Genomic DNA, 62668 nt, shown 5'->3' with positions numbered 1-62668 from the left:
TCATGTAACAATATTATTTACACTGTTATACAAATTTATATGAAATTTTTCTGTGTGTAATGTATTAAAGTAAAAAATAAAATAGTTCCTATTTCCTCATTTTTATCTATATGCATAAAATTTCATTTTACTAAGTGACGTGAACTAGAATAGGCGCTATTAACTCTATTTTTATCTATGTAACTACAATTTCCTAACCATATACTCTCTCCGTCCCATTAGTAGTGTCCCACTTTTTTTTTTGAGTTGTCCCATTAGGGCCCGTTTGATTTTCAGTATTGGATTAATCAGGATATAAATTATCCTGATAATTTAGTGTGAATTAGTCATGATTTCTAATCTCAGATGGGTGTTTGATATCATTGGTAATTAATCCCAAAAAGTGTTTGGTATCCATTGAAATAGGTTGGATTAACATATCAAATACCTAAATTAGTAGCCTATGGAGGGGGTGGAATAATTAGTGTGGGTTAATCCCATGGGGGAGGTGGGATAATTAGTGTGGGTTAATCCCACAAAATAAACTAGGGTCTTGGGATAAACCTGGAGTTGACCATATTAGTAACACATAATATCAAACACTACATAAATCCATATTAATTTAATTTATCCTGCTTTTAAACCCATATCAAACATGCCCTTAGTAGTGTCTCATTCCCTTTTATGGCAATATTTTCTCTCTCTATACCTAATATTTAAATAATTTCTACTTTCTACACACTCCTCAATCTCCGTGCTCAAAAGAAATGAGACGCTACTAATGGGACGGAGGGAGTATAATTTTGTTGCTAGACTAGGATGTGCTCCCTCTTTCAAAAATAGTCTAAAAGTCTAAAAATCCAAATAAATTAATGGAATGTTATTACGTACTGATAGAAAACAATAAACTAAGGGAAGAAGCAGACATAATGTAAACGAGCAGATGCATTTCTTAATCTCAAAAACCCAAGGGACAATACAGAGCAACCCAAGGGACAATAAACTAAGGGAAGAAGCAGACATAATATAAACTAGCATAGTATAATATAAGGAGCGCATGTTATGCGAGTAATCAATATTATTTTATTTAATTAATAAAAATAAAGATATGAATGAAACATCTTTAAAATAATAGTACTCAATAAATTAATACACTTAATTTATATAGTAACTAATAAATTTCCCATGTCCCAATAATTATTAAAATATGCACCCACTGTTGAATTTATCTTCAGCTTGATTATCATTAGGATTTCCAGTAAGGCAGTAATTAATATCTACCACAAGATACATGCATTTATTTAATTTGAATATCATTTCTCATTTGCTTTTACGAATTATAACTTCATCTAAATTTGTAATTTTTAAAATTAATAAAAAATTAAAAAGTTATTAATTTTTATCAATAAATTAATAAATTATTATTTTTACAATAAATTCTTAGCTCCAAATGTTACTAATTTATAATGGATTTATTGTATTTTTTAAGAAATCTAGTGGTCATACTGAATTTTCAAACATGTACATTTCAATATATCATTTATAAAATAAAAAACTTAGTAAATATGTGATAGATTGATAGATACTCTATTTATTTATAAAATTGTGAGTTAATATTGTTATTCTCATTTAGAGTTGATTAATTAGATTCTGCAGGATGTTAATTTATTTTTTCTAGGATTCTAAAAAGAGTTCTATATATCACATAGATTTTGGATAAGGCGATGTCATGCACTTCCTCCTAAAAATTATGGATCAAAAGAAATATCACCGATTTTAAAAAAAAATGTGGTAATTGTGTTTAAATAGAGATTGAGTCTCACATCCTTTTGTAAATAGTGAGAAGAAAAGCTTGTGGGGTCATTTTAAAATAAAGAAATACCACAATTTTCATAAATGTCTCAATATAGTAACATAGCCACAATTTTCAGGGACGGAGAGAGTAATTAATTAATATATTTTCGTTGTATTTTAATATCTAATAAATTAATATATTATTCTAAATACATAATATATAATTTACATGATTACCCTTAAACTAAGTTATGTAATTGGGATATAATAGGCAATCTATATTTTATCCCAAAATACTTTTTATATTAGTATATAGATTACATCGGCCATAATTAGTGCTGCCGCCGGTTCAGGAACCGCCGGTTCCGGGCCCGAACCGGCGGTTCAGGGTCCGGAATCCGGCGAACCTGAACCGACCCGGATGATATTATAAGGGCCGGTTTTCTGACCCTGAACCGGCGGTTCCGGTCCGGGCCGAGAACCGGCGGTTCAAGGGCCGAAAACCGGCGGTTCCGGGCTTTTTCGTTTTTTTTTTTTTTTTTTGTATTCTTTTTTATGAAATTAAATGATTTGTGATGAAATTTCAAAATTCTAATTCAACTTAAATCTTAAAATATATAATATAAATGACTTGTGTAGAAAATTTAATGATTGTGATGAAATTAAATGATTTATGTCATATTTTTTTTTTCTTTTTATGCAATTAAATGATTTATGTCATGTTTTAAAATTAAATGACTTGTGTTGAAAATTTATATTTTATGAAATTAAATGATTGTGAATTTGTGATGAAATTTCTAAGTTTTAATTCAACTTTAAATAAAAATTATAAACATGTGTTGAAATCGAAAATATAAACATGTAATAGTTTTTATGTCATATTTTAAAATTAAATGACTTGTGTTGAAAATTTATATTTTATAAACATGACAATTAATATATTTTTTACATAATATTTTGTTATGTCATCTTAATTCTTTAGTAATGTCATCTTAATTCTTTAGTAATGCTTGTGCTTTTTTTATTATTATTATTAAATGACTTGTGTTGAAAATTGAAATACAATAAAAGTACAATAATTCTAACATATTGAGTCATTGACAATCAAAATAATGCATAAAACTTGAATTTATTCTATGTATACAAAAAATATTATAAGGATACAAATTACAATCTTAAAAATTGAATAAGTAAACAAACTAATACTAACTAAATAACTAATTCATTACAAGTTTACAATAAATTTCGAAAGAGGGTTGTCTAACAGGGGGGAAAAAAAATTAAAAAAATTAAGGGCTTGAGCTCAATTTTAATATAAATATTAAAATTGAGTGGCCTACGTATCTTCATTGAATAATGAAGAATCAAAGCCCACGTAGTTCTTTTACCTTAACTTACCTAATCGTAGTCCTCGCCGGGCTCGGATCGTTCGGACTCGGTGAATTCATCGTTTGGGCTCTCGTCGGCTTGATCCCATTCATTCTCTTGTTGTCGCAACTCGGCTTTGGACCAATCATCAAGCAACATGGTGGCCTCCATGTTTCGAGGATCCATGGTGCTTCTTCTTTCGTCCAAGACAAGCCCACCAACGCTAAACGCTTGCTCGACGGAGACCGTGGAGGCCGGGACCGCGAATAATTCCTTGGCCATGGTGGCGAGTATGGGATATTCCTTCTCGTGGGAGGACCACCATCTCAAGACGTCAAATTGTATACCACCTACAGGCTTGAAAGCAAATGTACTAGACAAATATATATCTAGCTCGTTAGTAGTATAGCTCCTTTGTGTATTCATAAATGAATAAGCGGCTTGAGCCCATTCATTGTTTCCAAAACTACTTCCTAAGGTGGAGGAGCCATATTGACCTTGTGAACTAGGAGTGCCACTTGAAGAGTATGAGGGGTTTGCAAGAATATATTTTTGTTCGTAGTCATTAAACAAAATTCTAAGTGTGCTATCTATTCTACGTTTAATATCATCTAAGTTGGGAAGGTACCATTCTATCATTTCATTGTTTCCTAATCTTGAAGCATAGATTTCTGTAAAGGCACCATAATAAATTTCTAATAGACGATAAACACCACCAATTTTCATAGAAGGATCTAAAATCTTAGCAATTAAAAAAACATCGGGAATTTCAAGAAAATATTTAAGCCACTTAATGATCATTTGATATGATACATCCTTCAAATCGTTTCTTTTATAACAATCATTTAAAGCAATACCAATAAACATGCAATGTTCTAAAACTTTAATACTAGTACAATAATAAACACCGGATAAATCCGTGGTAGCATTTTGAAAAACCTTTAAAAGTTGAAATAAACTACCACATTGTTTCCAATAAGCGGGCAATAAAAGCAAGTTAGCCTCGGGAGTTACTCTAAAAAAATCACATAGATGCTCAATATGTTCCATGGTAGATGCAAGCATGCCAAATGTTGAATTCCAACGTGTAGAAACATCTTTAACAAAATTTGTATATCGAATTTTTTTGTGGCGACAATATTTTTGCCATTTTTTGCCAATAGCGGCTTTTCTATGCAACATATTAACGGCTTGTCTAATGGGATCAACAGAATTATTAATAAGAGTATAAGCATCTTGTACACATCTATTTAAAATATGACAAATACAACGAGCATGAAAATACCTACCTTCAAAAGAGGGTGCGCACGCGGCTTGTAACTCGGGAATGGAGGCGGTGTTGGCGGATGCATTATCAAATCCAACCGAAAATATCTTGTTTAAAATGCGATACTCATTTAACACAGAAACAATCAATTGAGCAATATTAGTAGCATTATGTGTTTCATTGAAATCTCTAAATGCAATTAAACGTTTTTGAATTAACCAACATTCGTCAACCCAATGACAAGTAATACCCATATAAGAATATCTTTGGAAAGAATCACTCCATATGTCGGAACATATAGAAAAATTTTGCTTTAAATTCTTAAAATGTTTTCGTAAATCACGTTTTCTTTCTTCGGCTTGTCGCCTAATATTTTTGCACATAGAAGTTCGACCAATTTTTTTGGCGGCCGGATTATAAGCATTTTTCATAGTATGTTCAAAAGTAAATTTATCGGCATGCATAAAAGGCAAATGCTCCATTGAAACATAACGAGCCATGTAATCTCGAGCATTTTGTTGGTCATATTTCCATAAAACATTACCTTGTTCATTACCTTGTCGTTCGGTAGCTTCGGGATGTAGTTGAGTTTGAGTTGTATGGATTCCAAACTCGACAGTGTGTTGGTTCGTCATGTGCCTTATGAGGGTGCCATAACCCCCTCCCGCTTTCCATTGATAAGTAGCGTTGCAATAGTTGCAATAGGCAATGAACCTCTCGGGAGCATTTGGAGCATCATTTGGATGTGGTGGAGCGGGTTCCCTCCTAAAATGTTTTATGAAAATGTTAGAAGAAAGTGTTTTACTCTTACCCTTACCCTTGGCTCTAGTGGAAGGGATTTCCTCCTCAACGTTGTGACGTGCTTGGTCGGCTTCCTCCTCCGCCTCTAGTTGTCGAACTCTACGTGCATATTCTTCATCCTCCGCTTCTTGAAGTTGAAGTAGTAGTAGTAATAAATAATCTATATTTTGTCTCAAAACACTTTTTATATTAGTATATAGATTACATTGGTCATAATACAAAATTAGATTATTTTATAATTTAATAATTCCTAAATTTTCACAGGATTAAAGGTCAATCAGGCCACTCGACTACTTTACGAGATGAATTCAACATTTTTTTTTGATAAATTAACATTATTAAATAAAAAAAATTAAAGATTACGCCACAGGGGACTCGAACCCAAGACCTTTGGCCTCAAGCATTAATCCCTTACCACTTAGCCAACACACACACACAATTCAACATTTATTAAAAGTTGAATTGGTTCTAATACATAATCTTATTTTTTCTACACTGTATTGTGTGTTCTTCTATGTTCATATTTGTAGGAAAGTCGTCATTTTATTAAAGGATAATTACACGTAAATACAACAATTTTAATTGTCGTTAAGATTTGACTCTGTTAAATCCTAAAATGTTCAAAATTGTCCCCTCTTTTAAAACAAATTGCACAAAAGCCCACTTTCAAATTTATGTGTACAAAAAATTTCATTTTCGAATTTGTATGCAAAATTTTAATAGATTTTCTTAGAGAACATGTTTCTTATAATTATAAATCCCACGCTCTCCCATGCTCTCGTCAAAAATGGTATCAGAGCGAGTTTTTAATTAAGAATTTATAAAATATTTAATATAGTATTAAGTAATTAACCCTATGTGGGAGGAGACTCCAAAGAAATTATGGATCCGGACAATTGTTCGAGATGCAATGCATACAGGATTATTCTCCAAGAGATGAAGGGTAAGAGAGATAGCCTACGAGACAATCTCAGATGGTGCCAATGATGCCTTGAAGGACATGTTCGTCGAAAAGAAGACGGAGAAAATATTTATGAAATTATCATGAGTATTGAATATTATCAAGCCAATATTTTAAAAATTGCTTAGTTCCAAGAGGCAATAAGGAGAATCCAAGCAAGTAGCCATCTCGGATAGTTGTCAAAATCCATAAATTCTTTAGAGTCTCCTCCCACATATGATTAATTACTTAATATATTAAATATTTTATAAATCCTTAATAAAAACATGTTTTAATACCATTCTTGACGATAGCCTGGGAGAAAGTGTGATTTATAATTATAAGAAGATATGTTCACCAAGATAATTTATTAAAATTTAACACACAAATTCGAAAATGAATTTTTTTGTACACATAAATTTGAAAGTGAGCTTTTGTGCAATTTGTTTTGAAAGCGGGGACTATTAATAAAATTACCCTTTATTAAATTTTTGAATTAAGGGCGCTAGAGGGGTAGGAAAAAAAAGGATCACATGATGATTTGTCATTAAATGCTTAATTGAGTCCTTGAAGTATTGGCCCACTAATAATTAAATTTTGAATTCTGTAGGATTGTAAATGCCGAATTCAGCCCACAGACTAGTCGATTGGCCACATTTTACTCTATTAAAAATATTAGTGTTTAATTTAAACTAATCTAAAATTAATTTAAAATTGAACTAATAATAATTTTTTATCATTATAATCATCAACGAGAGAAATTTATATACCTAAATATAATTCAGCTTTTCAACGGTGTGAAATTAATTAAAATCATATTTGATGAACAGATCCAATTATAATTGATGAATAAAATTTGAATCAACATTTTATATATTTTATTCATTGTTCAAACAATATAATTACAAAATCATATGAACAAAATAACACAAATCTATAACGGCAAGGAGCCGTTATGGTGCAAGTGGCGATGGCTAAGCCCACAGGTCATAATCCAGGACCATAACGGCAAGGTGCAAGTGGCAATGGCTAAGCCCACAGGTCCGTCGACTAACACCTCGATTGTTGAAGTCATGGGCCTCATGGCAGTGGTTCAAGTTATTATATTGTCAGTTGAGGAGGAGATCGGCCCAATCGAGATTTACACGGATTCCCTCTTTACTGCAAGGATCATGGCGTCTTCTGAGGACGATAGACTCTTCCTCCCGGATGACATTCGGGAGATTCTTACTATTGCGAGAGAGAACCTTCTCATCGGTGTATTTCATGCGTATCGGTTAGCGAACCGAGCCGCGCATGAGCTAACTCAGGCTGCTATGCATTTGGAGCAGCCGGTTATATGGTCTGAGGAGTTTCCGTCATGGCTTTGTGAAATTGTAGCTGTTGACTTTCACTAATAAAATGGTTCTCTTTACGCCTCAACAAAAAAAAAAACACGAAATCTATAAAATCTAGTTAAATTCATGTTACGAATGGTAAAAATTGGTTCAACGGCGCATGCAAATCCTCTTTCGATTGGGGAATGTTTTCTCTATATTTTATGTACCCTCCTGTTACAAATAATATAAATTCAAGGAAATGAAGACATCACTCAACGATGGAGGTAAATCTAGGATGGTGTGAGAGCATTTTATTCTCCCTTCTGGCATGAATGGTGGTGCTTATGGTCGAATTGGCGTCTTGATATGACAAATCTTGAAACGAATTATACGAATTCGTACCATTTCATTTCAGATTTTCTTAGATCTAGATTTGCATATCATAATTCTTGTAGATATGAAATTCCTTGAATTGTTGGAACTCATCGGAGATAGAAGGGCTCGTTGAATAGAACAATGAGAGTAGGAAAGAAGACAGATAGCAGTGGTGGAGGTGTGGCGACAAACTAGAGTTTTAGAGAGAGAAGGAATGGCGAAAGTAATGGAAAGAGAGAGCTAATATTTTTTGTATGCACAACAGATAAAAGGCAGGGTACGTAATATCGTCCAAAACACTTAATTTTGACTCTAATTTATTAAAATTATGTTTGAGGGATATTATTGATACTAGGCTACTCTAAAGTCAGCCTATTTATATAATATATAAAAATAACTACGATTTTTCTAAAATATTAACGGTGAATATGCAGTTCGTTAGCAAATTTTTGTTTTGAAAATTAATTTTTATGAAATATTAAAACTTTTATTTTGTTAACGTTGTACTCTATTTTTTATAGTACAATTTTGATTGATGTATAAAATTAAATATTTTAAAATTTATAACATTTAGGTGTCATATTTAATTTATAAAACTAATTTAGTCAAATATATTTATATATTTATTTGTTATTTTAACAATAATTATTATCGTGCATCACACGGAGGGAAAATTTAGTAATCATTAATATTTATCTCTCTAAAATCACACTTTTAAAATTTCATAATTGTAAATTTTATCTTTCTAGAAATTTCTATGTTTTTAAAATTTTCTCTATAATTGTTTTTTTCTATTTTTAAAATTTTATCTCTATATTTTTTTCTCTCCAAAATTTTCTTAATACATAATATTTGATTAAATAATAAAATATACATAGATAATTTGATCAAATAATAAAATAATGTGAGATTAGGAATAACTATTACCGTGTGGTTGGCGTGGATGAAATTACTATTCCCATTGAAAAAGGAATTGATGACTTAACATGAAATGACGATTCAACATGAAATATATATATTTTTTTATTTGAAAACATTACAATTTGCAAAAATCTCTTATATGAAGTTAAAAGATACTCAACTATATATTGAGAAAGTCTTCGTGCTTCCCTCAAAAAAAAAAAAAAAAAGAAAGTCTTCGTGCGGATGTCCTTACTGTACAGATGGGCGGGCCTAAGAGAACATGGCCCATATGCGAATTCTTAAATTTGGATTATCTATTCATAGTTGATAATAAAATTATAAACTAAAAAAATTAATTTGGTAATACTCCCTTCGTCTCACGAATCTTGAGTGAATATTCTTTTTCGGTCATCCCACAAATCTTGAGTTATTTCTATATATAGTAAAAATTAGGGAAAAAATAAGGGGTTATAATTAAACTTATCTTAATTGATTGTATACTTTTCTATTTTTTTACCTACACACTTACCTAATCAATTTTCTACTTTATTACCTACACACTTAAAACACTAATCTTCAACCCCTTAATTTTCGTGTGCCGAAAAGAATTGATTCAAGATTCGTGGGACGGAGGGAATACATTTTTTGTCAAATTAACTAATAAATACCCCCTCCGTCCATTAAAGAACTTCCTAGTATGGAGTGACACGAATTTTAAGAATAATGTTGTTGAGTGTATTGAGAGTGGATAAAAGGTTGTTGAATGTATTGTGAGTGGTGAAAATGTGTTATGATTAATATTGAGAGTTGTGCAAAAGTGAAAAGTAAGTAATTATAAGTGGTGGGGTATTGTCCAAAAATAAGTAGGAAGTTTTTTTGTGGACGTCCCAAAACGAAAAGGTAAGAAGTTCTTTCGTGGACGAAAGGAGTATATAAATAACTATGTCATGCACTCAAATATATATATAAAAATAAAAATATAAACAAAACAATCAAATAATATAAGAATTTAGAGAGAAAAGATTACACCGGCAATCTTTATATTAATATGATGAATTTAGCATGTTCACGATTAACAAATAAAATCAAAATACAAAATTAAAATTCCATCAATTAAAACTATTAACAATAATTAATGAAAACAAAAAATAAGGTCGAAAATTTTAAAGAAATTGCTTTACTCTAGAATTTAAAGATCGCTGGAAAAAAAACTTAGAAAATAGAAGATGAAAGAGAGAAATTTTAGAAAATGTTATCGCACACTATTTCGCGAGAACTGCGAGAGATGTCGATTCACATCATGTTTGGAATGGACCGTCGGCCTTTGTGGTGGGTCATCTCCATTTACCATGTTCTTGTGATTAATAATACTACCTCTCGTTTTCTTCAAAAAAAAAACTAGAGGCGTGTGATTGCGATTTGGTAAAACTATAAAGCTAATTTAAGAGGGAAAAAAAAGCATGCTGCTTAGAGGAATCGATCACGGGGTCAACAAAAAATAAATGATGACCTTCACCACTACATCATGGAGTATTAAACAATTCATCAATTGTAAAGGTTTTAATTATTTTATACAAAATCTATATAAATCTATATATTTTTGGAACTCTTATTTTTTGGGGGTCCTATACAGTCGACCATGCCATGCAAGGCTTAGAATCGGTTTTGGGGTGTCGATCTCTCACATATTCTAAAATGACACTTATAAGTATAAATGGACGGCCGACTATGAGTATTTGTGTTATACAATTGGCTGCAATCGATTAGCATCCACAATTAGTTGGTTGTTAGATGTCAAGCTCCTGATATTGTCTAAAAAAGGTCCAAAGTGTTAAAAAATGGGCATATGTCATTTATTGCGAGAGATTGTAGTCAGATTTTCCCTATCTTCTAAATTTTATATATATATATTTTGTGTGGATTTTGAAAATAGCCACTTTTATATAGTAAAAATAAATTTTATTCACTAATATAAAAATTTTAAAAAATACCCACATTTACCATTTTACCCTTGCATATAAATTTTTTACAAATACCCACGAATTCACAACCAATGAATTCGCAACCAAAATATATTTTGGTTGTGAATTCAAGCTTTAAAGTTTGAATTCACAACTATAGATAGTGTTTTCACAACTATAGATAGTGTTGGTTGTGAATTCACGCGAATTCACAGCTAACACTATTTCTAGTTATGAATTCACAACCAACAAAACTTGAATTCACAACCAACACTATTTTATAGTTGTCAATTCACAACCAAAAAATACCCACATTCACAACCAACGAAAAAATGAGAGAAGGGGAGAAAAAACGAGAAATTAGGGCTTCTGTTGGGGTTATGATTTGGTCTGAGTTTTGTAGTAATGGAGGTAGTGGAATGGTGGTGACAGCGGTGGTAGTTACCGGAAGAGGTGGCTGAGGCAGGGAAGATGGTGGTGGAGGCGAGGATCGATAGTGCGTCGGAGGTGGCTACATTGCCGTCACCTGCGAGCCGCCACCGCTGACATTTGCTCGTCGAGGCGGAACCAGACAGAGGCGGTGCATGCGGCGCGACGACGAGTACATTTCCAGATCTGCCGGAATGAGCAGCAGCGATGGCAGAGGAAGATCGACGGCGGTGTTTCTCGCTGTCTGGCGCAAGAGAGAGGGTGAATTTGTGAAAGAAAAGAGAGAGAGAGAGATTGAAAAATACAAATTCAAAATTTCGCCGGAGTAATGTGCTGCGCCGATCTTCTGCGCGTCGAAGATTGCTCCGAGAAGTCGAGGGCGGCGGCGGAGATCTGATTGCCGGAAGAGAGAAAGAAAGGGAGAGGGAGGGAGGGAGAGAGGGAGAGAGAGAGAGAGAGAGAGAGAGAGAGAGAGAGAGAGAGAGAGAGAGAGAGAGAGAGAGAGAGACGTTTTTGAGAGAGAGACGTTTTTGAGAGAGAGAGAAGTGATAGGGATTAAGAGTGGGTATTTTTTTAATTTTAATCTTAAGGGAAATTTAATCCTTTAAGATAAAAAGTGGGTATTTTTTTATGTCTTTATTTGAGTGGGTAAAATTTATTTTTGCTATATGAAAGTGGGTAATGTTATATATTAACTCATATATATATATATATATATATATATATATATATACTAATTAACAATGAATAAGACATATAATACTAATGAACAAGACGTATATCTAATGAACAAGATGTATATACTGATGAAAAATAAAATTTAAAAAATTGGTAATGAATAATACATATATAGTGATGAACAATGCACTATATACTGATGAACAATGCAGTATATACTGATGAATAACAAAATTTAAAATAATATGCTCCCTCCAGGATTCGAACCATGTGAAAGAAAATCTCCCTCTAGATACAATATCAGCCATATGAATGATAAAATAAACGTATTATATCGTGCCCTAGATCTCACTAAAATTAGGGGGTCTCATTGGAGCGGCTCCAGTGGCGGAGCCAGGATTTTTTTTTTTTGGGGGGGGGTGAACTGTTACGGGGGTTCGAGGGCGGCAGTCCTCGAAAAAAAAATTTGGGGGGCATTCAATACATTTTAGACATTTTTTATTAAAATACAAATATAATAATAATAATAATAATAATAATAATAATAATAATAACGACATTTTCATAGATAATATAGTTCTAATACATTCCAAATAACATAACTAAAAAAGTTTCAATACATTACAAATAACCTAAGAATAAATACTTGGTGAGCTACTTATTTCTGTTTGAGAAAGCGATGACAACTGATTGCGACGAGTACTCATCGATTGAAAACGTTGCAATATCTTCTCGTTATCAATCGTTGAGAAAATATCCTTTTCAATGTACACGATCAAAATGTCATTCATCCACTCGTCCTGCATACGATTTCGCAAATCACTTTTGACAATTTTCATTGCAGAAAATGCTCTCTCAACAGAAGCAGTGGCAACAGGTAAAACCAATGTCAACTCAATCATTCGATAAACCAATTGAAAAATTAAATGATTGCCACTTTGAACCATTTCTTGAGCAAAACTTCCCAAATCAGTGATCGTAGAAAAGCGAGGATGATGGCGTACAAATGCTATGAAATTACGGAGTTGTTGTTGAAGACATAAACAATCACCTGTTAAAAGTGCATATTAATAAGACATTACGAAATAATTGTAAAAAATATAAATAATCACCTGTCGAGAAGTCTTCAGGATACCAAGTAGTGAAACGTATGAGTTGATTAATGTCGAATTGAGAGAGAATTTCTCGGATCAAGACATGCCATGCACCTAAGTAGATCGGTGCTAGCTTCAGAAAAACGATTATTCATCTCTTGTATGATTAAATCAACAACCTAACATTGCAAGAATAAATAACAACTTATTATTAAGATATGAAAAATTCATATAAATAAAATGAATTAAATATTGAAAATTAAAACAAATACCTCAGTAAAAATCTCCACACGATAATAATGATCATTGGTGATGCTCTGCCTTTTATAACCAGGTTGAGTTATAGTGTCCTCCATATCAATCAAAGAAATGACATTCACCTCACAAAAACTATTTACTTCATCACAAACTATCTCCCAACCAGTGTTTCTGAAGTCATGTAATTGAGCTTTCACTGTATCAATCAGAGACATGGCTTGCACAATATTTTGATCCTTTCTTTGTAAGGCAAATGACAACTCATTTGTCATTCCTAACAAATATTTCATCAAGTGCATCACAAAGACAAACTCATAAGTATTCATCTTTCCAAGCAAACCTCTTGCAGTACTTCTAACCTCAGAGCTAGTGGTATCATCATGTATATTCTCCAACACTTTCTCAACTGAAGGCCACATAGCACATAAACGAAGCAAAGTAAAATAATGTGAACCCCATCGAGTATCTCCAGGTCTTGCCAAACTAGTCTCCTGATTTAGGCCTCTTCCAGTCATCCTTACTTCATCATTGAGTTCTTTGACCAATCTCTCATGTTCTAACATTCTAAGTTGATCTTTTCTTTTGCAAGATGCTCCAGTCGTATTCACTATCATGGAAACATAGCTAAAAAAGTCCTTCACAGCCATGATACTCTTAGCAACAGCAACAGCAACAACAATTAACTGAAGTTGATGTGAAAAGCAATGAATGTACATAGCATAAGGATTTTCTTCCAATATTAAGGCTTTCAACCCATTGAACTCACCTCTCATGTTTGAAGCTCCATCATATCCTTGACCCCTCAATTTTGATAGTGATAAACCATGTTTCACAAATAAAGCACTAAGAGCATCTTTCAAAGAATGTGAACAAGTGTCGACAACATCTTTATCATTCACATATCTTAAAACAACTCCCATTTGCTCTTTCAATGAAACATCTCGAGCCTCATCAACCAACATGGTAAACACTTTATCCCCAATATCATTGATTATAGCAAGTGTAACCTCTGAAGCACAAGCACGTGCTAAATCTTTTTGAATTTGTGGGGAATTCATTTGATTATTACCAGGAGCATTTGAACCCAAAACTTTGGAAACAACATCATTATGATCACTATACCATTGAAGCAACTCAAGAAAATTACCTCGATTTAAAGAAGTAGTTGACTCATCATGTCCACGAAAAGGCAATCCCTGCTTCAATAGAAAACGAGTCACATCCAATGAAGCCGTCAAACGAGTGCGATAAGCAACATCCAACTCACGAGCATTTGATCTAAACATATTTGCCACACTATGTCTTTGATCTTTAAATGCTTCAACTTGTATTCTTGCATTGTTGTGACAACTATTCTCATCTCCAACATGCTCCACAAATTTAATTAAAGCCTTCTTCCAATTGGTAAACCCCGTCTTGGTGAATACATCTGTTTTATACCGACTTGATTTATCTTCAGGCTTGAATAGATAACACCAAAAGCAAAAGCAAGCATCTTTTGCTACACTGTACTCTAACCACACAAACTTTTGATACCACACATCTTGAAAACTCCTTAATTGATTGCCGAATTGAGTCTTCGGATAGTTATGCCCAACTAGTTGACAAGGACCCATAGACAAATACTCTCTGCGTATTTGATCTCGAATAGAAATATCAAATTCCTCAATTGGTCGCCTTAATCCGGGATCACGAACGTATTCTTCAAAATTTGTTTCAACTTCTACATTGGCATCAACTTCTACATTTGCTCCACGAATAGATGCAATTGAAGCAGATGAAGATTCACTCCTACGTTTTCCATTTCCTATAAAAATAAAAGTATAACTTAATAAAATCATTAAATATTGAATAGTCTGAATATGCAATTTATAACTTAATTGATTTTTTAAAATATGCAATTAATATTCTGAATTGAATTATGCCCAATTCTGCGACCCATTCTTTCAAAAAACATATACAAATTCCATTAATTCCATTAATTCTGCCCACAAATTTGCCCACTAAATTAATGGAATTAATTCTGCCACTAAATTAATTCTGCCCATTAATTCTGCCCACTATACAAATTCCATTAATCAAGGAAAAGCGGCCATTGATGAATTGATAATTGGTTACTATATATAGCATCAAACAATATTCCCTAATTTTATAAAATTATTCGTTAGCGTGATTTGTCGATTCACTTTAAATTATTTACCTTAAATCGTTTATATAATTGGAATCTATAGATTTCGATTGGAAGATGGTTTAGGAATTACAATTATACCTATGTGTATCCGCCCCTAATACAACGGGAACAAGGCCAAAATTTTAGGGTTGGGGTCGAGCTCGTGTATGAAAATTTCTAATCGTATCAAATTTTGGGTTCCGATAAATATAATTCATTCCATCTCATTAAGCATGACTCCCTACTTTTATGCACGGCTATTAAAATGAAAAGTGATTAAAGGATAAAAATGATAAAAAATGATGAAGCCCATAATTTTTCACAAAAAAAATGATTTCTTTTTTTGAAAATGAGCCATATTAATAGGATAAGAAAAAGAAAAGCGAATAATTATTAACGGGAAATCGACGAAGTACATTTTGTACTGTTAATAAATTCAATTAATTCTATTTTGCTATTTCCTGAATTTCAAGATAAGAGAATGCAAATACTATTATTTATTCTAAATATTTTATGAAATCTATGTTCGAAAATACAACACGAACTACATCCCTACCAGCATGACCAAATAATATATGTAGACTATGTTTATTCACAATTCCACCGATCAGTTATACTAAATGACATTTGATATATTTTTCAAAAAACTGACCGTATATAAATGTGGATCCAAAATTAAATGAGTCTTTGATTTTTCCACGTTTCACAAAAGCATGAGGACTACTTAAGATCTTAGTCGCTACACATGGATACGTTGTGGTGCATTTGCTAATAATATAAATCAACTTTGGGAAAAATATATATGCCTACCAAAGGAGAAGGTTATTTAAACAATATACGACGATGAAGCGGTAATTAAATTAGTAAGATCAATTAATAAGTTGGAGATTAGAATCACTTAGAATATTTAATGTGTGTAACTTTGAATGTGCATGTGTAACTTCAAAAAAAAAACAATATATACATATATAGATACCAATGGGTTCCGATAATCATCATTGTTAGAGCATGGTTTATATTTTTTGGTTGTTGTCATTATGCGATTGTTTTTAATGAACCGATTGCTCTTTCAGATACTAGTATCAGTAGATGTTATTGTTGATCTAAGCAGACAATTTTCTTACATTTTTTAAGGAGATATATAAAAAGGATATCTCTGTGACTGTGAGACTCCATAACTATTAGGACTCTGATCTCCTTATAATTAAAGATATGATATGATATGATATGATTCTGGGTAGACGATATGATGAATTGTGCATATCTTCTAAGGATATTTACCCTTCATGCGAGGAAAATATTTTTCTTGGGCTGCAAGAGCAGATCTTAAGCTTGAAGACTATTTAAGAAAACTCAATTTTTTTTCATAAAGGAAGTTCATGCTGATTTGAGAAGATCTCAAGCTTGAAGACTATTTAAGAATACCATGCTAGGTGCCCCCGGACTTCCTGCGAGTGGTGTTGTTCCTAGTACTAATTTATGTATTTGTTCTAACAAAAGAGTGTTTGTGAGGTAAACACTATTGAGTGCATTTTATAAAAGAATTGTAAACTTTTGTTTATTTGATTCTTGTTTATCAATGGGGTAGGTGGTGAACTTGGTTCATGTCTAAGGTGTGTGTGCGCTCATCCACGTCTAGCATTTCACTGTGGGTGGAGGTTTGAGAAGTTACTATGTCCTTAATCTGTAACTTATCTTCAAGTAGTGAAATGTTTCCCTCAGGCGACACCCCCGGATATAAGTGGTTCACGAAACTGGGCCACCAAGTGTGTTGATTTATTACTTTGATGTTTTTGTTTATGTGAATATTTCTCCCCGACATAGAACACATTATGATACACATCTCACCACATGTTCCACGAATTATTCAATCTTTTAATCATTATTCATTTATTAGAAACCAAACTAATATATTTATCTTATTGATGGATGGCTAAGATAGATTTTCAACATAATATTCTCTATGTCCCTTGAAAATATGCGGCAGTTTTAGTGCCACAAATTTTAAGAAATGTTAGGTGAGTGTGTTGTAGTGGAGAAGATGTACATTTCATTGTGAGTGGAGTGATGTTCAAAAATTGAAAGTAATATTTTTATTTTTAAAGGACAGAGGGAGTAATATTTTTTATACATGCAATATACTAGCTATTTTTATATTAAGAGATGGTTACACTTGTCCACAGGTCGGAAACAGTCGGTTTCATGCCTAGATTGGCAGTTCACAGTTCACCAAAAAGGTGAACCGTAACCGGCCCTTCTGAGGAGGGGGGGAGGGGGGCAGTTTCGGGTCGATCCTTGAATAGTCGGTTTAGGGTCCGATTTAAAACCGCCGGCTCAAGGGTCGAACTGTTGATTTTTTTTAATAATTTTTATTTTTAGTTTGAGTGTTATGTATATTTATCTCTTGAAATAGTACTTTATTTAATTGTAGAAAATTATAAATGAAATAAAATTATAACACTAAACTACTATAATAAAATTTACATTTTTATTTAATTCAAAGTAAACATGTTATAGTTTATATATACACAATTGGAGATGAGAGATATCTATAGATAAAAATAGGAAAAAAATTTGAATTTAAATTTTTAAAAAAATTATTAAAAAAAATGTCGATTAATCGTCCAATCGTCGATTTTGGACGGTTAACCGTCGCAACCACACCCCTACAAAATCGGCGGTTCGGTCAGCCGATTAACCGTCGATTCATGGTTTACAAATTTTGCCATGTAATAGCCCTTACTTACGATCGTACTCCCGACGGCTCTAGTTTCAGGCCGGCCCGTGGTCAATGGTTTTCGGGCCCGAATCGTTGACCATCGGTTGGGTTTCGGGCCAAAACTTTCGAATCTGGTTAGTTTGGACATCTCTAAATGGTTGTATATTTAAATTAATTTTTTTATTTAAATATTTTTAATTATACTTTTGTTAAGGATATAAATATTCTAAATGAATATAATTTCTATATTTTAATGTGTATGAGTATTTTTTTTTTTTTATTTAAAAATAGGTAAAAGGTACCATCAACCCATGTTGGTTTAATTTCTCAATGATATGATGATAAGAAGTTCGAGTTCTCTAGGATTCTCCAACATACTAGTCATTATACTGTGATGGTGACATCCTTGAGTCTTGGCCCAAAGTGTGAAGGAAAGTCCAAATTTACCTTTTTAGTAGGTTTAATAATAATAATTTATAAGATCAAAGTGAACCATGTATGATTGGGATGCATGGAGTGTAATTTTTTCGTCATCTCTTTTGTAATAATAATAATAATAATAATAATAATAATTTATGAGATCAAAGTGAACCATGTATGATCGGGATGCATGGAGTGTAATTTTTTCGTCCTCTTTTTTGTAATAATAATAATAATAATAATAATAATAATAATAATAATAATAATAATAATAATAATAATAATAATCTATGAGATCAAAGTGAACCATGTATGATCGGAACGAATGGAATTTAATCTTTTCGTCCTCTCTTTTGCTTTTGTTTAATGTTGAACGATACCAATATATAAATTAATACTCCCTCCGTCCCAAACGAAATGTCTCATTTCTTTTGGGCACAGATATTAAGAAATGTGTATAAAGTAGATAAAGTGGGTTGGTGGAAATTATTTAAATATTAAGTATAAAGAGAGAGTGTATTGCCAAAAAAAGAAACAGGACATTTCGTTTGGGACAGCCCAAAAAGAAAAACATGACATTTCGTTTGGGACGAAGGGAGTAATTTATATGTATATTGATATGCGAATTGTTATGAGGAGTTTTAGAAAATAAATTGTACATATACATTTATAAATCAAAAGTAACTTTTTGTATGGCTAATTTACATTAAAGCATGAGCTTCACCTGGATATATTATACATACAATTATACACCCATCCATCTTTGATCTTCCATGCGACAAGCCGGCAATTTTATTAGTTTAATTCCATTTAGTAACCATGAATATGACATGTATATAGACATGTTTTATTTTGTGTTTTGTCGTCTAAGCCTTAACTAGTTTAACACGTATAGTATTGTACTTTAGCAGTCACTAGATTTGATTCTTGTAGTCGACAAGTTTATCCTATCGAGATTATGCGTTGAAATCTTTTACTAGTTTTGATGTAACACCCCGTCCATTTATATTAAGTTTAGAATTCATTTTTTTAGAATATGATGATTTACGCCGGAAAAATGAAAAAAAAAATGATTTATTGTAATTCCAACAATTTTTATTTCAAAAACTTTTTAGAAAATTTAGTCTTTTAATTTTTGTGCATTGCATAAATTGAATTATATGAATAGGTGATTATTCTATATGATTAATATTTATTTGTATACGATTTAATTAAAGTTTATGTTAGACTTTAATTATTTAAATGTGTTGAGCTTTGACAAATATTTATTTGGGCATTAGTTTTTGTTTATTGAAATGATTTTCCATAAATACCAAAGCCCAAAAGCCCAAACCAACCTCCTCCTTCGCACCACAGCCAAGTACAGCACGCAGCTGCTGCTTGTGTTTCACCATGTCTCTACAATTGCTACACTATTCACCCCATGCGCCCACTCCTACAAAGTCATACAAAATCCCTTAATCATAGGGATTTTGGTTAATATTTTCAAACATCTCTCACGTCTCACCTTCCTCTTTTCAACCTACACCATCCTTTGTCAATCTAATCAACTCCAAAAGTCAAGCTTTAGCCATGCTTGGCGGCCACCAACTCCCCTAATTTCAGCCTCAAATATCTCTGCATGCATAATTGAAGGAAACCCATCCCTTGCACTTTCACTAGCAACTCAAATATCCTTTAAATTACTCTCTCGTTCCAGCCTATCCATGAAGTTTCAAGTATACAACAAGAGACCACCATTCAAAGAACTCTTCCCCTACACAGACATCACAAGGTGTTTACCTCAATTTTCTTTGCCTCTGTTTCAAGCACACACAGCTATCTCGTTTGTACAGAACACCAACCAAGATTTCAATATTTTCATAACAAATCACAAGCATGACAAATTATTTACATAAATGCATACAATCTGTACACATGTTTATTCATAGTCTGTGCATATAATTATAAATGAAAGCATGATTCATTGAAAGGAAAAGAAAAGAAAAGATTTTTATGAAAGAAGAAATAGAATTTGAAGCTTTGATTTCTTCCCTGCCTTTGAACTTGCTGTGTCGAGCCGGTTGATGCCGGTGCGTCTGAGTCGGGTCTGTTGGGTGTTGTCACTGCTGAGTCGAGTCAGGGAGATAAAGGGTGACGACGGTGCGACTGGTTGTTGTTGTCGGCGGCGACCTCGTCGTCTGTCGCCGGTGTATGCAGAGAGATGAGAGGGTTGAGAGAACAGGGGGCTGAAGGGCGACGGCCGGCGGCCTTGCTGCCGTCGACCTGAGGAGAGAGATTGGGGGCTGGGGATCGGCGGCGGCGGTCTTCCAGCCGTGCAGTCGCCGGAAGTCAGAGGGTAGACTGAAGGTGAGGATTAGAGGCGGTCGGCGATGGCTGGTTGCTGTCGTCCGTCCGACACAGAGTGAGAGGAAGAGAGGCAGGGCCGGGCACGCGGCGGTGGTTAGCTCCGCTAGCTACTGTGGCCGCCGGACTTCGGAGAGAGGCAGCGGCGTTCTCAGTTTGTGGGAGTGTGTGCGTGCTCGTTCGGTGAGCGAGGGACGAGAGAGAGGACGAGGTAGGAGGGAGTCCGAGTCACGTCGGCGACAGCTTTTCTTGTTGCAGTCGCCGAGAAGGGAGAAGAGAGAAGGGAACTGGAGCCTGTCGCCGCTTGCTCCGGCGAGCTCCAACGGCCGTGAAGCCCGAGCAGTTGCGAGGGAGAGAGGCGAGCAGTCGTGAGGGAGAAAGAGATGAGCAGTCGTCGGGGAGAGGAAAGATGCCGAAGAAGGGAGAGCCGCGCCGCTCGCCGGCGGCGACGGCGCCGTTGAACGGCAGCGGCGACGGACATATCGTCCGAGAGAGAGAGAGAGAAGAGAGAGGAGTGTGCAGCTGCGTTTGTGTTTGTATGTGTGTGTGCGGCTGATGGGAGAAGAAAGGAAGGAAGAAAAGTGTGGTGTTGGGCCTAGGTTTGGGCTTGAGTGTTGGGCCGAGTCTATTGGGCCGAGTTTTGTTTAAATTTTATTTCAGTTGGGCCAGTGTTTAATTAAAGGGTTGGGACTCATTTTATTTAAACTTGGGCTGCCATTTTTTTTAGTGGGCTGCGAAATTAAAAAAAAAAAAGGGAGGTCCTTGATTTAATTATTTTAAATGGGCTGCCCAATTATTGATTTAATTGGATTGTGGAGAGTTGTTTTAAAAAAAAAAAAAAGCTACACTATTATAATTAATTAGACTTATTAGGTTTGATTAATTATTTTAATTTTCATAATAATATTAAATTATTATTATTATGTGCATATTTTAAGTAATTTCTTATTATATGCCAAGCATGACATGAATTTGCATTATATTTTTGCAATAAGAGTATTTAAGATTTAATTGGTTTTATTTATAATTCCAATTATTAAAGAAAGATGAGTAAGAATATTGTTGGTGTTCTTAACTCAAGAGAAATGTTTTCAATTATTTATTCATTAAATTTTGAAAACCGACTAAGTGAATCATAGAATGTTAAGCACTACACCATGGCTTAAGATTAGATTCAAGGAGACCTATTAAGAATAGAATTTCTTGTAGGCTTTGTGACCAGGGGGACTAGCGCTGCTTTCCCAAGACAGGTTTTTATGTGTATGATCTTCAGGCTTTGCCTATCCAGGTGGGCATTACTTTTACTATACGTATATAGAGATCCCCTGCGTGTCGTAGGCCTCTTATACGAATGAATGCATGAGATGATCTAACTGTTAATTTCAAGTTTCATATATATATCAAATGAGTTTAAATGTTACGTTCAAGCAAGTTATTTCATGACAAAATCTTTGAGTTAAAGTTATTTCAAGTATTGTCTTGCCATAAAATGTTTAAATTTTAGTATGATATCTATCTGCTTTGGCTTTGCCAATGATGCAATCGAATTCGGGTCTTGAGCAGTTGATAGCTATCCTGTCAGGGCTAGTGTACACCAGTGACCGTGAGTCATCTAGCGGGTTGGCCGGTCAAGTGACCGTGAGAGGTGGCCACCTCTCCGGCACACAGTTCCAGATATGATAGATTACAAGAGAACTTAGACTGCAGTCGAACTTTAAGAATCACAACTGAATTTAGTAAGCTTGGGCCTTTTTAGCGAAAAACCCCTTGCTGTACTGCTTATGATGGCATGACAATTTAAATCTTTACGAAGCATGTTATATTTCATAGTAGGCATATGTGCCCACTGAGTATTTTTATACTCAGCCCTGCATGTATTTCTAAATGTGCAGGTTGAGCAGCTGATGGAATGGAATGATGTTGAGCGGGTGTTCTTTTGACATTTCAAGAAATGTAACCTTGAGTATACATCTTCATATGTATATCTCACACGTTTTTCCGCTGCAAAACACTTTGATTAGAATAACTCTATGTTATGAAGTTGTGACACGTGTTATTGGATAACCCACCTTAATCAGTTCTCCTTCATGTGTATGTTTTATAAGTATCCAAATGATCATATATGATCCTAGCATCTTATCTATGAGTGACATTCTCATATACCTTAATGTTAAGTAATTGTCCATTTCCATTTCTTATTGTTCACCCCAAGTCATAACCCCGGCTAAATTGTCATTAAGGGTTGCGGGCTGTGACAGAATGGTATCAGAGCGGTTCGTTCGCTCTGGCCCTAGAAACCTTATTCTAAAAGAGTCGAGTCTAGTTTGATTCTTTAGACTTACATGGGTTTATATGGCACCGCTCAACACTCCATTGCATCGTGCTCAATCAAGGAAAGAAGGTAACTGTAGTTCAACGTGTTAAAGATGTTATTGTTCTAAGATGTTTTATGAATATGTTTATGTAAAGAGCATGCTATGATGAAATGTTGAATGTTTTGTCTTTCATGGCATATTTTCGCAATCTATGATGTTATGATCAGACGAATAATAGAAAAATTTACATATGTTTTCCCAGAGAACATAGATTGCTATAAGTTGCATGATCACAATTTAAAAAAAAAAAAAAGAACATAGACTACTAGGTTAGTAGGATATCTCTACAATCTAGATTTTCTTAAGGTGATAATGTAGAAGAATGAAAGAGAACTTAGAGCATTTCAGCTCCCTCAAGAAAACAATGATTCTTTTGAACTACAAAGAGGAATGAAAAGATATGTACAAGGTAAAGGAAAAGCACAGAATGACGATACGCGACGAATTCAAGGTAAACGTTGCATCAAAGGTTGAACCATAGTCTCTATGTTCGAATGTTCAAATGCGACGGAACATCGAATCGACTTTTGCTACACGATAGATTTTAAGAATAGTGTGTTTTGCCTGTGTACGCATGTCTGTGTGTATATGTCTTAAGAAAGGTTTGGGGTCAATAGGATAGGGAACCTTAAGATAAGTTTAGTTGTCATGATGAGCTTATGTTATGCTATGTATAGTATGTTCATGGCTCTCCAAGTTCGGGACGATGTTTCCCGTGCGACTGGGAGGTGATGATGTTGGACCTGGCCAGTCCACATGATCCAAATCTCAGTAGACGTCTTTTGGGTTGAAAACCCATGTGTTTCAACTTTCGGCTGAAAAGCCAGATGGGCTCTTACTCGAGGTCATTTTGTTCGACGTTGTAGTTAATCATTTCATACCCTCTGGTCATTCTTTTGATTCTCTTGGACAATTTCTACAACACCTTACTTAGATGTTGTGTTGAGTTTGAGTCTTGCAACTCGTGAGTTGTCATAATAGATCCCGTTGATCGATAAGACTAAGAAGTGTTAGTCTACTGACGTAGTAGACTACCCAAATTAGGGATTCGTATAATTGTATCTCATTGTAATTAGTTGAGATTAGTCTTTGTCCTATAAATGATATCGACCACTCATCATGATAGAAATTCAGAGTTCAAGCTAAGACCGTAATATAATGTTCGAGTACGAGGACTTAAGTTAATTGGTCTATGATAGTTTTAAGATAGATTCATAGGGAATTGTTATGCATGTGATAGGTAACAAGAAATGGGTTGATGACCATTTTGGTCTTTGGAAAATAGGATACCCCGTAGATGAGCCCTAGGAATGAGGTAGGAGTAATGAACCACCGCAAAAGAACGAGGGAACTTATTCTCAAGTAAATCTCGTGTATATAAATTGGAATTGGGAATCCAATTGATATGAGGAGAGACCCGAATCTATTCTAGATCGAATAGATAAAGTACTAAGAAATAAGTCGATACCCTTAATAAAGGTACTTTGGAAGCATCATGATCAAGAGGAGGCGACATGGGAACTCGGGTCTAGCATGAAGGAAAAGTACCCAGAATTATTTCGTGTTGTACAAATTTCGGAATGAAATTTCTTTTAAGGAGGATAGTATGTCATACCCCGACTTTTAATCCCTGATTAAGGGCTTAATTATTAATAATTAGGGTTCGACATCCATTAATAATAAAAACTGGTTTGATTTATCCGAAGTGATTTAATCGTTATATATATGATTTTCGTTACGTGTGTCATTATGACCAAGTTAGTATGATTTTTATTTGAGGATTTTAGCACTTGAAATTTTAATTAAGTTTCTAAAGCAAGTGCAGTTTATTTTTTTTACCGAGAAATCAAAGAATGCCGGTTAATGAAAATATTTCCAAGCATATATTTTGTTTTAAAATTATTTTTTCTATGAGAGGAATATTATAATTGAGTAAGTGCACTAATATTAGTGCTATAGTTATTTTATGTGGTCACATGAATAATTATATTATGGTATTTTATTAATGAGTAACATTTCCATAGTTATTGTGACTTATTTTTAATCACCCTTCTCACACTATTACTTTAATTTCCCTACCATGTGACTAAATACCACAATTTGCCAAGTGTAGAGATTAGAGAGAGTGTAGAGATTAGAGAGAGAGAGATCAAGGCATTAATTGCCAATATTTCCTTAAGATTACAAAATCCTCTTTAAAGATCACAAGATCATTTACAATCTTGCAAAATCCTCTCTCACTACTCACTCATCATTTTCGACCAACACCTCTCTCCCTCTTTCTCTCACTTTCCTCCATTTTCATCCATGGTAGAGACCTTCGGAGCTTCCAAAAAAATTATACCAAACACCTCAATTCACTCTTAAATCTTACATAAAAACATCCTAGCTACTTGAATTCAAGAGGATCATTGAAGAAAGGTTTCCAAGCTAGAGTGAGAAAGTGTGAGTTTTGGTGAGAAATTTGGGTAAGTGATCATGTATTCCATAAATCTTGCTTGAATGATATTGTATGTGAGTATTCTCGAAAGATTGAAGAAAGAAAATCACCCCTCCCTTGTTCTTAAAATTTTCAAAAAAATATATATATATATATATATATATAAAAAAAAATGGGTCTTTACCCTTCAAATTTTTTTTTTCCTTGATTTGGGGTGAAAAATGAGGTCTATGTGGTGTTTGTTGATGATTGATGTGTGTTGTGAAAGTATATGCTTGAGATGTGAAAGTCGATTGAGTTTAGTTTACCCAAAAATTTGGAATTTGTGAGTTGATGTGTTAAATGATGAATTGATTACGAGAATGAGTCTATGTGATGTCTATGATGATGATTGATGGAGTAAATTGATTATTTGATGTCAATTGATGAATTTGAGGTGAGTTAGTTTAATAAAATTAGGGATATGTGTATCTATGCCCTAAATTGTAATTGATGGATTATATGTGAGTTTAAATAGTTAAAATTGATGGATCTATGATTAGATTAAAGATTCATGTGTGTTATAAAATTTCAAAGAGTTTAGTTTAATAAAAATTAGGACTTTTTGCCTATGTGTTATTTAAGTGATTTTGGTTTAGAATATATGTAATTGAGCATAATATTAGTGTCTAATTATGTTTGACTAGGTCTTTTGTTGGCTAAATAAAATTTTGACTTAGTTTAGTTTGTATGAGTTTTTGAGTTTTCATATTTTGAGAAGTCGATGATTGATAAAATGAGGTCTAATTGCTTTATGACCATTATGTGAAAGTTTGTCATGTTTTATTAAGAGTTTTATGATGATACATGAAGTTTCATTAGAGTTTAGTTTACATGATAAAAGGGAATCTATATGTGTATAATGATTTATATGATGAATGAGATCATGTTTGAGTATTTGAGTAATTTTGAGCACGAAAATGAGAAGAGAATTTTAATGATGCGTTCGTTGAAATGTTTTACTTGAGATTTGAGGTTATGATGTAAGAAGAGAGTCAAGATTGAGTATGATGAGTATTATAATGTGCTTGAATGTTTTCAAGTGCTATATGTGTTTAAAATGAGCTTTGATTGGTTTTCTTTGAAGGGATGTTGAGTTGAGCATTTAAGAGTTTGAGATGAGATTTTGGTGAATTTCGTAGGCCTACTGACCTACTGTGATCGACAGTTTTTAGATGTCTAATAGCTTTGAAAATTTTATACCAAGTCTCTACATAAGTCTTGAGAACATCGGAAAAATTTCAAGTCATTTGGACTTCGTTTACTATTTTTAAAAAAATACAAAACCGAAACTGCACATTACTACCGAGAGTTTCAGAGAACAGAGTAAAGAGTCCTTCATTTCAGTAGCTTCCTGTGTGATATAGCTTTCCAAAATTTTATGGTATTAACCTTATTGTGTTAGCTAAATATCCACAAAATTTGAGCCCAGTTTGACAACATTTACTATTTTTCAAAAATCCAAGTTTTCGATTGCTCAAAACTGCCGAATATAGTAGACTGTAGTAAAACAGTCATGTCTCCTACAATACTTGGAGTTTTTGACTCTACTTTTTTTTTAATATATGAAAATAGACTCAAAGACCTTTCTTTTGGTATGAGTCTCGAGTCCAGGAGGTGTCGGAGTAAGAACAGGTTAGATTTTGAAGTTGAGTCAGTGTAAAAACAGAGCATGTTTTGATAATGTTTGATTATGTTTTCTTATGTGCCTTATGTGATTGTGTTGTCTATGTGTTGAATGAGATTAGACGAGCCTTGTATGAGAGATAAATCGAGACTTAGTACCATGATTTTCTTGAAACCTATCCTTGAACTTAAGGATTTGAGATGACTGGAGAGTTTATATAGAGTTGAGTAAAGAGATAGAATATGAGATAGAGCATGAGTTTTCTTTCATGTTTCTGATAACCATAAGCTTTTTGATGTTGAGTCTAGAATAGTATCTCTAGACTTCTAAGAATGTCAATAGCCCTCAGCTCACCGTCACACTGCCGCAACTAGGGTACGATAATAATTTCAAAAATATATATATATATTCAAAGTTATGAAAATTTTCAAGAAAATGTGCGCCTTATGTTTATGATGTTATGTGAATGCAAATTATTCTTCATGTTGTTATTTTGGGTCTCTGACTCATATAACTAAGCTCAATGTCGTGTTTGGGACTACCCGAGCCCTTAACAAATCAATGTATGTATGTATGTATGTATGAATGAATGAATGAATGTGAAAGTTTTATGTTATCGTTTTAGGTTCATGCCTATAAGATTAGAATGATGGGTCCTCTTTCAAACTGTTTGAGTACCACCTAAGAATGCCTTGAGAATGTTAGCCGTGATAGCTTTGCTAGAACGACATTAGAATGGACATTCAGGGTATCAGTAACTTATGATGAAGTACATGTTAGTAAGTGTTTTAAGTTAGAAGTTTGACCAGAGCCTTACATGAATAAGAAGTTGACATGATTGGGGGCGAAGCTCCCATTTGACTGAGTGATTCGTTTTGTTGGGTCTGGCCAGCCCACATGACTATGATCTCGGTGATTGTCAATTTAGATTTTTTTTTTAATGTTTAAGTAGAACGTCATCCCAATGTATGGACTCGCACTATGTAGTTGTCACAATAAAAATTCCTTTTATCATGATAAGTATAGTGATAATTTAGAATTTCTTAGTTGTCATTAGTTTTCAAGTACTAGAATGTGATATTCTCACAATTAGAAAGATACACTAAGCACCAACCTGTCTCTTAACTGTCAGTCGATAGAAACAAAGCAACTTCTGGAATCCCAAGTGGAGAACCAGAGCAGATAACTAGTATGATAGAGTTTTCAACAAAATGTCGGGACGTGCTCCAAATATGGTGGACACGTATGAGAAACGCGTGAAGGAGTTCGCAAACGAATGACTAGTATCACAAGCTAGAATACCAGATATGCAATTCCGAGGACGGAATTTTTATAAGGTGGGAGGGATGTAACACCCCGTCCATTTATATTAAGTTTAGAATTCATTTTTTTAGAATATGATGATTTACGCCGGAAAAATGAAAAAAAAAATGATTTATTGTAATTCCAACAATTTTTATTTCAAAAACTTTTTAGAAAATTTAGTCTTTTGATTTTTGTGCATTGCATAAATTGAATTATATGAATAGGTGATTATTCTATATGATTAATATTTATTTGTATACGATTTAATTAAAGTTTATGTTAGACTTTAATTATTTAAATGTGTTGAGCTTTGACAAATATTTATTTGGGCATTAGTTTTTGTTTATTGAAATGATTTTCCATAAATACCAAAGCCCAAAAGCCCAAACCAACCTCCTCCTTCGCACCACAGCCAAGTACAGCACGCAGCTGCTGCTTGTGTTTCACCATGTCTCTACAATTGCTACACTATTCACCCCATGCGCCCACTCCTACAAAGTCATACAAAATCCCTTAATCATAGGGATTTTGGTTAATATTTTCAAACATCTCTCACGTCTCACCTTCCTCTTTTCAACCTACACCATCCTTTGTCAATCTAATCAACTCCAAAAGTCAAGCTTTAGCCATGCTTGGCGGCCACCAACTCCCCTAATTTCAGCCTCAAATATCTCTGCATGCATAATTGAAGGAAACTCATCCCTTGCACTTTCACTAGCAACTCAAATATCCTTTAAATTACTCTCTCGTTCCAGCCTATCCATGAAGTTTCAAGTATACAACAAGAGACCACCATTCAAAGAACTCTTCCCCTACACAGACATCACAAGGTGTTTACCTCAATTTTCTTTGCCTCTGTTTCAAGCACACACAGCTATCTCGTTTGTACAGAACACCAACCAAGATTTCAATATTTTCATAACAAATCACAAGCATGACAAATTATTTACATAAATGCATACAATCTGTACACATGTTTATTCATAGTCTGTGCATATAATTATAAATGAAAGCATGATTCATTGAAAGGAAAAGAAAAGAAAAGATTTTTATGAAAGAAGAAATAGAATTTGAAGCTTTGATTTCTTCCCTGCCTTTGAACTTGCTGTGTCGAGCCGGTTGATGCCGGTGCGTCTGAGTCGGGTCTGTTGGGTGTTGTCACTGCTGAGTCGAGTCAGGGAGATAAAGGGTGACGACGGTGCGACTGGTTGTTGTTGTCGGCGGCGACCTCGTCGTCTGTCGCCGGTGTATGCAGAGAGATGAGAGGGTTGAGAGAACAGGGGGCTGAAGGGCGACGGCCGGCGGCCTTGCTGCCGTCGACCTGAGGAGAGAGATTGGGGGCTGGGGATCGGCGGCGGCGGTCTTCCAGCCGTGCAGTCGCCGGAAGTCAGAGGGTAGACTGAAGGTGAGGATTAGAGGCGGTCGGCGATGGCTGGTTGCTGTCGTCCGTCCGACACAGAGTGAGAGGAAGAGAGGCAGGGCCGGGCACGCGGCGGTGGTTAGCTCCGCTAGCTACTGTGGCCGCCGGACTTCGGAGAGAGGCAGCGGCGTTCTCAGTTTGTGGGAGTGTGTGCGTGCTCGTTCGGTGAGCGAGGGACGAGAGAGAGGACGAGATAGGAGGGAGTCCGAGTCACGTCGGCGGCAGCTTTTCTTGTTGCAGTCGCCGAGAAGGGAGAAGAGAGAAGGGAACTGGAGCCTGTCGCCGCTTGCTCCGGCGAGCTCCAACGGCCGTGAAGCCCGAGCAGTTGCGAGGGAGAGAGGCGAGCAGTCGTGAGGGAGAAAGAGATGAGCAGTCGTCGGGGAGAGGAAAGATGCCGAAGAAGGGAGAGCCGCGCCGCTCGCCGGCGGCGACGGCGCCGTTGAACGGCAGCGGCGACGGACATATCGTCCGAGAGAGAGAGAGAGAAGAGAGAGGAGTGTGCAGCTGCGTTTGTGTTTGTATGTGTGTGTGCGGCTGATGGGAGAAGAAAGGAAGGAAGAAAAGTGTGGTGTTGGGCCTAGGTTTGGGCTTGAGTGTTGGGCCGAGTCTATTGGGCCGAGTTTTGTTTAAATTTTATTTCAGTTGGGCCAGTGTTTAATTAAAGGGTTGGGACTCATTTTATTTAAACTTGGGCTGCCATTTTTTTTAGTGGGCTGCGAAATTAAAAAAAAAAAGGGAGGTCCTTGATTTAATTATTTTAAATGGGCTGCCCAATTATTGATTTAATTGGATTGTGGAGAGTTGTTTTAAAAAAAAAAAAAAGCTACACTATTATAATTAATTAGACTTATTAGGTTTGATTAATTATTTTAATTTTCATAATAATATTAAATTATTATTATTATGTGCATATTTTAAGTAATTTCTTATTATATGCCAAGCATGACATGAATTTGCATTATATTTTTGCAATAAGAGTATTTAAGATTTAATTGGTTTTATTTATAATTCCAATTATTAAAGAAAGATGAGTAAGAATATTGTTGGTGTTCTTAACTCAAGAGAAATGTTTTCAATTATTTATTCATTAAATTTTGAAAACCGACTAAGTGAATCATAGAATGTTAAGCACTACACCATGGCTTAAGATTAGATTCAAGGAGACCTATTAAGAATAGAATTTCTTGTAGGCTTTGTGACCAGGGGGACTAGCGCTGCTTTCCCAAGACAGGTTTTTATGTGTATGATCTTCAGGCTTTGCCTATCCAGGTGGGCATTACTTTTACTATACGTATATAGAGATCCCCTGCGTGTCGTAGGCCTCTTATACGAATGAATGCATGAGATGATCTAACTGTTAATTTCAAGTTTCATATATATATCAAATGAGTTTAAATGTTACGTTCAAGCAAGTTATTTCATGACAAAATCTTTGAGTTAAAGTTATTTCAAGTATTGTCTTGCCATAAAATGTTTAAATTTTAGTATGATATCTATCTGCTTTGGCTTTGCCAATGATGCAATCGAATTCGGGTCTTGAGCAGTTGATAGCTATCCTGTCAGGGCTAGTGTACACCAGTGACCGTGAGTCATCTAGCGGGTTGGCCGGTCAAGTGACCGTGAGAGGTGGCCACCTCTCCGGCACACAGTTCCAGATATGATAGATTACAAGAGAACTTAGACTGCAGTCGAACTTTAAGAATCACAACTGAATTTAGTAAGCTTGGGCCTTTTTAGCGAAAAACCCCTTGCTGTACTGCTTATGATGGCATGACAATTTAAATCTTTACGAAGCATGTTATATTTCATAGTAGGCATATGTGCCCACTGAGTATTTTTATACTCAGCCCTGCATGTATTTCTAAATGTGCAGGTTGAGCAGCTGATGGAATGGAATGATGTTGAGCGGGTGTTCTTTTGACATTTCAAGAAATGTAACCTTGAGTATACATCTTCATATGTATATCTCACACGTTTTTCCGCTGCAAAACACTTTGATTAGAATAACTCTATGTTATGAAGTTGTGACACGTGTTATTGGATAACCCACCTTAATCAGTTCTCCTTCATGTGTATGTTTTATAAGTATCCAAATGATCATATATGATCCTAGCATCTTATCTATGAGTGACATTCTCATATACCTTAATGTTAAGTAATTGTCCATTTCCATTTCTTATTGTTCACCCCAAGTCATAACCCCGGCTAAATTGTCATTAAGGGTTGCGGGCTGTGACATTTGATCAGTTAATTATTTGTTTATTCTAAGATATGGAATCTTTCCATGGTATGAATTTATAAAATGTTTTAGCTTTCTTAGAGATAATTGTTCCAATTTTTAGATGAATCGTCATATTGATTCTTCTATATATATTATTTAGCAATTAACCGAACTCTATAAAAACCATATGATCGAATGATAAATGATCGATTAATGGAACTGTGCTCACCCGGTTGAGACTAGACTTGTCAAACAGTTCGGATTCAAGTATTTGAACCAAAAATAGGTTATCGAGCTAATCAATACCCGATAATTATTTAGACAGCCCGTAATTGAAACAAAATGAATGAATAATGACAGTGAATATATCGAATACAAGATGATCACAAAGCATGATTCACGATGCAATGAGATGATCAACAATCTCCAACAAAGCTGTATAAGTACCAATCACGAGCACAACAGCACCAACTACCACAATCCCACACAGCACCATCAACTCACCCCCAAATCTCACATAAATCCCCGATATCTTCACATAGCAGAGGCACGGCAGGATCACCGAGGCCGTGACGCTCAGAAACGCCCCGACCAGCGACATCAGATACCCGAAGAAGGGCACGGCCAACGCCACGAAGATGGTGCTCCCCACCAGCAGCGTCCTGATCAGTACGCTCAACCCTCTGCTACGCCGCACCAAGAATCGCCTCTCGAGAGCGTTCACAAGCGGGCTCACCATCAAGGCATACTTAGCCAATGGATTCACCAATGTGGTGTAGATGGCCACTTTGGAGCTTATCTTATTAGTAGGCAGATTCAGTGTCACTTGAGACTGCACGCTCGACCCGAACATCATGTACCCTAGGACCGCCATCGAGGCGTAGCTCACGGTGCACACCACGAAGCACACGAGCAAAACCTGCAGCCGCCACCACACCTCAAGAACCAATCACAAAAACCACACAAACACACACTCTTAATTCGATCACATTACCTTAGAAAACTTCTTCTGGTCTCTCATGGAAGTGTAGAGCGTGGGGAAAACCGGGTGCGCGCAATAACAGAAGGCGTACAGGCTGACCGCGGTGGGGATTCCTCTGGTGTTGAGCAGAGTGCCCTGTTGGTGAAATCCGATCCCATCAAAAACAGCAGACCACAGAATCGAGGCGATGAGCACGAAGGAAGCTACTACTCCGGTGGCTGATATGTAAGAAAGAATGGCCATATTGTCTACCCAGACGGTAGGCAGCACGACGAGGCCAACGATGAGAGTGAAGGCCTGCTTTCCGGTTATAAAATCTCCTCCTCCACCGAGGCCGGGAACTAGATTGTGCAGGTTATCGCCCTCGAGTATCAAGAAACCGGTCGCCACAAGATACAACTCGACGTTCATTGCTACTGATACGATCATCCTTCCTTTGGCCCCGAATGCTCGTTCGCCTATATCGGGGTAGCTTCGGATGTTTGTATCCGAATCCATGCATCTTTGGATCAGTAGAGATGTGTAGTAAGTGCAGCCGGCGATGAGGAAGAGCAGTGTTAAGCTCCACCACCCGCCGGATGATAGTGCATAAGGAACTGATAATATTCCTACCCCTGACAAATCGAAAAGATGGTCTAACGTGTCAAGATTCGAATTCAAAATTATAAACATGTTACTGGATATGAGTTTGGATCCGAAGCCGTCTTATGAATTTTGATCTCAGACAGTCTTACACAAGTTTTTGTATAGTAAAGCCCGGAATGGTTGGGTGGGGCTTATAGCTCAGAGGATTAGAGCACGTAGGTACAAGCATGCAAACCACTATATCGTATTTTAGGAGCTCAAACTATGTGACTGAAAAAATCCTTCTTTGTTAGAGTATATTGTTAATTATGTAAATAAAGTTTTTATTTTCCAGTGCTTTTTGAGGTGCGGGTGCCTTCATGAGTGTCAAGACGCGATATTGATATTTATGGCAATTTCTTTCCTGAAAATTATAATCTCTTCTTATTTAGAAATGACCCCATAAACTTTTTCTCTCACTATTTTTAAAAAAATGTGGAACTCAATCTTCACTTAAATATAATTATCATATTTTTTGTACAAAATTCGTGTTATTTCTTTTGGTGCATAATTTTTTAGAGACGGAGGGAGTATTTGTCTCTTAGTTTGTGTTGACAACACGTGCCACGACGTCCCTAGGATATTAGTAGGCAGCAGTCAGTATCGGGACCCCATACCCAATTTTGTCCTGCTTAATCATCGATGCAAAAGTATAACCATACTGTAGATAATGCTTCTTATACAAAGTGATAATGACGCGACGCGCATATATATGTAGATGATGAAGAGGCAAAACACAATTTGGAATTGAAGGTGTGCTAATCTTGGATTCTTCACACAATCTTCGACTAAATTACACACACAAAATGTAGACTCCACGACAATTTGTAATTTTTGCTTCATGCATTCAAATGTTGCACATCATGTCATGGAATGTTTTTTTTTTTTTTTTTTTTATGAGTATGACTGATGGCATTTATGCAAGAATTTAATGGTCGTAGTTTAAATGACAAATTATCTCTTTTTAAGGTTAATTGGCGCTTTGTTGGTTTCTGTTTATAGTACATACTCTAATTACCATTAAGAAACTAATAACTAATTGCTAAAGTATTATTGTTTTTCACTTTCAAATTTCAAAGAATACTAGAAGAAGGATCCAAAAACAACAAACGTTATCTATTAATTCCGAATCTAAGAATTATGAAAACGGTAAATTAGAACTTGAATGATTGAAACTAATAATCTAAAACCCAAAATAACAATGTACTTTAGTTCTTTAATTTAAAATCAGTTTTAGTAAATTGATAATTCTTGCGTGAATTTTCATTGAAAATTTATAGCAAAATAATTACTACATCCGTCCATCAAAATAAGTCTTAAGAGAAAACGACACGAGTTTTAAGAAAAGTTAGTTGTTTATTTAGTAAGTGATCAATGAACCCCACAAATTTTTTTCCTAAAAAAAAAAGAAAAAGAGTAGAGAGTTAGTGAAAGAAATGGCCCCATAAATAAAAAAATGGTGGGTTCATGAATGATAAAAAATAGCTAGGACATATTTTCGTAAACAGATGAAAATGACAAATTAAGACCCATTTTTATTGGCGGAGGAAATAATAAATAAATAAATAAATCAAAATACATGAATTTTTTAATCTTAGATTGATTGATAATTTCAATCATTCAAGTTCTAGATAGATGATGACATCCTAAGAATTCGAATTGATATTGATAATTCGGCCAACACCTAATCATTCAATTGAGTGATTATTTATCGTCCCAAAATTAATTAAATTATTTAATCACCTATTCAATTCTATCAATTTTATCTATCTACTCCACTAAATAAAGTTCCCCATTATAAAATTCTAACTTCGATGATCTCAAAAGAATAGCATACAAAAAATCATAAGATTGTCCAAATTATAAATATTGTGATTGTCACGAACGGAAAAGTATATAAAGTATGTATGACACAACACATCATCCTACTCAAGTGGATAAACAAAAGGTTAGAGATAAGAATGTCAGTATTCAGCAGCCCTCCAAATCCTAGCTAGTATTTTATATATTTCAAATACATCTTAATCAAACAGATTTTGTAGTATACTCTCCAAATTAAAGCACAAATGAATATTATACTATATACATATAATCACGTACATACTCGCTACTCAAATGTTGACGGACACACTTTTTAATTAATAATATTTTACCCCAAATTCAGGATATTTAAGTATTTAACATACATATTCCAAATGTGGAAATATCTAAATCCAAACTAGTTTCGTCCAAAATAACCTTTATTCTGAGAAAATTGGAAATCAGTATTATCACCATATTGAATTATAAATCAGAAAGGATAAAAAAAATTAAACCTGATAGAGCATTGAGGCCGTTGAAGCAGGTTTTGAAGAAAGAAGTCGAGCCCGAAACAGAGTGGCGGCGGCGGAGTTGATATTCAGCCTCTTTATTATCGCCATTGCCGCCCAGAAACGGTATTCCGATCGAGAGGTCGCCGCCGTCTTCAGCAGGTTTCATCGGAAAGTGAAGGATTTTTGAGTCGGTGAAAATTGTGTGGGCTTGTAGTTGTAGAGAGCGAGGCTGTTTCTAATTCTAATGCTGGGCTCATCTTTATACTAATTTTTTAGATGATTTTAAAATGGTCTTATCGACCACCTATCACAATTATTAAAATGCGATTTTATTAAAAATGGGAAAAGGAAAAAAGAACAAAGAAACCCTTGAAGGTACAAAAAGCAGACTAAGGACCTAGCCTCATTAAAACCTTTTCATGGAAAACCCCGTGGGAAAAACCAGAAAAGGAAAGAGTTCTCGTCAAAAGACAAAGGCCACGACCAGAAGAGCGGAAAGGAAAGTTTCTGAAACTCCGGACTAACCATCGTCCCAAAACAATCCTGGCTCAAACTAGTCACAACAGAAACAAGAAAACGCAAAGCAACAAATCCTAAAAAGCCCCATGTCATCAATTCTTCATACGAACGCGACTATGAGTCGCCATATCCAAAGACACCGCAATCTTAATATCCTCAATTGCGAAGGGCCACCACCCTTCGATCCGGGCATGATTAGCCATAATATCCGCCACATTATTTCCTTCTCTAAAAATATGCGAGATCTGAAGTCGAAAATTTGAAAGCCAATTTAAAGTCTGTTTCCAGCGAGGAAGAAAACGCCAAGGAACATTCAGAGAACGAGAGTGCAGAAGCTGGACAACAAAGGACGAGTCTGCTTCAATCCAAAGCCAGTGCCAACCACGAGAATTCGCAATTCGAACGGCGTGGATGATCGCTAATAGCTCTGCTTCAAAAGCGAACCCTGAACCCCCTTTATAGTGAAAACAACCGCGAACCGCACCCCAGTTATCGCGGAACACACCGCCCGCGGCAATGCTCCCGGGTTTCCCAAGCGCCGAACCGTCAGTATTGACTTTAATCCACTGCCCCGCCGGAGGCCACCAGTGAACCTCAATCATCTTAGGGGGCGGAACAGCGCGCATAGCAACCCCAATCCGCCTAAGCACCAAATAATCCTGCCAAGAGTTATGAGAACGCCCAAGCTTAGGGAAATTGGAATCCATCTCCTTAAACGCAACTTTCAGGAACCCAAGAATCATATTCTGGTGGAAGCTGGCATCATTAAAAGTCACTTGATTGCGGCAATCCCAAATTTTCCAAATAAAATTTATCACCCCAGCTTTCCAGTATGATCTAACCAACGGGCTGAAATCCGTGTTCCATGCAGCAGCCAACAAACTATGAATATCCAAGCAGTCTAGCATGTGAGATTTGGCAAACCAATCAAAGAAAACCACCCAAGTCTGCCGAATAACACTGCAATTCCAGAACAAGTGGTCAATAGACTCCTCAGCCAACCCACACATCACACATCTGTTCGGGCCGTGCATGCCCCTTTTGATTAGACCATCCAGAGTCGGCACTTTCAAATGCAGAATCCGCCAGGTGATAAGAGATCTTCTGTCAGGAATAAAACGCTCCCAAATCCAAGTGCCCCAAAGAACTTTGGTAAAATGCGGAGACTGCGAAACATAGGCAAGAGAGGCCGAAACCTCCCCACTAACAGAAGGTTTCCAGAAGCGAGTGTCACTCTCCTCCCCAATTGGAAGCAACAGAATATCCACCACAAGATCATGAAACTGAATAATAAAATCCGGAGTGAAATGCCAAACACCATCATAAAAGTAATCACTCACAGTTTGCTGCAGGAAGTCTCTCATAAAAGGCGGAATATGAAGCTTGTCCGCCAACTTGTAACCCAACCAATCGTCATGCCAGAAATAAATGTGTTCTCCAGTGCCAATATAGGAATAAGAATCCATCACCAAGGGGTTCACATGCTTCCTCACGCCAGTCCAGAATGGCGAAGAAGCCAAGAACATCTTGGCATAGCCAAAATTCGTCAAATAGCGAGTCGCCATAACCGAAGGGGCGAAGTCTCGGCCTTGCACAAGCTTCCAGGCCATCTTCGTCAAGAAGCTTCTATTCATAGCCGAGAAAGACCTAACCCCGAGGCCACCCTCCGACCGCGAAGCGCAAACCCTAGACCAGCTAACCGGGCACGATGGCTTTTTGTCCACATGTCCCGACCAAATAAAGTTGCGGCACTTCCTATCCAGTTTATAGATGAGGGATTTAGGCCATCTATATATCATCATAGAGTGCGTTACCGAGCTTTGAATCACAGAACGAACCAAGCAAATTCTGCCAGCCATAGATAAGTGTAGCCCCTTCCAGCTTGAAAACTTATTGACAATCTTATCATAAATACCAATCAAGTAAGAAGCACGCATGCGACCAGAGAAAATCGGGACTCCCAGGTAGGTAACCGGCAAAGATCCCATCGCAAAGCCAAGCTCAGTAATCACACGATTCTTCAAAATGCAAGAAACGCCCCTCCCGAAGAAAACGTGAGACTTAGCAGGGTTACAAATTTGTCCCGAAATATCACCATAGAAATCCAAGATTTCTTTTATTTTGCGAGCATTTTTCATCGACGCCTTACAGAAAATCAAGATGTCATCAGCATAAAGCAAATGAGTAGGAAAAGAGGCCTTTCTGCTGAAATCCATGGGAGTAATGTGACGATAGGTCACACAATTGAGAAATAAGTGACTCAAAACATCCTCAGCAATTCCAAAAAGAATAGGAGAGAGAGGATCACCCTGCCTAACACCCCTGGAACAAGGGAAGTAGCCACTCAACTGCCCGTTGTAAAGAATGGAAATCCTGGCAGAGCTGAAGATAATGGAAATCCATTCAATGAACTTTCCATGGAAACCGTTTACCCTGAGCACGTTCAGAATGAAGTCCCAGCGCATAGTATCAAAGGCTTTGCTAATATCCACTTTGCACGCCATATTCGAGCGTTTGCCCGTGCGATTCATGCAGCTAAAACCTTCAGAGCCAAGCATGATACAGTCATGAATCGAACGTCCTCCAATAAACCCAAATTGGTTTGGCGACACCCCAATAGCCGCAACTTCCCCCAATCTGGTAGCGAGGATTTTGGAAATAATTTTAAAGAAGAAATTTGACAGAATGATAGGTCTCAAATCAGTTACCGTCTCCACCTCATCCTTTTTTGGGATCAAAATTAAGATGCTAGCATTGCAACCTGCAGGCAGATAAGAATTGATGAAGAAAGCACGCACCGCAGAAAGAATATCCAGTCGAATAATGCTCCAACAGCTCTGAAAAAACTTCCCAGAAAACCCATCCGGACCCGGCGAGCTATTCGCATCCAAGCTAAAAACCGCAGCCATAATCTCCTCATCATCAGGAATATGTGTGAGCTTCCCATTCTGATCCTCAGACACAAATTGATCAATAATACCTTCCAGCATATCCCAATTCACATTACTTGGGCTTTCGTCTTTAAAAAGAGAGGAAAAGAAATCAATAATATGCTGCTGAATATTCCCTCTATCATACGAGACAACATCGGCAATCTTCAAGTGCTCAATCCTGTGACTTTGCTTTCGAAAGCGAATAGCACGATGGAAAAAAGAAGTATTACGGTCTCTGTCAGAAAGCCAGTGCGAACGACTTTTTTGTTGCAAAAGACTGTTTTTCCTGGCAAGCAAAGAAGACAACCGAGCTTGATGACTGACCTCCTCCTCAAAAAGAATGTCCGTATATCCCTGGTCAGAAATCCTGTTCTGCACGTCGAGCAACGAGACTTGCTCTGAATTAATCTGCATATCCACCTGCCCAAACACATCTTTATTCCACGCCCTGAGGTCATTTCTGAGACGACGTAGCTTGAACATGATTTTAAAAATAGGACAACGAACGTCAGTCGCAGCATCCCAAGAATACGCAACTCGCTCAAGAAAGTTAGGGTGAGAAGTCCACATATTCAAGAATTTGAAACGTCTCCCCTTACCCATCTCATCGCTGCATTGGAAAATCAGGGGGGAGTGATCAGAGGTAAGCCTTGGGAGTGCATGGGTGTTAATCGAAGCCCACAAATTCGCAAAACCCGGAGAGAAAAACGCCCTGTCCAATCTAGATTCCACATGGCGAGGAAGTAATATCCGACCAGACCACGTAAAGCGAATGCCAGAAGAAGGAGATTCAATCATATCCGAAGCCTCGATGAAGTCGCAAAAATCGCTGCAAGAACTTCTCAAAGGTGCCGCCAAACTACGTCGCTCATGAGCTCCCTTAACGGCGTTGAAGTCGCCAATAAACACCATGTTCCCATCAACAAAAGAAAGAAGGTCCGTCCACAAGGCACGTCGAGAAACGTGGTCATTCGCACCATGCACAACAGCAACTCTAAAAAAGTATGTTTGCCAAACACAATCAGCAATAATGACTTGATCCGAGGACAACAGAATCGTGGTCTGAACATCCGGACTAGTTAGTAACCAGATGTTCGGTCTCCGAGGCTGTCGACAATTTTGATGACGAGGGACCAAATTAATCGATCTCCAATAGCTCTGACGAACTTTCTGAAGGCTTTTCTTAGGCTCAATAATGCCTACAAGTAAAGGCAAAAAGGAACGACAATGCTCCTTAAAAAGAGATTTAGAATCGTCCGAAAAGCCTCGGACATTCCAAACCAAAAAATTCATAAGAATTATTGATTGAATCTGGGCTGAGAAGACCCCAGCTCCGCTTCCTTATCCCACCGTTTGTTTGCTACGTTGTCCATAGCCTGCAAATTCTCGGACTCCTGATAATCAACAATATAATCATGTGGTTGATGCCCAGCATCAGCTGCCTGCCGGAGACGATTTTTGATAGTTTCTTGCTTAAGAAGAAGAGCCTTATTATGATTGCGCGCATTCTGATCATTCTTGGGAGGACGCCCTCTGCCACGTTTAGGTAAGCTTGATCCTGATACCTCATGCTTTAACCTCTCCACTTTAATATCATTTTCTATAGCGAGAATTTTCTTTTCCTTACTTGTATGGTCAGCCGAAAAAGGAGCAAGAGTGCTCTGCGCAGTCTGTTGAGTAATGGTCTCGCGATCCCTCCCATGTCTCTCCTCTTGAATAGAGACCTGAGTCAAGCCTGCTGCCACATTCTCCGTAACGTCCCCCCATGGTTCGTGTATTTGCTCCACCTGAAGAGGATCCCCCAACTGTTCTATCCTTTGATCCCTATCAACCTGCAAAATAGATCCTTCTGCCGTAATTAAATTGACATCCCCCAGCTGTTTGGTGAAAAGTTCCACCGAAAGAGGCTGCTGAGATTCCCTCTTATCACTAGCATCTCGCATCTGTTCGATGCTATGCTCCAGAGAAATATGTTTAGTGGCAGCAAATTCCCGACCCTGCTCTTGCTGTTGAGACCTCATTCCTTGATTCTTATTATTTTCATCCGAAGCAGTTTTCATGTCGATGTCCCCCGCTGTGTTCTGAATAATGGTATCCTGCTTGTTAGTCTCCAAATCCTCATGAATAGATGAATTTTCGAGGATGGCGAATCTGTTACCATCCTGGGACCCCAGTTGATTGTGCTTAGACCCCGAACTCCTGTTACACAAATTTTCCAAAAGATCCGGCCCTGTAAACTCCTTGTGTGAAGTAACACTCGCTTCCTTAGCTCCATCTTCCGACTCTGAGTCAGATGCCACCTCTCCATCGAGAGTCTGTTTACTCTTGGCCTCCACAACAGGCTGCCATTCCGGGGCTCTAATGATTTTCGCCTCAGGTTCAACATTTTTCCCTGCTTTTCCTTGCCGACACTTGTCCGGCGAGTGACCAGTTATCTTACATTTAGTGCAATATAAAGGAATATATTCATAGCTGAATTCAATGTTAAAAAAATACTCGCCTCCATCGATCGTCATGAATTCCGGGAGAGTTTGAGAGAAATCAATTTCCACTAAAATACGAGCAAAATGAGCTACTTCATCATCAATAGACATACCATCAATCTTCAAAGGTTGTCCCAACCATCGACCTATGCCCGAAAGAACCTCCGGATGCCAGAACTCCACCGGCAGGTAATAGACTCTCACCCAAACTTGAGCCAAGGAGGACGATTCTTTATAGGGGTTAAAAAAGCGAACCCAATCACGAAGACGTATCGAACCGGCAGGAAGATCCCAGATCACATGTCGTTTAGCGGTGGCCTTATCTTCCCTGTTGAGGAACTTTAAAGTATAGAATCCTCTTCCCATCGGCATGAGAAACCAAGGAGATTTAATCGCCCACAACGATTGTAATTCCGCCTTGAGTTCTCTAGTTGTCCTAGGTTTTTCACCCTTATTCATCATGAAACGACCAATAAGCGCGTGTTGGAATTTTGACGCCTGAAAATTCTGGATTTCGCGAGGAACTTTGAGCACGCCATGTCCTCCTTGAGCAAAGGGTTTAAGCGCGATGAATTTATGTGCTGGTAAGTCCGGCTTCCTGACCCTTTGGGGGGCCGTGACATGAGCATAAGAGGACACCGTTCCAACAGCTTTCGCAGTAGAAGAAGAAGACCCAAGCAGCGGCTGCTGATTCTTCTGCGCTGAAACAGTCGGCAAATTTGGGTTATCCTTGGAGGTTGGTAAAACTGGGCCAGCAACGTCAGTAGAGGCTTTGATGAAGTTGTTCGAAACTTGGGGCAGATTAAGACCACCCCTGTCGATCGAGGACTCCTGAAAATCACCGGAGGACATGATAGGAAAGGATTCTCTGACTTCCGTCAAAGGAACGGCGGTGGTGGTGTAGTCCGTCCAAGGAACTGGCGGGCAATCAAAGGTGCTGCAGTTGGAGGTGCGTGCTGCTTTGATGGTGCCGGCGTTGGCGGTGCGCGGGCTGTAGCTGAAGGCGCTGGCGGCGTGGCAGCGGCTAGCAGCTGCTCTGTCTTTCCTCGCCCACTCCGGAGCAGCAGCAACGTCGGCTACTCTCGCGGATCTCAGGCAGCAGCAGCCGGAACGTCCGTGAGCTTCTGGTGGCGGCTTCAAGGGCGACAGATCGCCGTGAACAAGATCGGAGCCACAGAAGGGGACCGTTCGCGCCGGATCTTCGCCGGTCTTCGGTGGCGGCGAGAGTGACGGCGTCAAGGTCTGGAGTGGCTCCGGCAACCTCAGCCTGCTCGAGAGACTTGTCAACCGCGGCTGTTGTGGCTGCGTTTGACGGCCTGAAATCGCAAACAGAGGTCGCGTTTGCAGGCACCGGGCTGGTGTCCGAGAGCTGGAGATTGCAGTTGGCGGGGCTGGTGGCCGGGATCCGACTGCGCGCGGGCGGTGGTGGTGTGCAGCGCCGGTCAGCGGCGCGAAACCCAATGCTTAAAGCTGGTGGGCGGCCACCCACTTTGACTCACGAGAGAGAGAGCATGCGTGTTTACTGTTTAGTAGAGAGAGGAAAATCCATATGTGTAGAGTCGACCACCTATCACAATATTTATGTATCCGACGTAGGAATGTCTAATAGGCTAATTCATCGAGTTTCGGGTCAGTCCTATCAGGTTACGAGGGATTCGATTACAAATTATTTAAGGATGTCGAAATGTTTTCGACTTAGAGTTTTTTCATTCTAATCCTAAATTTTTGAATTTTGTCAATCGAACTCGAAAATGTATGAAAAAGAATTAAATTAATTATACTTCTTTTATACTTTCGTATTTGTAACATACTAATACGCACATAAATGAGCGTCATTTTAATATAACTGAGTATATGATTATTAGAGACATAAACATACACATACTTTTCCTAAATGATTATTGGTTCTAACTTTTACATTTGAATAAAATGAATATTTTTATGCTACGCAATAAAGTAAAACACAGAGAAGTAATGAATATTGAATCGGAATACGTTCCAAAAATACCTAGAAAAAAAATCTTTAAAAAAATAATTTTCAAAAATAAAGAAATGAAGTTGTGAAACTAAAGAATGAGAAAAATTTTAGTTAATCATCAGACAACTCGATAATTTTCGGGTCAGGCATATGGTACTTGGGTTATTTTTGGGCCAATTATATCGGGTTTTCGGGCTATTGGTTACGGGTAATTTGAGTTGGAAATTTTTGAACTATAACTTTTCAGGTCTAATATTCTTGAATTGTCTATCTATTCGGATCATGATGAACACATATATTTCTATGTGTCTAAGGTCAATATGATGTCAATTTTGTAGGGAAGTGTGTGTTTGGTGGTTAATTGTAGTGTATATTGGTTTATTGTCAAGAGCTTGTTATTTCCTTTGTTTGAGTGAATTTTCAGAAATATTGAAGGTTAATTATGGAAAATAATCTGAATTTAAGTTAAAGTTCATCTCGTTACGAGTTCGTGGACGGAAATAGATCGAAAATCGGATCACGGATGAAAGAGAAAGGACCGAAACAAAATCACTGCGCAAAGTTAAACAAAATCTCTAGTGCTCAGGTCGGGTGTTTCCAAGGTTTGAATACGATTTGATGGATTTTGGCCCAATATTTAATTTTCACTTTATTTCTTTAGTATCTGACACCCTAGCGTATAAATACCCTTTGAAATCTTCAAAAAAAAAGACCTAGCCTGTATATTTTGAATTTCTACATTGTGGAGCTTGAAAGACGAGAAGAGAAGATAAGATCTGTGGAGTCAAAGCAAGAGATAACGAGATTCTGTAATTTTTCCTACATATTTAATTATTGAATGATTTTATTTTTTATTATTTATAGTTTGATAGCTTACATGTCTATGTGTAACTAATAATTTTTTGTCATAGGATTAGGGAGTAAACAGATTGGATTTTTAATTGATTTTGTTTGATTAATCTAGATTTATTCTTTCATTTCATGTTCTCGTGCATTGTTTGCTTAATTGATTGACCATCAATTTTGCATGAGTATTTGCATTAATTTGATATCAGTTATTAATGCTTGAACTAAGAACATGTAACATGCTTGTCAATATTAGCGTAGAAGTCTTGAGACTTGTGTGAGGACTTTAATCCTAGGAACTGTTAGGAGTTACATATTTAAGTGTGATTTATGGGCAATAGTCTTGTATGTAATCTACGGTTTATATGTCACGGGAGTAGGTATAGACTTAATTTGTAATTATCTTAAAAAGAATCGAGTCATCAAATTATTAATAGAACTAAATTTATTTGATTTTCTAAATCTGTTGAAACCGAAGCTATAGAATATCTTTATCTCTTGATTTTCTCTACTATCTTGAGTGATTTTTATAGTTTTTATTTATTTTAATTATTAAAACCGACTAAAATTTATTATTCATCCAGGTAAAGGATTATAGTTTAGGATAATACTCATTTTAGTTTTTAATCTCTATGGAATACGATCTTGCTTGTTGTTACACACAATAGCGTCCGTACACTTGCGGCGTATTAATAAATAAGTGAATAGATCAACCCATAAATTTCATGTTAACTTGACATCCCTATTTAGTCGAACCTTTTTAATAAATTTATTATTGTAATAATGCTTTAATATTATAAACTCTAATCAACATTTATTGCTTCATAAGCTTACATAATTATATATTCTAATCTATACTATATTAAAAGGGAGTTCTCAATTTCAAATTGATTTTCAATGGCAATTTTGAAAATATTTTAATATGAAGGTTATGAATTAAATGATCCATTCACAATTCCACTATCTCTCACTCACAGTCTCGCATATCTAATTAAAGTATTTAAGCCCACTAACTCACGAAAGATTAATTTATTTACAATTCTATAATCCATAAAAAAGGTATATTTTCTTTTCTTTAACTGTTTATTTCTTTGTTTTATTTCTTTCTAAAATTATGGAATTCGCTTAATTATAATATATTTAATATGCATATCAAATTAAATATCATGCTAAAAGCTTTAATTTGATATATTTTATATAAATATTTTATTTGAAATATAAAAGTTATACTCCCTCTGTCCTTGAAAATTGTGACCTTATTACTATATCGGTACGTTCCTGAAAATTGTGACATTTCCTTATTTAGAAATGACACCACAAACTTTCTCTCTCACTATTTATAAAAAAGTGTGAGACTCAATCTTCACTCAAACACAACTACTATATTTTTTCTTAAAACACGTGTCATTTCACTTGGATTACAATTTTTAGGGACGGAGAAAGTATTTATTTAAAGATTAAAATTTTAAAAAATCTCTCTCCTTTCTCATCTTTTTTTAGAATAATTCTATTTTTTAATTACTTTTTATTTTTAACTTATTTTTTTGTCTTTACATAATATCAATTTTTATTATTATGAATTCTTTTTTATTTTTTCATTTTCAATATTCAAATATAATACATCTAATCAATTAAAGTTAATTTTTATTATATTTATAAATATGATATTGAGTTGATATCAATTTTATATAAATTTAAAAATATAAAAATATTTCCCGTGCATTGCACGGGGTGCAAATGCTAGTTTATGAAAATTGACAATCTTAATAATCAATTAAATTCAATTTATTAAATTAAATGCCATAGAATATTGTATACTTTATTGTTATGATAAATCCTAATTAAAAGTTATAAAATACAATAAATCTAAGAAACTGAAATGGAAGAAAAAAAAAATTAAAATATTGAAAGTGAACTATACAACACGATAAAAATGGAGTACTAGAATATCTCTATCGGAGTTTTTTTTTTTTTTTTTTTTGAAACCATCTCTATTGGATTTTAAATGCTCAGTAATTGCGGAAAATGATGGTAGGTTGCGTGATTATTGAACGAGAATGTTTGTAGCTTATTGATAACCGGACGTTACGTGTAAGTTAGATTTTACATAGTGTTTCGTTTTGCTGTGTCACACATACATCATTATGTCTAATTATAGAGACCTATCACGTTCACGTACGCTCTCCATCCTAATAAAATTTATATTTTTAATAAAAAAGACTATACGTGATAATTCTCACATAAGAATATAATCCCTCGTAATTCTATATTCATAATGGCTCGTTTTCCTTTTTCATATGTTTCATTGATAATTACTTATTTTTTTAATTATTTAATTAATAATGACATGTTCCAAAAAAAAAATCACCTTCTCTCATAGACTCCACTATTTTCTACTACTTTTATTCTTTAATAAATCTTGTTCTTAATAATTATGCCGTAAAATAATGAATCATTATCAATAAGGAGGAGAATGTATATAATTATTGATGACACAAATTTTAATAAATGTTTTAGAAATAGAGAAAATAATTGACTTTATTGTAAAGTATGAATAAAAAATAAGGAGTTGGTGATGAAATAATGTCCAAATATATCAAATGCAGACTCTTATTGGATATCCAAAAATAATGTACATTTTTATAGGATGGAAAGAGTATATAGTAATGGTCGTTTCCCTCAGCGCTCGCATTATACTGTGCATGTGAGTCCTACTTGGCGTCGTATGATCCGTATTTCTGATTCTGCTCATTGTCATATTATGTGGTCCTTGGGGAATGGTAGGATCAGTTTCTAGGATGACATATGGTTTGGGGATCGCCCTTTGAGCTCCTATAGTCATCCCGGAAATGGTCACACTTTCCCGAGTATTTGTGATTTTTGGCATGACTATGCTTGGGACGAGACTCGTTTGCATGACCTATGTGATTTGCATGATTTTCCTGCTGATTTAATTGTTGCTCTGAGCTGGACGCCGATTGTGATGGGAACGGAGGATGTGATGCGTTGGGATTTGACCAGCCATGGTGAGTTCTCGACTTCCTCTACCTGGGATCTTGTCCGGAGACGGCTACCCAGGCAGACTTTGTTTGCTGATATTTGGAGTGATTGTCTTACCCCTACCATTTCTGTTTTCCTATGGCGTCTGTTATTTTATCGTCATTTTGTTGATTCTTGCCTCCAATCGCGGGCATTTCTCTTACCTCCATGTGTTTGTGTTGTGAGTCTCCTCAGTTTGAGTTGTGTCTGCATATGTTTCTGTGGAGTGAGACTGCTTTGAATGTTTGGGCTCATTTTGACTCTTGGTTTCCTTCACTGCACACACCTTCTCACACGAGCACTGATATTGCACGTAGAATAGGTCACTGGCGGCAAGCCTTCCCTAGGGAGGTGGTATTTCACGAAACCAACATCTAAACTATAAAGTGAAATCACAAGCTATACCTAGTGCGATTGACTGAAGAAGATGAAGTAAAATGATCGGAAACCTTGCACGAGAGAGAAAGTAGCTGTTGTATTCAAAGATATGAGATAGCGTAAATACAAGACACGAGTTCATGCTCTATTTATAGAGTATATGGAAGGGTAAAATAGTGAAATCGGTGCTAGCACATGCATTTGGCGTGATCGAAGGGCATATCAGTAATTTCGTCTTTACGCGGGAGGTTTCTCGCATTTCTGGTGACTCCGCCAACGGAGATGACTCCTCTGACGAAGATGACTTCTTTGGCGACGTAGACTTCTCTGACGAAGATGACTTCTCTGGCGACGTAGACTTCTCTGACGAAGAGTGATTTCTCTGGTGGCGTAGACTTCTCTGACGAAGATGACTTCTCTGACGAAGATGACTTCTCTGGCGACGTAGACTTCTCTGACGAAGATGATTTCTCTGGTGGATGAAATTCCTCTGGTAAGAATGATTCTTCTGACCAGCTTGACTCCTCTGGTGAGGATGGTTTCTCTGATGGATACACTTCTTCTGTCATATTCGTCCCGCTGATGAGGTCGATTCCTCTGATCTGTATCCTTTCCCTATTCTGCACATATTACTCCTCATCAACCACTCCCCCCTCTAGTCTGGTTGAACCGGGTACTCTTCGCGTTCAACCAATGGAGTATTGTGAAGACCAACACTAGGCTGTTTTCCTTGATCCTCTTTGGTGTTTTTGTTACTCCCACCCCTGGTCTGGCTAGTTCACTCTAGCATAGTGCAACTTGTCAGAGGATTCGCCCGCGTGGATGACGTCACCTGCATTAAATGCCTGCCCGATCTACAGTGCTTTTCCCGTACCCCGAGGTTACTTTTTAACCTTTGCAACCTTTCGCCTCCCCGTAGGGATTTTCAGCCGTTGATTCATTTCCATAGGGCACGTGTCGTCCATCCCGTATGTTGGTAGTTGCCCGCGTACATTTTTACTTAGTCGATTCGAACTCCCCTTTTTCACTATTCTTCTTCTCCGATTTTCTCGAACTCCTTCATCTGCAAATTCCGGCGATTCTCCCTCCTGTTCCGGCGTACCTTCAGCGATCCTTCCGCTCCGGTATTTACAGTCAAACCTTATTTGACCTAGGTAATTCGCATACCCTCATCTCCCAATTCTTGTGATTAGTTGTAGCGTAGTGGTGTAATTATTGGTGCTCTGATTGAGCGTGCTAGAAACCCTAGGATTGACATTTCCGATGATGGCCTCCACTTCCGCTCCTCAACCCTTGCGTTCGCCCTCTCCTTCTTCCCGAACTTCTTCATCTTCCTCTCCCCAACTCCAGGATCTTGATAATTTCCCTTCCCCCTCTGCCTCTTATGACTCTCAAACTGTCCCCAGTTCTTCTCAGCCTAAGAAAAGGGGTAAGAAAACCCCCCAACCCCCAAAGCGTGTTCCTGAATCCCTCCTTGGCGTCGCGGCGGTTAACAAATTGGAGAGCAAGTGTCGACACCCCGAAGGTTTAAAATTCGAGGCCTTCTCTAAAGGTTCAACACCTCCCGAGAGCCTTCGCCACCCCAGGGTAATAGTCATCTGGCAAGCCCAAATAGACGCTGGCCTAAGGCTTCCTCCTCCTACCCTTCTGGTTGATGTCTGCAACCATTTTCGTATCCCTTTTTTTCAAGTCGCTCCATCTGCCATCCGAAGACTATACGCCTTCCATATCCTTTGCCGAGCCCACGGTGTTAAGGACACCGCCAAACTGTTCTGTCAGACCCAATCTCTTCGTATGCAGGGCAATCCCTTGTATAGCTTTGCGGGTCTTCGAAGATATCCTACTTTTTTTCTTTCCTCTCTAAATTCTTCTGATGGCGGCTTTTTGAGCTATTATTGTTATGTGCGCACCCTTTTCGGCACCTGGCGCGATTATCATGTTCGGGAACTAGAATGGCATAATCCTCGGACTACTTATAGACCAGCCTCCCTAGAAGCCCCCTCGGTCTCTGACTTGGAGGTCATAGCCCGTCTGAATGCTATGAACAAAGCCCAGCCCTTAGACTGTAAATACCTTGCTGAGAACAATTCGGCTCTGGCATACAATGGCATGTTTCCCCAATATCCCAAGAAATCAATAGGTAAAGAATATGAATTAGAAAATACATTAACTTTTGTTACCCTGATTTTAAAGATGTGGAATTTTGATTTGCAGACATGTCTTGGAGAAAGAAATGCGGGGACAATTTGCCTATCGTTGCTTCTCCTGTTCCCAGTGGGGAGCATGGCTCGGGGGATTCTGCTTCCCGAACCGCTCCCTCAGAACAACCAGCTGGGGCCGAGCTGATCATCATTCCCCCTGTGATAGAGGTCCCAGAGGGAAATATGGGAGTCTCCCGCACGTTTGATGCCGAGGAGGTTGATGCGGGTAGCCTTGTTCACAGGCGCGGATGCCCCAGTACTGGTGATACATCAGGTGCCGGTGAAGAAGATGTCCAGATTGTGGACATTACCGATGAAATTCCCTCGCCTGATTCGGTCCCGGGCGTCACCCTCACCGAGCTTTCAAAGAAGAGGAAGAGAGGTTCTCTGATTTCCGTAGGTGAGAAGGAGAAACAAGAGAGCCTGAAGAAGGCTGGCAAGTCTCAAGAACCATCGAAGAAGTCTGCTGGTGGTTCGAAGGTCCTCCCGTCTGCAGTGGAAAAGGGCAAGGGGCCAGCGAAGAAGTCTGCTGGTGGTTCTAAGGTTCCCCCTTCTGCCGGGGGAAAGGGCAAGGGCAAAGCTGTGGTGCCCCCTGCTGATGAACCAGAGGATGTTGTTCCTGGGCCGATTTCGAGTTTGTCGGGGCAGGAGTTGATTGATGCCTTGATAGCTCGTGTCCACTCAAAGGACCAGGAGAAAGTGGAAAAGCTGACCCGAGGGGCTTTAGCTACTCAGTTGTGCCAGTTGGCTCTTCAGGTACCCTGCTTATTATACTTTTATTATAGAGAAAACGAAGTTACTAACCTCTTTATTGTTCTGTCGGAACCCATTTTGTTTTCTTGCAGGTGGAGGCTCGGATGTGGGGGGCTGTTAAGTGCATCCATGACTACGACATGTCAGAAAAAGAGAGAGAGAAGGAACAGGCGGATATCGCTAAGCGTGATGACGACGTGGCCGGGGTGGTGGCGCGTTTGAGTAAAGCTGAAGCGGAGATTGCTGAGCTGAAGGCTCAGTTGTCCCAAGCAGAGGTGGAGAAGTCCTCCCTAGTTTCTGAACTGACAAGGACGACCAAGGAAAGCCATGAAAACCTGGCCAGGTTCAAGGCGGGATATGAAGAAGCCTACAAGGAGACCCGGCGTGATTGGAAGAAGATGCTCGTGGAGGCGCAGAACCGTGCCTATGTCTTGGGAGCGCGAGACCAACGCCTGGAGTATTTCTTGTCTCCGCAGGGTCAACACTTTCTGGGGTTGGTGCTGGAGGGCACCTTGGCGGCCTTCAAGCAGACTCAAGAATACCTGGAGGACTTCGGACCCCTCTTTGCCTATGTGATACAGCAGTCCGCCTCCAATGCGTTAGAGATGGCGGGGGCGACCTCGGAACAGCTCGCTACCCTGGATCTGCATGCCTTGATGGAGAACCTTAATGATGAAGAAATAAATAAGCTGATGGGGATCCCTGCGAATTCTCCGGGGAAACCAGAATGGTGGTATCCAGTGCTGGAGAGGGCCATTCCCTATTTCGTCTTTGGGGTTGGGTCTGCTTCATTACCCTCCGCTCCAATGTATATGCCTGCTTTCTCTGCTTCCCTGGTGGGCTTTGTGAACCGGCTGCGGGATCCCACTAACAAAAGCACCCGAAAATTTTCTCAGTACGGCGTGGTGCCTCATCTGCCCTCTGATTTGGCGGCCTCTGTTTCTGAAGATTCCGCTTCCTCCTCTTCTGCAATGGATCAGCTTTTTACTCTGTATCGAGATGAGAAAACGTATGTACAAGAAGCTGTGAAACTGCTGGACTTGGGAGTCCGTCTCCCCAAGGTGAAGGAAGCTGGCATGCTGCCAGTGTTTACAGAGGGAGCTGCTTTTGGCCAGATCCCTACGGGTGGTGCCCCTTCTCTGGTCTCCTCTGCCTCTGTTCCTGCTTCTTCTACTCCTGCTGAAGATTCCTCTGCTCCCCTCTCTTGATGTCTCCTATTTTTCCCCTGACTTTATCAAAGGAAATTTTTGTAACTCTTAAATTTGTACAAACTTAGCACTTACTTCTCGCTTTTGGATGTACAGCTGTGCCTCCTTGGCATGTTTTTATGAAATTTCTTCCCTACTTGCGTTGCTTTTCTCCCTTTGTTCTTTGTGTTGTTTTGCTGCTCGTTCATGTTAGATTTGTATTTGGCCTGGTTTGGCTCGTCATGGTTGTTGTCGATGTTTCTTTGATTTTCTCCTTCGAGATTTCTCTGCTTTCTGCTTTGGGGGTTCCGCTGATTCCTCTGGCGAGGACTTTAGTAGACTCCCCTGGCAAGGATTTGGCAGACTCCTTTGGCGAGGATTTTGGTGATTCCTCTGGCGAGGATCTGGTTGACTTCTCTGCCGGAGACCTCGCCGCCTCCTCTTACGAGGATTTGGTTGACTTCTCTGCCATAGATTTCGCCGCCTCCTCTTACGAGGATTTGGTTGACTTCTCTGCCAGAGATTTCGCCGCCTCCTCTTACGAGGATTTGGTTGATTTCTCTGATAGGGATCTCACCGCCTCCTCTTACGAGGATTTGGTTGATTTCTCTGTTAGTGATTTTGTGATTACTTTTCATCCAAGCGCTCCTTTGTTGCTTCCCATCCAAGCACTCCTTTGCTGCTTCCCATCCAAGCTTGAGCATTCTGCGCGGAGCATGGAAGACCCGGGGGGTGCAACCAACTTTCGCGGCTTACGATTAAATAGTAACCCTCTGCGCAGAGCATGGAAGACCCGGGGGGTGCAACCAACTTTCGCGGCTTACGATTAAATAGTAACCCTCTGCGCGGAGCATGGAAGGCCCGGATAGCACGACCAACTTTCGCGGCTTACGATTAAATAGTAACCCTCTGCGCGGAGCATGGAAGACCCGGGGGGTGCAACCAACTTTCGCGGCTTACGATTAAATAGTAACCCTCTGCGCGGAGCATGGAAGGCCCGGATGGCACGACCAACTTTCGCGGCTTACGATTAAATAGTAACCCTCTGCGCGGAGCATGGAAGGCCCGGATGGCACGACCAACTTTCGCGGCTTACGATTAAATAGTAACCCTCTGCGCGGAGCATGGAAGGCCCGGATGGCACGACCAATTTTCGCGGCTTACGATTAAATAGTAACCCTCTGCGCGGAGCATGGAAGGCCCGGATGGCACGACCAACTTTCACGGCTTACGATTAAATAGTAACCCTCTGCGCGGAGCATGGAAGGCCCGGATGGCACAACCAACTTTCGCGGCTTACGATTAAATAGTAACCCCCTGCACGGAGCATGGAAAACCCGGGGGGTGCGACCAACTTCCGTGGCTTACGGTTAAGTGCAACCTTTGCACGGAGCATGGAGGACCCGGGGGGGTGCAACCAACTTTCGTGGCTTACGATTATGTGCAACCTCTGCGGGGAGCATGGAAGGCCCGGATGGCACGACCAACTTTCGCGGCTTACGATTAAGTAGTAACCCCCTGCACGGAGCATGGAAAACCCGGGGGTGCAACCAACTTCCGTGGCTTACGGTTAAGTGCAACCTCTGCACGGAGCATGGAGGACCCGGGGGGTGCAACCAACTTTCGTGGCTTACGATTATGTGCAACCTCTGCGCGGAGCATGGAAGGCCCGGATGGTACGACCAACTTTCGCGGCTTACGATTAAGTAGTAACCCCCTGCACGGAGCATGGAAAACCCGGGGGGTGCAACCAACTTCCGTGGCTTACGGTTAAGTGCAACCTCTACACGGAGCATGGAGGACCCGAGGGGGTGCAACCAACTTTCGTGGCTTACGATTATGTGCAACCTCTGCGCGGAGCATAGAAGGCCCGGATGGCACGACCAACTTTCGCGGCTTACGATTAAGTGGTAATCCTCTGCGCGGAGCATGGAAGGCCCGGATGGCACAACCAACTTTCACGGCTTACGAGCGCTTCCCTCTGATTTGCAGGGTGATTCCTCTGCTTTTCCCCTTGACCTGTTGCGAGACAATTTTTGAATTTAAAAATTGGGGATTAGGGGTATACACCCTACTCCCCCCTCTGGTGACATGTGCAATACTCTGTTATGAACATGTTGGCCCAATTATTTCTTGTTCCATCACCGACCCATAAACTCGCGTGAGCCCATTACCCCTTGGCCCCTTTCTTAGGCCCAATACCGTCTCTATATATACCCCTCCATCCTTCATGACCTAGCTCAGAATCCCTTATTTCTTTTCCGCCGCCCCAAACTGCTCTCCTCTCAAACCCTAGATCTCCCGTCTTTTTGGCTCAAGATGCCTTCTTATCTTGGTTGTAACGCCCTCAGTCGGGGGAGTGAGTCCTGCTAAGAAAGTACTCAGTGTTGGAGGCTGAAAAGGCAGGACTCTCCCCCACCTGAGGGTTTTATCTCCAGGGTTCCTGAAGAAAGCTCCTTCCCTGTATCGTCCCTAGCTTGGTTATAAGGCACTCAAGTATGGGAAGTTCCCCTCAGAACATTCACATCCTTGAAGGCTTTGCTTTTCCCTCTGTGCTCCCAATGCAGATCTCTAGCTTTGTGGTTGTAAGGAGCGGACTTCCCGTATTTGAGAGCATTATTACCGGTTTCCCGAGATCTGGACGTTGGTTGGTCTTTTCCTCCGTATTCTTTCCTTTTGGCATTTTGACTTGTTGTTTCTCTTGGTATTCTGCAGGCATGGGGTAGATCTGGAGTAGATCTGAGAAGTGGGGATGTTCCAACGGAGCGGAAGAACCTGGAGTGTTGGCGCATGGAAGAAAAATCGCCGATCCCTGATGTTTGCTTTTCCCTTTTGACCTACTGAGAAGTGGTTTTGTGTTTGTTGTTTCCTTTGACCTGCTAAGAAGCAGTTTGTATTTGTTTCTCCCTTGACCTGCTAAAAAGCAGTTTTGTATTTTGAATTTGAAAATTGGGAACTACGGGTATACACCCTACTCCCCCCTCTGGTGACATGTGCAATGCTCTACATGAACATGTTAAATAGTATATGTAATGTAAGAAAGCAATAATTGAAATAAATGAACACAACACCAGGGAATTCCCTAGAACCACATAGCTGTTTTATTGATATTATGGCCCCGGACCTCGTTAAAACCCCTGTGGGGAAAAAGAGTATCCGGTCTACAAGTGATTACTCCTGCTAAGTAGCAGTTATACATAGAACTTTTTTAGCGTGTTTATATTCCATGGCCTGGGGAGAGCTCTGCCGTCTGAATCCAACAATGTGTACGCTCCGCCACCCAAGACTTCTGTAATGATGAATGGTCCTTCCCAATTTGCTTCAAACTTGCCCACTGCCTTTAATGCGTCGGCTCTTTTTAGTACCAAATCGCCCTTAACCAGCTTCCGTGCTCTGACCCTCTTGTCGTACCCTGCTTTAATGACACTCTTATACTTTGCTGCTCTGATTTGAGCTTCTTCCCGCTGTGCTTCCACAAGGTCGAACTCAGTTCTTCGAAGATCAGCGTTATGCTCCGTATCATAGGTGATGATGCGGTATGATTCCAGTCTGGCCTCCGCTGGTATCATTGCATTGGATCCGTATACCAGCGTGAAAGGTGCTTCGCCCGTTGCTGTCTTTGGGCTAGTTTGGTAGGCCCAGAGAACGGTGTCTAACTCTTCCACCCATTTCCCTCTGCTCTGATTCAACCTCTTTTTAATCCCTTCACAGATTGTTCTGTTGGCTAACTCTACTTGGCCATTTGCTTGTGGATGAGCCACTGAGACGAAACGCTGAGTGATGTCCATTCGATCACAGAAATCTGCTATCCTCTGCCCTGTAAACTGAGTCCCATTGTCAGACACAATGATTCTCGGTACCCCGAATCTGCAACAGATGTTCCTCCAAATGAAACGTTCCACTGTCACTTCATCGATCTTGCCCACAGCCTCAGCCTCAACCCATTTAGAAAAATAATCTACTGCCACAATAAGAAAGCATTTTCTTCCCAGTGCTGTAGGCAACTTCCCAACTATATCAATGCCCCATTTGTCAAACGGATATGCCTCGTACATGACACCCGTAGGCTCCCCTGGTACATTGATTCGCCCAGCATGTCTCTGGCAAGCTTCGCACTTGCGGACGAACTCTCTGGCTTCCTTGTTGATGTGAGGCCAGTAGAACCCGGCCCGGACAATTTTGCGTACAAGATCCCGAAATCCCGTATGCCCACCACAACAACCTGAATGAATTTCTTTCAAAGCAAAATTAGCCTCTTCTGGAGATAAGCATTTTAGCAAGGGCTGAGTAAAGGATCGTTTGAAGAGTTGATCGTTGATTAAGCAGTAATTCTCATAGCGAGCCCTCTGATTGGATTCTCTGCTCAGTCGTTTCCCTGTCTTCAGAAAGTGTATAATCGGAGCCCGCCAATCGTCCCTGATTTCTACCGAGAAAACCTGCGAAGTCTCCATCTCTCTGGTATCACAGAGTAAAATAATTTCATCATTCCAAGTTTGCTCCACCGCACTAGCCATGCGCGCCAATAAGTCCGCTTTCGTATTTTCCTCTCTGGCAATTTGCTCGATCCTGAATTCCATAAACTTTTCTTTCATTTCACTGATTTTGGAATGGTACGCTCTCATCCGCTGATCCTTGATGCTATAAGTCCCTAAAAACTGTTGGGCAACCAATTGGGAGTCTGTCTTTATGATGACACGCTCGGCTTTGAGCTCTGACAGGATATGAGCCCCTCTGACCACGGCCTCATACTCCGCTTCATTGTTGGACAATCGACAAGTGAATTTGATGGCGAACTGGTATGTCCCATAACCCGGTGAAGTGATATAAACCCCGATCCCACATCCTTCTTTCGTTACGGATCCATCCACAAAGGCCACCCAAAACTCTGGTACAGGACGACGAGTTGTTTCTTTTATGAAGTCTGCCAACGCTTGCGCTTTGATCGCCGTTCTCGGCTCATACTCTACATCATACTCCCCTAACTCCACAGCCCATTTAACCATTCTTCCCGACAAATCCGGGCGCCCCAAAACTTGTTTGAAGGGTAGAGACGTGCGTACTACCACTCGGTGTGAAAGAAAATAGGGCCTCAACTTTCTGGCCGTGACCATGACTGCCAGAGCAGCCTTCTCAATCTCTGTGTAATTTTGCTCAGGCCCTTGTATGATTCTGCTGACAAAATAGATAGGCTTCTGGTGACTTCCCTCTTCTCTGATAAGCACAGAGCTGATCGCATCCTCCCCCACCGCTATATACAGATACAATGTTTCCCCCGGGACCGGCTTGGTCAGAGTCGGTAGCCTGGCTAGATACACTTTAAGATCCTCAAATGCCGCTCTGCATTCCTCTGTCCATAGAAACTTAGTTCCCTTCCTCAGTACTTTGAAAAACGGCATGCTGCGTTCTGCCGAGCGTGATATAAATCTGCTCAGAGCAGTGATGCGCCCATTCAGAGTCTGCACTTCCTTGATTCCTCTAGGCGGTGTCATTTCCATAATAGCTTTGACCTTTTCTGCATTAACCTCAATCCCTGCAGGCGTGACCTTATATCCCAAAAACTTCCCTGTTGTAACTCCAAAGGTGCATTTCGCTGGATTCAGCATAAGCCGATGATCTCTGACCACCGTGAAGATTTCCTCCAGATCAGAAACATGATCCTCTGCCCTGACACTCCGTACAAGCATATCATCCACGTATACCGAAATGTTCTTGGCCAATTGTTCTTTGAAAATTTTCTCCATCATCCGCAGATATGTAGCTCCCGCATTTTTTAAGCCAAAAGGCATACTTCTCCATCCATACACCCCGCAATAGACGGCAAATGCCGTTTTGGCAATGTCTCCCTTATTCATCCTGACTTGATGATATCCCTGGTATGCATCCATCATGGACAATAAAGCACACCCTGAAGTGGTATCCACCAGCTGATCAATCATCGGCAGAGGATAATGGTCCTTTGGGCAAGCAGCATTTAGATCTCTGAAATCCACACACATCCTCCAGGTGTTTGTTTTCTTGGGTACCATCACCGCGTTTGAAATCCACTCCGGGTATTGCACTTCCACAATGTGCCCTGCTTCCAACAATCCGTAGACCTGTTCCCTTATTGCCGCGTCCTTCTCTGCCCCAAAATTCTTTGTTCTCTGCTTTACCGGCTTCACCTTAGGGTCCACGTTGAGGCAATGCTCTGCCAACTTTCTGTCAATCCCCTTTAAGTCGGTGGTACTGAATGCAAACACGTCTGCATTTCTTCGAAGACAACCAATGAGTTCCTCTCTGACCTGATCACTCATGGCAGACCCAATCTTTGTCTAGAAACCCTCTTTCCCTGGAAACAATTCGATCATGTTGCAGACATCACTGGTGGACACCAGCGCGGTTTTTTCTGTGCTATCTCTGTCTTTTAATAAATCCGCCAACTCTTAGCGTTCCTCTGCTAAGGCATGCACCTCGCCCACCTTTCCCCTCTTCCGTGTATCTGATCCCTCTGTCACTCTTTCCCTCTTCTGTCCCGATGAGTATGCAAGCATTTGGACGTGGCATGCTTTCGACGCTGTTTGATCCCCACAAACTTCTCCTACTCCCCCCCCTCGACGGGGAATTTCATTTTCAAATGGAACATAGAGATTACCGCCCTGAATGCCGTCAAGGCAGGTCGTCCAAGTATGACATTGTACGCGGGTTTGGGCATGTCCACAACTAAAAATCGTACCATCCTTGCTCTACTACTATGGGCTGCACTGCCGAGGATTAACGGCAGCTCCACATAACCTAACGGCATGACCATCTCTCCCCCGAACCCAAACAAAGGAGCATTTGTGGGATCAATGTGCACTTCTATTCCCATGTTTTGAAGGCATTCCTTATATAAAATATTCACGGCGCTCCCTGAATCGACGAAGATACGGTGAACCATGCAGCATGCTATGTCCGCCGTGATGACCAGCGCATCATCATGCGGGTACATTAGTGTACGTATATCCTCTGCCCCAAAAGTAATCGCCGGCTCCTCTGCCGCACCCGTAATTTCCATGACCCTTTTATGATAATACCCTGTTTTTACTGCTCTGACGACCTGCTTTTTAGCCCGATTTGATGTGGGCGTCTCGTTCTCTCCGCAAATCATATGCACTTTCCTTCTGTATGGTGGAGGAGGGGCTTGCCTCTCTGCCCCCTCCCTGCGATTATCTCGGTTGTCATCAGGCCTACGATCTCTGTTGTTCCCCTGCTCTTGTCGCTGATCCCGGTTATTTCTCTGATCCCTCTGATCCCTCTGATCCCTTTGATCTTTCTGATCAGTCCGCCTCTGGCCCTTATTTCCTCTGTCAATGAACTGGTCGAGATATCCCTGGCGCACCAACAACTCCAGTTGGTGCTTAAGATGTCCGCAATATCTTGTGTAATGTCCAAAAGAATTGTGATACTCACATAACTTGGTATTAGACCCTTCCTGGGGTGGCCCATTCCGATAGGTTCCCGGCGCCCGAAAGAACGGTTGGTCTTTTATCAGATGGAAGATTTCATCTTGTGGTTTATTCAAGGGCGTGTACTCAGTAAACCGCGTAACCTCATTCACAGTGCGTTGTTGATGGGATGACATTCCTCACTGGGGTGGCAATACCCTCGGAGGCAACCCTCTGAATGGGGCCCTATCTTGGTGTCTCTGTCTCTCAGGTGCTTCTTCGGCTTTCTTGACCCTATGTTTATCATTTTCCACCTTTCTCGCCATCTTGGCGTCCTCCAACTGCAGGTAACCTGGCAACCTTGCCATAATGTCATCAAAATCCCTTGCTGGTCGGATTTGCAATTCGTCAAAGAAGATCCCCGGCCTGAGTCCTCTGACGTAAGCGCAATTTTTTATTTGTGATTCTGCCTCTGGCACTTCCAGAGCAGCGAGGTTAAATCTCGCTGTATACTCCCGCAACGTCTCACCCTGATCCTGCTTGATATCCATCAGCGAAAGAGCTGACTTTCCTACCCTCCGTGAACTCGCAAACTGACGTAGGAAGCGAGTCTGTAGATCTTCAAAAGAGTGAATAGAATTCGGGGGAAGCATCCCAAACCATAACTGAGCTGGTCCGGTAAGAGTAGTGGAGAAGATGCGGCACTTGATGCCCTCGGTATACATGTGCAGCGTAACCAACCCTTCAAACCGATTGAGGTGTACCTCCGGATCGGTAGTGCCATCATAATCTAGTGATATGGGCTTGTAGCTTCTAGGTAAAGTGTCTGCCAAAATATCGTCAGAGAAGGGACTACGGTTGTTGATAGGATGAAACCTTGAAGTCTTGGCCCTCTTGTCTTCCTTATATCTTCCCTGCTCCCTTCTGTCCCTTGGCATGTCCCGGTCATGACGTTTGTGAGCCCGATGCCCTGGCCTGCCAGAGGAAAACTCCAGCTCCCTTTCTTCTCCTCTTTCGGTGTACCGTGATTTTTCCAGGTGGTGAGACTTCTCTACTCTGTAGGACCGCTCAGATCTCTGTTCCTTATCTTCCCTCCGGGATTTCTCCCTCAGCGATTCTTCCAGATTCTCAAGTTGATGTTTCAATTGTGACACTTGTTTTTTCAACCGTGCCTTCTCCTTCGGTCTCTCTTCCTCAAACACAAGGGAGGCGGATTGACTGTCAGACTCATCAACCCGTTCTCTCCTGACAACACTGTTAAGCCTAGCACGGCTCCCTTCTGGTATAGCTAGTTCTCTGTCAGCAGCGTCCCCTTGAATTTCTCCAGGCATCACAACATGTTTGCTGATTGCCAGTATGTTTGCCTCCCGAGCAACGGAAGGTGGGGCCTCAGTGCCCTGCGGGTTGGCTGCTCCAACCGGGGTAGCCACAGTAGGGATGACAGACATCATCGGAGTTCCCAGTGCCTGCCGCATGTTAGCATAGCTGAGTAAGGCCATCATTTGCTCTGCCAGCCCAAAGTTAATCGGTCCTCCTCCAGACGCGGGGGCCAGATTTGGCAGATCAGAACCCGGTGTTACCAAAGCGAACCTCTGGGCGTTGACATTCAACCCTGTTGTCGGCGTGGCTGAGATAGCCTGAAAACCCGGTGGCACAGTGAAAGTGGGGTTACCCTGAAGGCCAGTGAACAACGAGGTAGGCACCTCAGTAGTGACAGCAGCAGAATCAAACTCCTTCTCCAAGTTCCGGTGAGCATCAGAGGATCCCATGGTACCTGCATATAAACAGAGTGAGAGAAAAATCCCAGCGACGAAAGCATAAATCCTCCGTTTACGGATTGAAATCCCGATATAAGAGATCCAATAATAAATCCCGGATACCGGTACAGAGACCGTTAAAAAATTCCCCTCGAAGTAACGCTATGCACTGGGAAATAAACCCAGGGCATAGATTGAGAGAACAGAACCCGCATAATGGAGTTTTCTCCGGTGAACCCGCATTAAGATCCGACGGAAAAAACAGAGCACCAAGAAAACCAAAACAACCATCAAAAGGCTTGTCATCGCAATTCGTTAGAAATGATAGATAAACAAGAGCTATGTAAGGAAACAAACATCATAACCCAAGATTAACACGATCATGTCCTATAATAACCACAAAGCCTATAAACAACAGAATTACCGTGGCAATCAACCAAATTAGCAACATAAGGCAGTATTCAGCGCATAGGACGAAAGTTAGTCTAAGAAAGCATGAAGGACACCAGTAATTATTCCTCTTAAATGGAAATTATCCACCCATCAGCAACACAAACCTCATCACGACAACAACAGAGTACTAATCGACATATTAATTGGTGCAAAACCCATGGATTAACAACAAAAAGGTCCATGAAGAAAGAGACAAAGTGCTAAACAAACTTTCATCAGTGCGAAGCCCCTAAATTAACAGCAAAACCCCACATCCTCCCAAAAATAGAGTAGTACTCAACAGTCCACTAGCATAATTCTAAGATTATCGGAGAAAACATGAAGATCATCCACAACTATCACGTTTACACGTAAAACATCCGTACACTAACAACATAAACCCAGGATATCGAAGATAAAATGTCAATCCGCCGTTCATCGATGCAAAACACTAGATTCATAAGGAAAAAACGCCCGGCATAATCAAAACAGAGCCTCACACCACAATTTCCCCATACAAAACATTAGATCAGTGAAGAAAACGTCAATTCGTACAAGGAAACCCTTCATCCGTAGCCAACTTAACCCGAACA

General features: G+C 39.0%; 3 protein-coding genes and 2 long non-coding RNA genes across 5 annotated transcripts; 3 read left to right on the top strand and 2 right to left on the bottom strand.

The window, feature by feature from the left end:
• Nucleotides 1-12446: 12446 nt before the first annotated feature.
• On the bottom strand, nt 12447-19869 carry LOC130990918 (uncharacterized). The gene is made up of 4 exons (XM_057915146.1): nt 19809-19869; nt 13181-14973; nt 13012-13087; nt 12447-12865 (listed from the first exon to the last, which is right to left on the bottom strand). The coding sequence occupies exons 1-4, from the start codon at nt 19867-19869 to the stop codon at nt 12447-12449; spliced, it is 2349 nt and encodes a 782-aa protein (XP_057771129.1).
• Nucleotides 19870-21580: 1711 nt separating this feature from the next.
• LOC130989542 (uncharacterized) lies at nt 21581-22942 on the top strand. Its single transcript, XR_009090678.1, has 2 exons — nt 21581-22109; nt 22714-22942. It is a non-coding gene; the product is annotated as an uncharacterized LOC130989542 (long non-coding RNA).
• Nucleotides 22943-30761: 7819 nt separating this feature from the next.
• On the top strand, nt 30762-32129 carry LOC130989541 (uncharacterized). Its single transcript, XR_009090677.1, has 2 exons — nt 30762-31296; nt 31901-32129. It is a non-coding gene; the product is annotated as an uncharacterized LOC130989541 (long non-coding RNA).
• Nucleotides 32130-32481: 352 nt separating this feature from the next.
• On the bottom strand, nt 32482-43892 carry LOC130989540 (amino acid transporter AVT1I-like). Its single transcript, XM_057913518.1, has 4 exons — nt 43669-43892; nt 36170-36470; nt 33243-33844; nt 32482-33167 (listed from the first exon to the last, which is right to left on the bottom strand). Exons 2-4 carry the CDS (start codon nt 36330-36332, stop codon nt 32646-32648), a joined length of 1287 nt encoding a protein of 428 aa, XP_057769501.1. The 5' UTR covers nt 36333-36470; nt 43669-43892; the 3' UTR covers nt 32482-32645.
• Nucleotides 43893-50437: 6545 nt separating this feature from the next.
• Nucleotides 50438-52504, top strand: LOC130990917 (uncharacterized). Its single transcript, XM_057915145.1, has 3 exons — nt 50438-51299; nt 51389-52132; nt 52193-52504. The coding sequence occupies exons 1-3, from the start codon at nt 50559-50561 to the stop codon at nt 52502-52504; spliced, it is 1797 nt and encodes a 598-aa protein (XP_057771128.1). The 5' UTR covers nt 50438-50558.
• Nucleotides 52505-62668: the final 10164 nt, after the last annotated feature.

This window comes from Salvia miltiorrhiza, chromosome 6 (assembly GCF_028751815.1).
Source record: "Salvia miltiorrhiza cultivar Shanhuang (shh) chromosome 6, IMPLAD_Smil_shh, whole genome shotgun sequence".
Taxonomy (NCBI): Eukaryota; Viridiplantae; Streptophyta; class Magnoliopsida; order Lamiales; family Lamiaceae; genus Salvia; species Salvia miltiorrhiza.
The sequence above is the reverse complement of the archived record's forward strand: the minus strand, read 5'-3'. Positions and strand labels throughout refer to the sequence as shown.

What these genes read in the sequence shown, in the direction of transcription:
- LOC130990918 (XM_057915146.1), bottom strand. Translation starts at nt 19,869, where the DNA reads ATGGTGAAACACAAGCAGCAGCTGCGTGCTGTACTTGGCTGTGGTGCG. An exon ending in TGGTGCGAAGGAGGAGGTTG is followed by an intron (nt 14,974 to 19,808) that starts GTTTGGGCTTTT and finishes TTATTTTTATAG; the next exon opens with GAAATGGAAAACGTAGGAGT. An exon ending in GTGTGGAGATTTTTACTGAG is followed by an intron (nt 13,088 to 13,180) that starts GTATTTGTTTTA and finishes TTGCAATGTTAG; the next exon opens with GTTGTTGATTTAATCATACA.
- LOC130989540 (XM_057913518.1), bottom strand. Translation starts at nt 36,332, where the DNA reads ATGAAACCTGCTGAAGACGGCGGCGACCTCTCGATCGGAATACCGTTT. An exon ending in CGGCCTCAATGCTCTATCAG is followed by an intron (nt 33,845 to 36,169) that starts GTTTAATTTTTT and finishes TCGATTTGTCAG; the next exon opens with GGGTAGGAATATTATCAGTT. An exon ending in ACCAGAAGAAGTTTTCTAAG is followed by an intron (nt 33,168 to 33,242) that starts GTAATGTGATCG and finishes TGGCGGCTGCAG; the next exon opens with GTTTTGCTCGTGTGCTTCGT.
- LOC130990917 (XM_057915145.1), top strand. Translation starts at nt 50,559, where the DNA reads ATGTCTTGGAGAAAGAAATGCGGGGACAATTTGCCTATCGTTGCTTCT. An exon ending in TGTGCCAGTTGGCTCTTCAG is followed by an intron (nt 51,300 to 51,388) that starts GTACCCTGCTTA and finishes GTTTTCTTGCAG; the next exon opens with GTGGAGGCTCGGATGTGGGG. An exon ending in CTGCTTTCTCTGCTTCCCTG is followed by an intron (nt 52,133 to 52,192) that starts GTGGGCTTTGTG and finishes AAATTTTCTCAG; the next exon opens with TACGGCGTGGTGCCTCATCT.